Source organism: Tiliqua scincoides, chromosome 2, assembly GCF_035046505.1.
Source record: "Tiliqua scincoides isolate rTilSci1 chromosome 2, rTilSci1.hap2, whole genome shotgun sequence".
NCBI lineage: Eukaryota > Metazoa > Chordata > Lepidosauria > Squamata > Scincidae > Tiliqua > Tiliqua scincoides.
In genome coordinates, this window is record NC_089822.1 from 125,961,165 (window position 1) to 126,032,982 (window position 71,818).

The 71,818-nt window shown below is 45.6% G+C and overlaps 1 protein-coding gene across 2 annotated transcripts; it reads left to right on the top strand.

Moving 5' to 3' along the window:
- The first annotated feature begins 23,633 nt into the window (after positions 1 to 23,633).
- On the top strand, positions 23,634 to 57,234 carry OS9 (OS9 endoplasmic reticulum lectin). 2 transcript variants are annotated; one of them, XM_066614025.1, is made up of 15 exons: positions 23,634 to 23,723; positions 33,263 to 33,439; positions 34,992 to 35,055; positions 36,907 to 36,983; positions 38,115 to 38,213; positions 38,680 to 38,881; positions 40,060 to 40,170; positions 40,874 to 40,980; positions 44,565 to 44,607; positions 45,810 to 45,898; positions 46,775 to 47,017; positions 47,847 to 48,084; positions 51,371 to 51,538; positions 55,127 to 55,242; positions 55,963 to 57,234. In XM_066614025.1, exons 1-15 carry the CDS (start codon positions 23,712 to 23,714, stop codon positions 56,098 to 56,100), a joined length of 1,884 nt encoding a protein of 627 aa, XP_066470122.1. In that variant the 5' UTR covers positions 23,634 to 23,711; the 3' UTR covers positions 56,101 to 57,234. The 2 variants fall into 2 exon arrangements, with proteins under 2 accessions (XP_066470122.1, XP_066470123.1); XM_066614026.1 differs by lacking the exon at positions 51,371 to 51,538.
- The last annotated feature ends 14,584 nt before the right edge of the window (positions 57,235 to 71,818 follow it).

The window sequence follows — 71,818 nt, forward strand, 5'->3', positions numbered from 1 at the left end:
TTTTGTGACCATCCCAAGTTGGTGCAAGGGACGTGCCAGGCCAGCACATCCATTGGATTGTGCTCACACACACACACACACACACACAAACACACACACACTTTATAGAAATGCAAAGTTTCAAAATACACAAAAAACAACCCTGTGCCAATATAACTCCCAGCTTAAGGTAAGTACACATCACCCAGGTATTTGCTCCTGTTAGGAAGGAGGAGGAAGAGAGCAAGGCGCTTCAAGAGAACAGATAGAAAACCAGAGGGAAGGCGGCCAGAATAAGAACATAAGAACAGCCCCACTGGATCAGGCCATAGGACCATCTAGTCCAGCTTCCTGTATCTCACAGCGGCCCACCAAAAGCCCCAGGGAGCACACCAGATAACAAGAGACCTGCATCCTGGTGCCCTCCCTTGCACTGGCATTCTGACATAGCCCATTTCTAAAATCAGGAGGTTGCACATACACATCATGGCTTGTAACCCGTAATGGATTTTTCCTCCAGAAACTTGTCCAATCCCCTTTTAAAGGCATCTAGGCTAGATGCCAGCACCACATCCTGTGGCAAGGAGTTCCACAGACCAACCACACGCTGAGTAAAGAAATATTTTCTTTTCTCTGTCCTAACCCGCCCAACACTCAATTTTAGTGGATGTCCCCTGGTTCTGGTATTATGTGAGAGTGTAAAGAGCATCTCCCTATCCACTCTGTCCATTCCCTGCATAATTTTGTATGTCTCAATCATGTCCCCCCTCAGGCGTCTCTTTTCTAGGCTGAAGAGGCCCAAACGCCGTAGCCTTTCCTCATAAGGAAGGTGCCCCAGACCCGTAATCATCTTAGTCGCTCTCTTTTGCACTTTTTTCCTTTTCCACTATGTCTTTTTAGAGATGCGGCGACCAGAACTGGACACAATACTCCAGGTGTGGCCTTACCATAGATTTGTACAACAGCATTATAATACTAGTCGTTTTGTTCTCAATTCCCTTCCTAACGATCCCAAGCATAGAATTGGCCTTCTTCACTGCCGCCGCACATTGGGTCGACACTTTCATCGACTTGTCCACCACCACCCCAAGATCTCTCTCCTGATCTGTCATAGACAGCTCAGAACCCATCAGCCTATATCTAAAGTTTTGATTTTTTGCCCCAATGTGCATGACTTTACACTTACTGACATTGAAGCGCATCTGCCATTTTGCTGCCCATTCTGCCAGTCTGGAGAGATCTTCTGGAGCTCCTCACAATCACTTCTGGTCTTTACCACTCGGAAAAGTTTGGTGTCGTCTGCAAACTTAGCCACTTCACTGCTCAACCCTGTCTCCAGGTCATTTATGAAGAGGTTGAAAAGCACCGGTCCCAGAACAGATCCTTGGGGCACACCACTTTTCACCTCTCTCCATTGTGAAAATTGCCCATTGACACCCACTCTCTGCTTCCTGGCCTCCAACCAGTTCTCAATCCATGAGAGGACCTGTCCTCTAATTCCCTGACAGTGGAGTTTTTTCAGTAGCCTTTGGTGAGGGACCGTGTCAAACGCCTTCTGAAAGTCCAGATATATAATGTCCATGGGTTCTCCCACATCCACATGCCTGTTGACCTTTTCAAAGAATTCTATAAGGTTTGTGAGGCAAGACTTACCCTTACAGAAGCCATGCTGACTCTCCCTCAGCAAGTCCTGTTCGTCTATGTGTTTTGAGATCCTATCTTTGATGAGGCATTCCACCATCTTACCCGGTATGGATGTTAGGCTGACCGGCCTATAGTTTCCCGGGTCCCCCCTCTTTCCCTTTTTAAAAATAGGCGTGACATTTGCTATCCTCCAATCTTCTGGCACCATGGCCGTTTTGAGGGACAAGTCAAGAGTTCTGCATTCTTCAATTCCTTAATAACTCTTGGGTGGATGCCATCAGGGCCTGGTAACTTATTGATCTTTAATTTATCAATGAGGTCTGAAACATCTTCTCTTTTAACCTCTATCTGACTTAACTCCTCGGTCAGGAGGGGCTGTTCGGGCAGCGGTATCTGCCCGAGGTCTTCTGCCATGAAGACAGATGCAAAGAATTCATTTAATTTCTCTGCCATCTCCAAGTCTCCTTTTATCTCCCCTTTCCCTCCCTCACCATCCAGAGGGCCAACCGCTTCTCTGGCGGGTTTCCTGCTTCTAACATATTTGAAGAAGCTTTTATTATTCCCCTTAATGTTGCTGGCCATGCGTTCCTCATAGTCTCGCCTGGCCTCCAGTATCAACTTCTTACATTTCTTTTGCCACAGTTTATGTTCCTTTTGATTCTCCTCATTAGGGCAAGACTTCCAATTACGGAAGGAAGCTTCCTTGCCCTTCACAGCCTCTCTAACTTGGCTGGTTAACCATGCGGGCACTCTCCTGGATTTAGTGGAACCCTTCTTTCTTTGCGGTATACACCTCTGCTGGGCCTCTATTACTGTTGTTTTAAGCAGCCTCCATGCACTCTGGAGAGATTGGACTCTTTTTACCCTCCCTTTCAACCTCCTTCTAACCAGCCTCTTCATTTGAGGGAAGTCCGCCCGTCGGAAGTCAAGGGTTTTTGTTAGAGATTTGCCTGGTATTCTTCCCCCAGCGTGCACGTCAAAACGGATCGCAGCATGATCACTGTTCCCCAATGGCTCAGTAATGTTTACATCTCTAACCAGGTCCTGCATACCGCACAATATTAAATCCAGAGTCACCTATCCTCTGGTGGGCTCCGTGACTAGTTGCTCTAAGCCACAGTCATTTAGCACATCAAGAAATCCGGTTTCCTTATCGTGACCAGAACACAAATTGACGCAGTCAATATGAGGATAATTGAAGTCCCCCATGATTAAAACCCTGTCCCTCCTTGTCACCTCCCTGATCTGTTTCCTCATTTCAAGGTCCCCATCCAATTTCTGGTCTGGAGGACGATAGCACGCCCCCAGTATTCCATCGCTGCACAAGCCTGGTAATTTAACCCACAGAGATTCTACGGTGGAGTTGGACCCACCTTCAATCTCTACTTTGCTGGATTCCTCCAACATGCCCCTGCCTGTCCCTCCTGTAGAGTTTATAGCCTGGGATTGCGGTATGGCACTGATTTTCCGCATTCCACCAGGTTTCTGTTAGGCCCACTATGTCAATATTTTCCCTTGTCACCAGACATTCCAGTTCTCCCACCTTTGCTCGTAGACTTCGGGCATTCGCATAAAAGCATTTGTACACGGAATGCCCCAGGATGGGCTGCTTATTCACTCCTTTGTCCCCGCATCCTCTCATTGTGCCAAACCGTCTATCACATCCCATCACGCTACTTTTCCCAATTTCTTCTCCTACTCTGCCTTTGTCTTGTTGTTCTCTAACCTCCCCATCCCATAGGATGAGGAGTCCCGAACCGGATGCCCCTCGGCTCCTGTCGGCCTTCCCCCAGGGATCAGTTTAAAAGCTGCTCTGCCACCTTTTTAATGTTATGCGCCAGCAGTCTGGTTCCATCCTGGTTCAAATGGAGCCCGTCCCTCTTGTACAGGCCCCGTTTGTCCCAAAAAGTTCCCCAGTGCCTAACGAATCTAAACCCCTCCTCCCTACACCACTGTCTCATCCACGCATTGAGACCCCTGATCTCCGCCTGCCTAGCTGGCCCTGCGCATGAAACAGGTAGCACTTCAGAGAACGCTACCTTTGAGGTCCTGGCTTTCAGCTTCCTGCCTAAAAGCCTAAATTTGGCCTCCAGGACCTCCCAGCTACACTTGCCCACGTCATTGGTGCCGACATGCACCACAGCCGCTACCTCTCCCCCAGCACTGTCTACTAGCCTGTCTAGACGAGAAGTGATGTCCGCAACCTTCGCACCAGGCAGGCAAGTCACCATGCGGTCCTCACATCCATCGCAAACCCCCCTCTCTATGTTCCTAATAATCGAATCCCCCACTACAAGAAGCTCCCGACCCCCCCTCCCGCCGAGGAGTATCCTGAGTGCGTTCGGATACAGGCCCATCCCCTGGAGAAGGGGTCCCCCCTAGGGGATTGTTTCCCTCCTCTCCAGGATGACGTCCTCCAGTCCTGAGACTTCCCATCCAGGCAGCTGAGGAGCTTCACGCCTGAGGTTGGGACAAAGCCTGATCGTCCCCGGAAGTCTCCCCACGGTCCTCCTCTGCCTGCCTGCGCTTCTCCAGGTCAGCCACCAAGGCTTCAAGGGAGCGGACGCGTTCCCTGAGACCCTGGAGCTCCTTGCACCGAGGACACACCCATGACTTATGCCCCAGAGGCATATAATCATACATGTGGCACTTGATGCAGAACACTGGATAGCCCCCACCCTGCTGCTGGCTGTCTGACTGCATAGCTTTTGTAGTTGTTGCTGTTTTATTTAGGGGTCCTTTTAAAAACCCTACACTGGATAGCAGCCCTCTTCTCAAGGGAAGAGGAAGGGCAGTGTATGGGGCCCTGGCCTCCTTGCCCTGCTGCTGAACTCTCGTGCCTTACCTGGCACTTAGTTCCCGAGGCACTGGGTTCCCAGAGGCCACACGCATCTGGAGAGAGCCTCACGCAATGGGAGTTCTAGCTTTATACTCCTGGCTGGCTCCTCCTCCCTCCTTCCTTCCTGATTGAAAGGGGGGCTGGTCTTCCCAGGTGGATTTACAAAAGCTCAGGAAGACAAAAGGCTGCTGATGGGTGTAACCTACTCTGCAGGCTCCTGAATGGACTGCTTGGATTAGCCTAATGGGGCTCTTATCACCTCCTAAAGGTGGTGATTGCTGAATTTCTAAAATGGACTATGCCTAGGTGGTTGGGAATTGGCCCTTCCTAGGTTCTTTCCCTCCTAGTTCTGTTCTCTTAGGTTGGACTGTTTTTGTAACCTCAAGCTAGTTTTTATTTGGGTTTGTTTAATTATTTATTGCTCTCTAGATCCTGTGTCCTGTGTCCCAATTTACTGAACTGTTTAGGTTAAAGTTCTAACTTAGATTAAGTTTAACCTGGGTTAAGTATAGGTTTAATTTAAACAAGCAGAAAAACCTACTTTCCACTTTATCCTCCTCCCTTCCTTCGATTAGGTGCTACCTTAGGTGCAGCTAACTTTCAACTTTGATTTAAATGCCTGACCCTTGGGCTCTTACTCATGAGTAGGACTCTGCTCCTGCTCAGAGTAGACCTATGTACCTCCCTTAGGTGCTAACTTTCAATTTTGATTTAAGGTTGATTTAAAGGTAAGGTTAAGGTTAGAAGACAGGGAGTTAGAAAAACAAAGCGTTAGAATGAGTACACTTACCTTCTTGTCGTCTTCCTCCTCCCCTCCTCCCCTTTTCCAAAACTCAGAGGTCTACTTGCCTTCTCCTCGCCCAGATGCTAAACTCTCATACCTTACCTGGCACTTAGTTCCCGAGGCACTTGGTTCCCAGAGGCCACATGCGTCTGGAGGTGTGCTTTATAAGGATATATAAGGTTTGCAAACACTTGTACTCTTACAATCTGGAATAACAAGCCCCTGTTTCCAGGCTAGAACCCCAATGAACCTGTAAATATGAACTGAAAACATGCAAGAAATCCCCAATTTTCATTTATACAGCAATTCAAGAGCAAATAATTGTCAGGCTGCAGTTCTACACACACTTACTTCAGAGTAATCCCCACTGAACACAGCAGAAATTACTTCTCAGTAGCCACACGCAGGACAGTACTATTTGACTGCCTGACTTGCAGGCCACCCCTACAGACATTTATTCAGCAACAAATCTTGTGGTATTTCAAATGGACTTACTCCCTAGTAAGTCCCACTGAACACAGTGAGCTCTACCTCTGAGTTAACCTGCCAAGGCTGGACCTGCAAGTCTCTCTAGCTGACCTCATATAGTGAGGCAACACATCAGATAAGGGCTTATATACACCAAAACACACAACAGAAATAAACAGGAACCAGCCTCCTTTCTTAATCCAAGTCAAACCTTCCGATACAAGCTCTGGTGCTTGACTTCCCGTTTTGTATCATAAGCCTTTTTACCAGCAGTTGTTCTCCTGGAATCCTTGGCCCAGCCATCATAGGGGACCACCTGAGATCTCCATGCCGTTCAGACAAAGCCATCTTCCATGCCACCTTCTCTTTCTCTTGCCCCTATACTGACTGGCCATGGCAACGACAACCCTGCAGCCTCTCACCAGCTGCCTTCCTCTCTTGAAGCCATTCAGTCCATGACTGTGGGAGGGAAATCTCCTGAACATGGCTGCAACTGAAGGCCTCGCTCCAGCTCTGGCTTTCCCATCCCATCACTTGTAATTCAATTAAGCACTTCTCCTTGGAATCAATCCCGGGCATAATATCCTATCATACTGGCGAGAGAAAGGGGGGCAGCAAAAAAGAAGGGATCACCATGAACACTCAGGATACGTCCTCAAGAGGGAAGCCAGAGAGAAGAAGGATTAAGCCATCTAGCAGCATTTCAGGTGTAAAGAGACAAAAGCCCATCCATGAGAAGACAGCTCTTTTCTCCAGACATCCCTGGCGGGGGAGGGGGGCAGTGCTGGAGGAAAAGGCTCTGTGATTGGGTTCCAGGCCTGGGGTCCCCAACAGCCAGGCCAAAAAGGTGGCAGAGCCCCCCCCCCTTCAATCACTGCACAGCAAAGCTGCTGCCCAGGTATGCATCTACTGCTCTGCTCTTAACACGCCCAATGCCATTCAACCCCATCAACGAGCTGGGCTCCATCTCCCCCTGCCCAGTCCCCTTTTCAAAGCATCTTGCCCGGTCTCCCTCTGCAGACAAAACTAGGCAAGCCTCCTGTGAGCCTTCCCCATTTGCGCAGCGTGGAGCTGAGATGCTGGCTAGCTCACAGAGGGGGAGTACCTTGCTCCGAGGAGGAGGAGGAGAGCAGATGCACATTCAGCGTTGCACCATCTTCCTTGTCGCCGTCTCTTGTGGCATGTGCACATCTTGCTGTCGCCCACTTGCACTCAGAGCATCCTGCCGGCCAGGTGCCTCTCTGCCAGGCGCTGGAAAGAAAGCCCAGTGGGTAATAGGCATATAGATCCACCATAGACGTCTTTAAGTCAAACAAGGAAGAAAAAAAGACACCCCACTCCAGCCTGCTGCCGCTGCTGCTACATAGGCTCGATGGGAGAGACCAGTGCTCTGCCCTGCCCCTGGTGGTCATGAGCTGGAGCTAGCTGGAGGCTTGGCAGCAGCAACTGAGTTGGAGTTAACACGCATGTGGGGCTGGACTCACTCCATTCCTCCTCCTCTCCCCAATTCATGAGGCAGGCATCCCCTCCTGTACTGCAAAAAGCAGAGAGGATGCTTTAAAAAATAAAAAAAAAAACACAGGCATTTGAGAAGCACTCAAAGTGCTGCAGAAATTAATCATTAACATCAATCTGTAATAGTTTGTGTAGGCATGGCCTGGCATCACTCATCACAATTTCTTACTGGGATTCTTCTCCCCCCTCCCCCAGGCTCTTAAGCATATAACAACTGCATGAGATGCAGATTTCCCCATCACGCATTTCCATGCTAGGAAAAGCTTATTGGGCTGAATGTACACAAGTGGCTCCACAGGTGTGGCCTGGTGAGGTGTGGCCCACCCCAACTGCTGAGGGGGCAAAGGTCTGCTGCAGCCCACCACCATAAGAACATATGAAGAGCCCTGCTGGATCAGGCCAAAGGGTTCAGGCCATCCAGCTTCCTGTATCCCACAGTGGCCCACCAAGATGCCTCCGGAAGCACAAAACCTGCATCTTGTGGCCACTCCCTTGCATCTGGCATTCTGAGGTCACCTACTTCTAAAACCAGGAGTTTACACAGTCTCCTTTGCTCTGCCACCAGTAACTGTAGCAGAGATGGTGCTGGTACTGAAGGACTGCTGCCCATCCACTGCCCGGTTAGGTTTCCATCATGGATGGTGCCAAGCAGAAAGCTAACTAGAAATCGAGTATCAGATGGGTGAGAGTCAGAGCTGTCCGCTGGGTAGGGTAACTAGGGCCCGCACTTCCGTTACCAATATATGGCCAGAATAGGGGGCCCATGCACTGGTTGGGTTGCCCCAGGTCCACACCCTTTCCACACTTTTCTAGGGGCAGTAATGCTAAGACTCCTCTTTCATTGCTACCATAGCTGCAGGTAATGACATGAAGGAGGAAGGGTTTTACTTAGTTCCCAGGCGACAGGGGTGGGGGGCACAACACTGCAGGTCCCTCACAAGGCTTTTGCCCAGGGCTTCCTAAAGCTGGAGCTGTCATGGCGAATGCAAACTTAGTATGCAGCTATTAAAAGCCCAGAAGTGTCCTGCCACAAACAAGTTGGCCCTCTTCATTCTGGCACTGAGACCTGGCTTCAGGGTTGTTAGTTATAAGGGGAAACCATAATACAGATTACAAAGCATTTGGTGTATAAAGAGCTGTACAAATATTTGGAAATGAGAGCTGCAGTTGATTTGCGTTGCCATGCCAGCTTTTCAACCTTGTTCTTTAACAGCAGACCGATATGTGGAGTCCCATCTTAGGCTAACAGGTAATTAGACATGCTATTCCAACACTCCTTTTGCTTCCAGAAATTCTGCCTCAGAAGCTGTCTTTTGGGCTGGAAGTTGTCAGCAGAGTGGGAAATGTAATGGGATTTTAAAATTCTGCTTGACTGGGGTCCTTAAGCTTTTGATACCCATGCTTTTCTCAATGATTTGGGATATGGCAATCTATACACAAATGACTCAACAAACAAATAATGGATGGATTTAGTAGTGTCACCAGGGCTGGCCCACTTGGGGCTGCAATCCTTTCCACACTTATCTGGGAGCAAGCCCTATTGACTATAATGGAACTTACTTCTGAGTAGGCATGCATAGGATTGGGCTCTTGATCTACCGCTCAACACCACCCTTTACTCACTGCTGCCAACTTTGCTGGGGGGCACACACAAGTGCACCTGCCCCTCCCAAGCTCCTTATTTATTCCTTGCCCATTCCTTCCATGGGATTTAAAGTGACGTGTTCCATTTAAACTTTAAATTTTGTGCTAGGACAGAGCGCAGAAGCAGATGATCCAGTTCTTGCTCACTTTTAGCCGGGGGGGGGACGGGGACAGATCAATATGGCATCTGCATCTGCAGTGGGCTGAAGGGGGGCAGCAGCAGACTTGGGGTGAATGGCACTCCAGTTCTGCTGCTCCCCTGCCATCTACCACAGGCCGCATCAGGTTGCTCCATGGGCGTCATGATTAAGTTGTAGGTTTTAATTTTTGAATGGATGTTAGATGCATGGAGAGCGTTTGTGCATGAGAGAGAAAGAGAGGAGATGGCTAAAGACAGGCAAAGTTTCTTGTGGGGCCAAAGACAGCAGGTCAGTCAGTTCAGAGTGACACCTGGCTTTAGATAAAGTTTTGCCCTTCAGTTCCATGCTGTTCAGTTGTGATAAGCAACACACACAGCACATAGAGTTGCAATGCCCAAGGTTTGGAAGGAGCAGGGCTGGTGCTTAAGGTTTTTTTTTTAAAAAAAAAAACAACACAAACAACCCTGCAATATCCTGGCCACGTACCGGGCTGGCTCCATCTGGTTGGGTGGAAGGTGCAAGATCAGTGGGAATGGCTGAGGGAAGGAGAATCCAGAGGAGCAAAGGGCCAGAAAAGAAGTGTTTAAAAACACATAGCTGAGTAGCATGGCAGAGGTTACTGACTCAAGATCCAAGCAGCATACATGCCCAAACTCCAGCCTCAAAGACAATGCTGCCCTGGTTGGCCATTTCAGTTGTATGTCTGCTTGGCTATGATTGGAGAGGAACAAACTAGCACAATGACATACTGACAGACTAACTAGCTAGTGTAATTGATGTTATGCTTAGCTGCACCGGGTAGATGGGACTCGTCAGCCTAGGAAGGCAGCTCATCTAAGAGAAGGAAACTCTGACCTCAAACCTCCACTGCCTTGTGGCTACATCCAGTTCTGGAAAAGGCTTCAGGAGTCAACCTCGAGGCAAAATCAGGAGCCGGAGTCCCTTAGGCAGTTCATGGCTGAACACAGTCACGTTCTGGCAACTCCTGCGACGCCGCTGGAACCAACCGTATTGGCTTCTGCCTTTCCATTGGACCATTCCAGCGACGTGGAGAGGGGGGATTTGCTGCATGGGTAACAGCCTATCCTCCATACCTTCTTTACCCAGGCTTCGCGCACTGGAGAGGACACTCCAACTTCGCCATACGGCGTCGGCACAACACGGGAAGCAGCAGTTTACCGGTTATAAGTCTTTGCTCGATTGGCGTAGAGCATGACGCCAGGGGCTGCTTCCGACGGTGGGAGAGATCATTGCATCTCATTGGGCAGCTACCGCCCGCCTTAAGCTGGGCAGTCCCCAGCCAGTAAGGTGTTGCCTCGCCACGGTCCGTTAACCTCATGGGGTGCGTGGGGTTTAGGGTGAAAACCGACAAGTGGATCGACAACTCTGCACCATGCAACAGAAAACAGAAAACTACTGCCCTAAAGCTGGGCACCTGGAACGTTAGGACAATGACACCTGGCTTCTCTGATGACCTGCAAGAAATAGACGACGCACGCAAAACAGCTGTCATCGACATGGAGCTGAGCAGACTGCAGATGGATATCGTCGCCCTTCAAGAGACTAGGCTGCCAGATTCCGGATCTGTCAAGGAGAGAAATTTCTCATTTTTCTGGCAGGGAAAACCACCAAACGAAACCAGGGAACATGGCGTTGGCTTTGCGGTCAGAAATACCCTGCTGAAATCCATCATCCCACCTACTGTGGGAAGTGAAAGAATTTTGTCCCTGCAGCTCCAGTCATCAGCAGGACCTATCACTCTCATCAGTGCTTATGCACCGACTCTGTCGTCTCCAGCAGAAGCCAAAGACAAATTCTATGATGACCTGGCCACCACTGTCAAGAAAATCCCTGTAAAAGAGCCATTGTTCATCCTCGGCGATTTCAATGCTAGAGTTGGTGCTGATAACAGTTCATGGCCCACTTGCATAGGTCAGTTTGGCACTGGGAGGATGAACGAAAATGGCCAACGCCTGCTAGAGTTTTGCTGTCATCACGGTCTCTGTGTCAGCAACACGTTCTTCAACACAAAGCCCCAACATAGAGTCTCTTGGAGACATCCAAGATCAAAGCACTGGCACCAGCTCGACCTGATCCTCACCAGACGCTCCAGCCTTCCCAGCATCAAGATCACACGCAGTTATCATGGTGCTGCCTGCGACACTGACCACACCCTGGTGTGCAGCAGAGTGAAACTGCAAACAAAGCGACTGTATCACACGAAAAAGGAAGGAAGACCTCGCATTGATACCAGCAAGACCCGGGATCAGAGAAAAGTGGAGGAATTTGCACAAGCGCTTGAGGAATCTCTTCCAGGCCCGGCCGACGCAAACACATCCAACAGATGGGAACATTTCAAGAATACCGTTTACAACACCGCCTTGTCCATATTCGGCAAGAAGACCAACAAGGCGGCAGACTGGTTTGAAGCCCACTCTGAGGAGTTGACACCAGTCATTGGGGAAAAGAGGAGAGCTCAAGCAGCATACAAGGCCTGTCCCAGTGAGCGCAACCTGCAGGTCCTCCGAACTGCTCGCAGCAAAGTCCAACAGACTGCCAGGAGATGTGCTAACGACTACTGGCTCCAGCTCTGTTCCGAGATACAGATAGCAGCTGACACGGGCAACATCAAGGGGATGTATGATGGTATCAAGCAGGCCCTAGGTCCAACACAGAGGAAAATTGCACCTCTGAAGTCTGCCACAGGCGAGGTCATCCAGGATCGGGCGCAGCAGATGGAACGCTGGGTGCAGCACTACTCTGAGCTATATTCCAGAGAAAATGTAGTCACCGAAGAAGCACTGAACAACATTGAGTGCCTGCCTGTGCTGGAAGAGCTTGACAGTGAACCAACCCTAGAAGAACTTCACGTGGCCCTGGACTCCCTTGCCTTTGGCAAGGCACCTGGAAAAGACAGCATCCCTGCTGAAGTCCTAAAATGCTGCAAAGAGATCATCGTCACTGAGCTGCATGAAATCCTCTGTCTCTGCTGGAGAGAAGGTGGAGTACCTCAAGACATGAGGGATGCAAACATCATCACTCTGTACAAGAACAAAGGTGACAGGGGTGACTGCAACAACTACCGCGGCATCTCTCTCCTTAGCGTTGTAGGAAAGCTGTTTGCCCGAGTTGTACTAAAGAGGCTCCAGGTACTTGCAGAGAGCGTCTATCCAGAATCGCAGTGTGGATTCCGAGCCAACAGGTCCACCACTGATATGATATTCTCCCTTAGACAACTGCAGGAGAAATGCAGGGAACAACGACAGCCACTCTTTATACCCTTCATAGATCTCACAAAGGCTTTCGACCTGGTCAGCAGAGATGGCCTCTTCAAGATTCTCCCCAAGATTGGATGTCCACCCAGGCTCCTCAGCATCATCAGATCTTTCCACAAGGACATGAAGGGCACTGTTGTCTTCGATGGCTCCACATCAGACCCTTTTGACATCCGAAGCGGAGTGAAGCAGGGCTGTGTTCTTGCACCAACCTTGTTTGGGATTTTCTTCGCTGTCCTGCTGAAGCAGGCCTTTGGAACTGCAACAGAAGGCATCTATCTCCGGACCAGATCAGACGGAAAGCTCTTCAACCTCTCCAGACTGAGAGCAAAATCCAAAGTCCAGCTGAAATGTCTGCGTGACTTCCTCTTTGCCGACGATGCAGCTGTCACTACCCACTCTGCCAAAGATCTCCAGCAGCTCATGGATTGTTTTAGCAAGGCCTGCCAAGATTTTGGACTGACAATCAGCCTGAAGAAAACACAGGTCATGGTTCAGGATGTGGACTCACCTCCCTGCATTACAATCTCTGAGCATGAACTGGAGGTTGTCCATGACTTTGTGTACCTTGGCTCAACGATCTCCGACACTCATTCTCTCGATACCGAGCTAAACAAGCGCATCGGTAAAGCAGCTACCACGTTTTCCAGACTCACAAAGAGAGTCTGGTCCAACAAGAAGCTGACGGAACATACCAAGATCCAGGTCTACAGAGCTTGCGTCCTGAGTACACTTCTGTACTGCAGCGAGTCACGGACTCTTCGCTCACAACAGGAGAGGAAACTGAGCGCTTTCCACATGCGCTGCCTCCGACGCATCCTCGGCATCACCTGGCAGGACAAAGTTCCAAACAACACAGTCCTGGAACGTGCTGGAATCCCTAGCATGTATTCACTGCTGAAACAGAGACGCCTGCGTTGGCTTGGTCATGTCGTGAGAATGGATGATGGCCGGATCCCAAAGGATCTCCTCTATGGAGAACTCGTGCAAGGAAAGCGCCCTACAGGTAGACCACAGCTGCGATACAAGGACATCTGCAAGAGGGATCTGAAGGCCTTAGGAGTGGACCTCAACAAGTGGGAAACCCTGGCCTCTGAGCGGCCCGCTTGGAGGCAGGCTGTGCAGCATGGCCTTTCCCAGTTTGAAGAGACACTTGGCCAACAGTCTGAGGCTAAGAGGCAAAGAAGGAAGGCCCATAGCCAGGGAGACAGACCAGGGACAGACTGCACTTGCTCCCGGTGTGGAAGGGATTGTCACTCCCGGATTGGCCTTTTCAGCCACACTAGACGCTGTGCCAGAACCACCTTTCAGAGCGCGATACCATAGTCTTTCGAGACTGAAGGTTGCCAATACAATAGCTGCACCACAGGCAGAAATTCTACAGGTGTGGTTTTTTCTGGTTTGGACATACAGATATTACCCCTAAAGAATAAGAGAAGGAGAAGAAGAAGGAAAGTCAGCAAGACTGAATCTACCATTGTCTCCTCTACTCACTGTGTTTTTTAAGTTGAACTATGTACATTCTGTTTTTAAGCCACTGCTGCCCAACCTTGCATACACACAACAGGGATCAAATGTGTACACCCGTGGGCTGGGAAGAAATGGGTTAACTAAATGGGAGGAGGCTTGAGGGTCTCTAAGGAGGAGGAAAGGCAGTATACAAATGCCCAGATAAAGGAGTAATAATTTCAAAAACTACTCTTCTTTCTATTTACCATCCAAGAAGCTGTTAAAGATCCTTGGTTGAGAGTGGGGTGGCAACTCTAACTGGGGCACAAGTTTCTATTTCATCATTGATGAGTTTTTTAAAAAGGTATATTAATAAATTTACTTACAGGAAGGTAGATGGGAACATGCTTAATGACATAAGGTGGAAATGGTAGAAAAACACATGATTAATGATTAATGGAACGTTCCAAGATATTATTACTATGTATCAGTGTACAGTCAAAGTTCACTTTGATGTGTAATTGGACCTTGAGCTATTTAATATTATTTTAGACTTTGAACTATAAAGGTTTATGAGTGCTTGTTTTTAGAGGCTTTGGATGAATTATTAATTAATTTAATCTTTCCCTTTATAAATCACTATACAGTGAAAACATTTATATATGCAACTGTACTAAGCGATTCAGCAGCTGGTCTTGTGATTCGGGCTGTCCCTGTATTATCAGTGCACTTTAGAAGTCTGAGAATCCTACATTTGCCTGTGTGTGTCTTTCTGCAATCAGATATAATAATATATAATATAATATACAGTATTTATATATCGCCTTTCTTGGTCTTTATTCAAGACTTTATTCAAGGCGGTTTACATAGGCAGGCTTATTAAATCCACGCAGGGATTTTTACAAATTGAAAGAAGATTCTTTCTTTCAAGAACCACTACATTCAAGGTGTTACACTCCGATCTGGTTTAACATTCTGGCCTCCATCCTCCCATGCTCCGAGCAGATGGAACAGCTCAGCTGCAGCTTGCCAGCTGCTTCAAGGTCGCACGGTGCCGGCGGCCTCGAACTGGCGACCTTGTGGATGTTAATCTTCAGGCAAATGGAGGCTCTACCCTCTAGACCAGACCTCCTGCCCAGATAAACAAATGTCTGCAGTGGACCTGTTGGATTTATTTTTGTTCACAACAATTTCACCCAACTCATAAAGAGCCACAACAGGACAGTCTCCAAGACAGTCTTGTTGGATTCTTTTGCTGCAACAAACTTAGCAGAGCAATTGTTGTGGAATGTGTATCTATGGGGACAAAAAGCTTCACAATTAAAAAGGGAATGGACAGCGCCAAAGACTGTATACAGAAGGAGGTTTAGTTTTGTTTGTTTGAAGATGTGATGTAGGGCGCAGTTTCCTTCACTAGCCTCAATGCTGCAATGATAGCAGGAACAGGTGGGTAAAGGAATCTTGCTGCTAAAATTGCCAACTTTTTACTAGCTCTTCTCTTTTGCCATTAACAGGCTCCCCCCCCCAATACACAGAAATACAACAAGCAAAGTTTTCCCAGTGTTTTATCTTCCTTCCTGAAATAATGTAACCTGCTAAATTGCTGCATGTCAGCCCATTGCTAGAAGCACAGGGGGGGGGGGATGTAACATAGAGAATTGAATGGGACACAATTCACCAGAAAGCTCTCCTGTGTCAGCCCTATGTTGAAATGACTGGAAGCTGCCCACCTATGGCTGCTAACTATCCAGAAATAAAACCTCCTGTGCCTTTAAGACATTGCACCACAGAGGTCAGCAGGCAGTACCTGCTAATGTGTGCTTTAAATTACTATTAAAGCATAACTACAGGGGCTGGCTGAAAAGTTGGTAACCCTACTGGTCACTCTCCACCTTTTCAACATGTTTTATCAAGGATTTTTGATAAATCCTTCCTTTCACCAAAGACACCAAGCAAAGTTGCAGTGTATTTATCCTGTCCCTTAATCTCACCCACATCTGATCTGATCCACCACCCCAACCTTTAACTGCATTAAGTAAAATAACCATATATGGCTGAGCTTTTTACAATTCTCAGTAACTAGCTCAGATTGAGGGATTTGTGTTTATAAACCAAGCACAATCCTTTTTCTTTTTTTTAATTCCTCCCTTCCTTCTATAAATGTAACTATTTAAAGACTGAAAGTCTTCCAGATCTAGGCTCTCTGGTTCACCCAAAGGCCCAGTAGCACTCCTCACAATGGTACAAATGTAGAGCCCAGAAAACAGTATGTAGCCACTCTGAGACCATACAAAGCTCCCATTATCTCTGTTACTGGGCTCCCAATGGAACCATTCTGTGTGGGGGAAAGGCTCCATGGCCCAGCACAATGCCCAATTCACAGAGCAGGCATGTGGCTCCAAAGAGTGAAGAAGCATTAAAACTCAATTTCCTATTTATTTTCATAGATCTGGGGGGAAAAACCCTGATTTAGCCCCTAATTTTTGCCTCTATCCACCCATTTTGGACCTTTCTAGCTCTCTAGAGATTTTTGTGCTGTGCCAGCATCCTAAGGTCTGCTAAGTCATTCAGATGTAGGCATTCTTATCCTTTTATTGCTGCTCTTTAATTTTGAGCATCTTCCTCTTTTTCCCCAACTGATTGGGTAAATAAAGTTTTAGCCAGTTTATTGGACCTTGAAGCCTATCTGAATCCAGAAGCTGGAAATTCAATAATCCCACCGGTAGAGCAGGATTGATGCCCCACAACAATAAAGCAAAACTGTACAGACATCATAGCAATTTGCCCAGGTCTGATATTGGAAGTATCTGATGTTTTATGGGTAAAAGTGTTTGAAAACATTGTTATTTACCTTACTCTGAAGCACTAGAGTAACTGGGGGGGGGGGGGGTCAAGGGAAGCAAATGCCCTGGGGCACCACACTTGTGGGGGGCAGTGGCACCATCCATTGCTCCCCAAGGAAAATCCGGACCCCCCACCTGGAGGCCTTCTGAGGGCTGGAGAGGCCGCGCACAAGCTTCTGGAGGGCTGTGCAAAGTCTCTGGAGGGCCTTAAAATGCCACTTCCAGTTTCCCAAGAAACCAAGTGACATTTTAAGGCCCTCAGAAGCCTCTGGATATGACCAGTGGGGGGTGTTCGTGGAGGGGGCATTTTGCAGTATGGGGGCCAGGATTATCACTACTAAGAAGTAAGGCCATTGTAGTTAGTAAGAGTTAAGCTGTAAACCTATCACAAATCAGAAACAAACACCTCTGTGGGGTTTTTCCTCTTTCCTTGTTGCAAGTGATGGAACCGTGAAACTGCAGGAGTAAACAGGGAAAGTGCACAGAAAATTCTTCACAGGACTTTTGCTTTATTTTACTACTTTCCTTTGAACCTCCTTGCCATTGGTGTTTCTGGAGAGGGGCAAAATGCTACTTCAGGCTGGTGCTTTTGTTTTGGCTTTAGGACCTGCTCTGAAGGCAAGGGGGAGGGGCCGCTTTACACCAGCGGCCAAGTGTAATTTAGCATTTAGCCAATTGTAATTTAGCATTTCCCCCCCTTTCAGGAAAGCCAGTTATTCTTGCCAACTCCCCATCCCCCTCTCTCCACTTGCTAATTGATCAGTGCCTTGCTTTTATGGCTGGCATTTTCCCCTCCATTGCTTTGATTTCTCAGGCTTTTAATAAAACAGCAAGAATACAGGAAGTCCTTCTGCCTGGGTTGAAGTTCACTTAGGAACGAGCAAGTTGCTAAACCTTCGCCAGGGTTTTCAAAGCCTTCACAGAGGTGGTGCAAGTTCCATCCTGGCTTTCCTTTCTTGCACAGTCTGGATGGAGCATCGAGCAGCCCAATCCTAACCTGCACTGGTGCAGGGGGGCTGGGTGGCCTATGCTGTAACCAGTGCAGGTGAGGAGCAGGCTGGAGGTCTCCTTGGGTTAGGGGATATTTTTCTGAGTCTTTCTGAAATGCGAGTCAATCCCCAGAAGTGGCAGGGAGGAAAAAAAACCAAGCAAGCACACACACAAAACAGAGTCACAAGCAGACACATAAGTGAGTCTTAACTCGATTAGAGTTCATTTTTAGGGTAAAACCCCCAAATCTCGAGTAGTGCCCAAGTTTTTGAAACACATGACTTGAGTCTGTACAAGTCACAAAAAGTGCATGTTTTCACAACTCGACTCCAAGTCATCCAGGTGTCGGCCCATCCCTGCAGGTTGGGATACAGCATCATTGGAACAGCACATGCATTCCCACTGGCACTGCTTATACATGAGTCTTCCCAAACATGCTTTACACCATGTTTGTGATGGTTAGTGACAGCACAGCTGCTGCTTTGCCTGCACTAGTGAGGAACAGGATTGTGCTCTCAGTTGCCCAGTTGCTGATTTGCATCTGCAGCAGGAGAAACAGCCTCGGCGCCTCTTGAGCTGTGCATGAGAGGGGGTGACTTGAGCTCAAGGGTAGGTCGTGAATACTCCTTTACAATAGCAGGTCTGCCCTCCTAAGGTGGTCAGCTTTGCAGTCCAAAAATGTCTGATATATACAGAAATAGTTCAACAAATTTTTCTTCTTCTACACTGTTAGTGATGTGGTTTCAATTCCTTGCTTTGTCCAGTGCCACAGACTGCTCCAAGGAACCCAAGACTAGTTATTCTTCCCATACCTTTATTTCTCCATATGTATACAGAAGAACACAGTTGTGTTTCGGGAATAAGCTTGTTATTTTTGGGTATCCCTATAAACGTTTATAATATCCACCAAATCCCCAAAGAGATACTTGCAACAATGAATAAACATATTTTGTTCATATTTGAACGCTGTTCTTCCTCCAAGAAGTTCAGAATGAGTAGTGTTTTTGCTTCACTCAAATCCTGTGGGGTAGGACAGGCAGAGAGATGGTGAGTTACCCCAAACTACCCCACTTAATTTCTTATCCAAACAAAGTTCACAAGCTGTAGTTCCCACCTCAAACCCTGTTTTCTAGACTATAGTACAACATTGATGGTGATTAATAATGGGTTCAAAATCAATCATGGGAGAGGAGGGATCCTGCTTTGGGATTCTGTTTGCTACACTAGAGTATACAAAAGCCTACCATAAAAATTGCCAAGGGAGTATGTGCAGGAAAAGGAGGCTTTTCATCCTCCTCATGAAACATAGTAGGACCCGTGAACACTTCTTGCAGATTTATCCAGTGCTGTTAATACAAAAGAGGAATGTGCTGCTCCCTAGTGGTGAAGATTCAGTGGAAACTGCAATCTGAGGCAAGGTTGCCTGGGAGTAAGCCCCACCAAACTGAGTGTGCAACTATTAATAACATGTAAGAAGAGCTCTGCTGCATCAGGCCATCTAGTGCAGCTTTCTGTATCTCACAGTAGCCCCCAAATGCCTCAGGGAGTACACAAAACAACAAGATACCTGTATCCTGTTGCCACTCCCTTACTCCTGGCATTCAGAAATAGCCTACTTCTACAACCAGGACCATGCATATTACCATCATGGCTTGTAACTTGTGAAAAATGCTTCTTCCATAAATCTGTCCAATCCTCAGTGGAGGACCTAGAAGGGGGCATGGGGGCAAATGCCCTGGATGCTGCCAACCTTGCACCTCCACCGCCTGTTTATCTTTTTTTGAAAAAGAAAGAAGCCATCAGCTCTGCCGGTTTCTCTTCCTTTAAAAAAAAAATCCTCCTCCCAATGAAAGAGGTGCTGCCCAGAATCGGGGCTAGAGAGGCAGCAAGCTGCTGCCTGCCCAGCCACGATTCAGCACCATACTGGGCCACCTCCCCTCCTCTCCTCCTTTATAGGAGGGGAGGAAAGCGGCGATGTAGATATACGATGCGCCAGGAGTCACAACCATCAGTGCCCTGCCATTCTAGGCCACCCCCTCCTCTCCTCCAGAGGAGAGGAACGGATGACCTAGAGAGGCAGCACCAGGAGTCGCTCACAACTCCCAGTGTGCTACCGGTCTAGGCTACCCCTTTCCTCTCTTCCTATAAAGGATAAGACAAGGGGGTGGCCCAGTCCAGCTGTGAATCACAGCTGGAGATGCAGCAATTTTCAGCGTCTCCGGTTGCAATTCGGGGCCACGTCTTTCATCACCTTGAAGGAGACGAAAGATGCTATCCAGAGTGGCAGCACGCCCGCTGGGAGTCTGAACTCCTGGCACACTGTCATTCTAGGCTTCCCCTTTCCTTTCCTCCTATAAAGGAGGGGGGGCGGTCCAGTCCAGCACTGAATCGCAGCAGGGCAGGCAGCAGCTTGCTGCTTCTCCGGCTGCGATTTTGGGCCACGTAGTTCATCTCCATGGAAGAGATTAAAGACACCGCCCAGAGCTGCATTGCATCTGGAATGGCAGCCACTCTGGGTGCAATTCCACATCGCTCTGGGCATGTCTTTCGTTTTCTTTGAGGAGAGGAAGGGGGGAGCCCAGAGCAGAACGGAATCACGCTGGGAGTAGACTTATACACCCGGCGCCATTCCAGAAGCAATTGAGGTGATGTCATGACATCACCGCAATTATTTCTGGGTCAGGGGTGGGGGTGACAAACCAAGTGGTGTCCTGGGCTCAAGGAAGTCCAGGAACGCCACTGCCAATCCCCTTTTTAAGACATCTAGGCCAGGTGCCATCACCTCATCCTGTGACAAGAACTTCCACAGATTCATGGGTAAAGAAATATTTTCTTTTGTCTTTTCTAACTCTCACACACATACAACACAAAGAGAGAGGAAGGAGAGACAGCCTGTTCCAGCAGCTGCCAACAACTACCTGTTTCTTTAGTTTTTTCTTATACTGACCACAGAAGGGGGAACACGGGTCAACTGACATCTCAACCCCAGTTGGAGACCTGTACTTCTACCAAACTTTCATGAACTCTCCCATTAAGGAAGAACATCTTGGATCGTATCAACTTGTCTCTTAATTCATTACTCAAACTGACAACTGCTCAGCAGCATTCAAAATAATATTTAAAAGAACAAAGAAAAACCCATGCTCAGAAAAATATTTTGCGGAGGTTAATATCTAGATCAGTGCGTACAGATACATAAAACAGGTATGGCTTAGGGAACAATTCTGAAACAGATGCATTACTATAGGTACAATAAAGATTGAGTTCGACTCAAACAATATATTTAAAATCCTGACAGTTTATACTCAGGAGGATAAATTTGTAGAATCCTGACATTGGAGAGGGTGAATTGTACCACTGCAGATACGATTTGTGTTACTGATTAATGCGTTGCAAAGCAAAAAAAAACCTTTTTCTCATTTTTAATGCTCTTTTACGAAAATCCTTCAGTGCCATGGAGTGGCTGCCTGGATGCCCCTGTGGCTAAGTGGGTTTGCCCAAAAATACCCCCTTGGATGTGTGGAGCAGCACGTCCATTTCATAGTCCAAAGGCTGTGAAAGTTACCTCAAATGTGAGAGTGTGTGCTTTGCATGCAAGAATCTACAGGATCTACAGCTATATTCTCCACACCCAGCTTTACCTAAATCGATGTCACCTGCCAATGTGGGTTTCAAACACACCACTTTCTCACAATAGCAACAAGATCCAACTACCTGAGGTAGTTTACCATGCTCATGCCTTTGGCCACCAGAGCCCTCATCCCTTGGATTTACAGGCTCAGGCAAAAAAATTGGTAGTGTGGGGCATGAAATGTTGTTTCTAAAGGTTCTGACACTCTCCCTCTCCATGCATAACTCCTCCCCAAGTCAAACACTACCTCCAGTATGAAGGATGGGAGTAATGGCTCTGTTAGAGAAATGCACTGTGTATATGAACAGCAGGGTACACTTCCTCGCCTCAACAGCATGCGGAACAATGATTATCTGTATACTGATAGAGAGATTCTGGGATTCGGTCTCTGGGTCAATGCTAAACAAGCAAAAACTCCTTTAAAAGCGTATAGAATGTTTATTTACAGGCTATTTACAGATTAGGAATAGATTAGGATGGATACAGGTTCAAAGTTACCCCATGGTGGATCAGTGATTTCTCAAAAAACCACACCCAAAACTCCTTACTTGTACTCTGTCATAAACAACTGACCCATGTGAAATTGCATGTCACTTTCACTTCCTTATTGGGCATGTCACTTCACTTCCTTATTGGTGCATGGTTCCAGCCCTAACTGGGAAGTCTGTTAGCCATGTATGGAGAAGTTTCTGGCCTGCAACTTTGATTACATAAGACCCTGGAATTTTCCTTTTGGGAAAGCTATGACGCACATGTTTTTCTCTGCAGGTCATCTTGACATAATGACCTTTTCTATCCTGTTTTTAACAGAAAAACTAGTCACTACTTTGGCTCCTAATTTCAGGTGTTTTTCTTATCTGAGAGAAGTTAGGTTAACCCTTAAAATATCTATCATAAATATGTATCTCCTCTAGCCAAGATAAAAAGAGATATTCAGGTAGAGTGTGATTCTAAAGGACAGTAATGGTAGTACTGAAGTAAGAATGGGCAAATAATTTGGATTAAAAAAAAAAAAAGTAGGGTGGGGAAAAAATGATCCACAGTGGGAGTTGCTGCCTGGAAACTGCCCACAGCCAACTGTCAGCAAGGAAAGGCCTTTGTCCATCATGAGCTGAGGTTGCAAACCTAAAGCATTTAATATAAATACTAAGGCTTTCACGGCCAGTATTTGTGACATTGAGGGCACAATCCCAACCAGGTCTACTCAGAAGTACGTCCTATTATGTTCAATGGGACTTACTCCCAGGAAAGTGAGTTTAGGATTGCAGCCTGAAGATAACAGTGTTTGGGCTGATAAGCCAAGATTGAATAAAGCAGTTCTCACCTAACGTTTCACCTGCTGGTGTGGTAAGCAGCAGTAGGCGAAACATTAGGTGAGAGCTGCTTTATTTGACCGTGGCCTATCAGCCCAAACATTGTTAATTTCAATGTCACTAAGGGCGTGATCCTAACCCCTTACGTCAGTGCTTTCCAGCACCGGCATAGCGGTGCCAATGGGACATGTGCTGCATCCTGCAGTTGGGTGTCACTCACGGAGGCCTCCTCAAAGTAAGGAAATGTTTGTTCCCTTACCTCGAAGCTGCATTGCCCTTATGTCAAGGCTGGAAAGCACTGACATAAGGGGTTAGGATTGCGCCCTATGAGCTCAACCCTGAGCTCATTGTGCCAGACTTAAGCCAGCACCCGGTGTCTGCACTGAGTCCAGTGCCAGCCGCAAGCCAGCCACACATCACCCAGAGAAGGGAAGAGCTCTGGGCGGTGGTTCGTTGAGGTGGGGGGAGGCCCTGAAGGGGAGCCATGGCTAGTGGCGCAGCAGGTCAAGGGAGTCGCCAGTGGAAAAAGTTTGGGAGCCACTGCTTTAAATGAATGAAACACACTCACCAGGCAGTGTGTTCCCTAGAACTCAATGGGACTCACTTCTGATTGCGGGTGGATTCTACATGCTCAGCCACTCCCACTGATAGCACTTTTGTTCTTGGAAAGGGTGCATCACCCTGCACGCGCGCTCAAGGCTGGTCCAGTCCCTGTTCTCCTCCGTGGAAGGCGCTCGCCGTTCTCATTGGCTGACAGAATATCCCGTTGGACCAATCGCGTCCCTCCAGGGATGCTTCTTTCTTTCTTTTTTTATAATCAGCCCCTTGCGGCGCTCGCTCTCCTGATTGGTCTACAGAGCCGTCCAATCCGCTTCCACCAGGTTTTCCCAACAGGAGCTGTCCCCTTTGTATACGCGGCCCAATGAGAATGCGGTGACGTCATGATTGGCACCTCAGCCGGGCGGTAGCGTCGGAGGCGCTGAGGGCAAGGAATGGGCGGAAGCAGCTGCTGCCGGCGAGGGCGAGCGCAGAAGCCGAGAGGGGAAGATGGCGGCGGCGCGCCTGTTCGCGGGGCTGTGCGGCCCTCTGCTGCTCCTGGGGTGGGCGGTGGGTGGGGGGAAGGCGCAGCTGGGCACCCTCAACCTGCACGAGCTGGGCGAGCTCAAGTACGGCATCGAGATCGGCGCGGAGCCCGTGATGGCCGGGCAGGTGAGGGGGGCAGTGTCGGGGGCGGGCTGGGGCGCCGCGCCCCGAAGGGGTCTTGGGGGCAGAAGGGCGGGCGGCTCTGGCTGGGGGGACGCCTCTGCCCTGCGCTGGGGGGGCACTGCCAGCCTCACTGCGTGTGCTGAGGCTCTGGGGGAAGCCTGCCTGTCACTGGCTAGGCTCACACACACACACACCCGTACGTGCACACCTATGTCTACACGCACGCGTATGTCTGTACACACATGTATGTCTGTACACACGTATGTCCGTACATGCACGCGCACACGTATGTGTACATGCACACACTTATGTCCGCACGCATGAAATCAGGGATTTGCAGTGGGTGGAAGGCAGGGGAGGCAGAGTCCTTCGAAAAGCAGCACCACCACTGCTGTGTGAGGTGTGCAGACACTCACAACCCATGCCCCTTGCACTGTCCAGGCTCTGCACTTGGCACTTGTGAGCCTCACTCAGCAGCAGCACTGTTTTTCAAATGACTCTGGTGGGGAGGCAAAGACCTGGGCTCATTCAAAGCAGTGGCTCCCAAACTTTTTCCACTGGCGACTCCCTTGACCTGCTGCACCACTAGCTGTGGCTCCCCTTCAGGGCCACAATCCTATACCTTGGGTAGGGTGGCAAGTTTTTCATGAGGATCCCCCGACTGGTTTCCACGGCTCCCCAGGGAGCCACGGCTCACACTTTGGGAACCACATCCCAGAGAGAGAGAGAGAGAATCTTATGCATGTGGGGATAGTGGAGCTATGGCAAAAAGCTGGAGCAAATGTTTATGAAATGCAAGGGTTTATGATAGTTTATGAAGTTTATGATAGCCTGTGCAAGGGTCTGATAATGGGGTTTCCCAAACTGTGCATCTGGAACCCGTCAATGGGTCGTGACCTGATTGTTGCTGGGTTGTGAGACTGAAACTGACAAACTGTTGGCTGCCAAGTGACTTGTACTGAGCCCTGTGGAGAGCAAAACTGAGTCCTGTGGAAAGCAGAACTGAGCCACATGTGCTTGTTTACTTGCAAATACGTAACTTCCCTGGTTCTTATCAGAGGCCAGGTGAAAGGGAATGCAAGGCCACTAGAATGGTCCCAGTCCAACAAACATAGAGCTCAACTCCAGAAGGCAGTTCCTCCTCCCCCCCCCCACCATAGTAAAAAGGTTAAGAACAGAGACTTGAGTGGTTGGTAAAATGAAACTTTTTAAAAGGCTTCATAAAGCTAGAAAGCTAAACTCAATAGAGCAGAGTTTTTCAAATTGTGGGTTGGGTACCCACTAGGTGGGTCGCGAGCCAATTTCAGGTGGGTCCCTATTCATTTCAATATTTTATTTTTAATATATCAGACTTGATGCTACCATGGTATGTGACTGCATTTAGGGAAATGTTACAGACTTGTACTTTTAACAAGCTACTATATATAGTCTTTTAACAATGATAGTAAATGGGACTTACTTCTGGGTATGTGTGGGTAGGATTGCAGCCTAAGATTGTTAAAAATTTCCCTTCTTGATGATGTCACTTCCAGTCATGACATCACTTCTGGTGAGTCCTGATAGATTCTCATTTTAAAAAGATCCCAGTGCTAAATGTGCTAGAACCACTGCAGTAAAGTGTCATTTTAAAAAGTGGATCTGGGTGCTTTAAGGTTTGGGAAACTCTGCTCTGATATACTTATATACAGTAATTTCAGAGCATGCAGAGTAGGTATGGAAACCTGTGGAGTGGCAAAGAAACCTCAAATTCCAGAACAGTGACTTGTTTTAAATTTGTTGTAACAAATATAGTAACAAGTTTCTTGGTGTCTTAAAGACAAATGGGTTTATTGTGGCATGAGCTATATGTTGCATTCCTGAACTGGTATGTAGTGCTCCATCTCTTGTTTTTTTTTCCTTCAGACCTCTCCTCCAAATTGACCTTTTCCACATGGCTGTTGGTTTTATCTTCTCAATTCTCATTCCCAATTCTAATGAAGCTTAACTGTGTGTATCAGAATCACTTGCATTTGTCCCTTATTCAGTAGTTTTCTCTATCATCAGTCCTAGATAACTTATTTATATCATGCAATTTTCTGTCACATTTTCAGAACCATCAGCATGGCAAAAACATATCAAAGAATACAGTTAATTACAACAAACGTTGTAATGCCCTGCAGACAGGGATATACCTATTTTTGCTTGTGTCATTCCATAAGATACAATGCACACTGATGGGGCTGTATGAATAATGGGATAGATTAGTGGGGATTTTTGTTTTTTTGGCATCAAATAGTAAATATGAATTTTGCAGAGAGATGTTGCAGGCCATATTGTTGGCATTTTGGGGAACCTGGTCAAAAAGTGGAATAACTTTTGCCCCAGTGTTTGCAGCTTCTCTAATTAGGTCAGTCAGTTTAACCCAAAAGCTTAGCTGAGATGCTTACATCTCTAACCAATGTAAGATGAACACCTAATCTACTAGACCAGTGGTTCCCAAACTTTTTCTAACAGCAGCTTCCTTGACCTACAGGTCCTTTGGCCAAGGCTGCCCATTAAGGCTACAGTCCTATACATTTTCATAGTGCAGTGGGTTTTCACAAGGCTTCCAAGGCTTTCCTGGCTAGTTTCCACGGGTTTTCCTGGGGAGCTACAGTTCACAGTTTGGGAGCCATTGCACTAGACCTTTTATTTTCCTCATGGTAGGTTAGTGTTCAGTTCATATGAAACCATTGTAGGGACCTACTTCTGTGGAAAAAATGCTTAACTTATGAAATGGTTGGTTGGTTATTTGAAGAGATGGTAGATACCTATCCAGTATCATTTACCTGGAAAAAGGAAAGACCTGAAGATGGGGGGTGAGAGATGATTGTGTTTTTCTTTATTAGTAAGTGCTTTAGAAAATTTATTGGAAGTGATCCTCATTCACCCCCCTTTACAGGTTAGTATCCCTGATGTGGGTAAGCATGCAATCCTTTTTCATTACCCTAGGCATGTTGCAGCATGGGAAAGGGGTCTTACCCATCACATCAATGTGCATTCTGTCTTCTCTCTCAGGAAATTTCAGGATCAGATCTGCTAATCTGGTGCCCCACAGAAGAAAACTTGCACTCCCTATATGATTCGCTATTGCCCTAGATTAGAAATAGCATTGTGTCAAAGTAATTGACTACATCTTATTCCCCCCCCCCAATTCCTATAAGTAGGGAACTGTGTAGGAGCATTTATTTTATTGCAATCTGGAATGCTCAATGTAAGCTAGGAATTCTGAATGTTGAAGAATTTGGCTTCCTTAGACTGCTGTCCTATGCACGCTTTCCTGGGAGTAAGTTCCATTTCACACAGTGGAACTTTCTTCTGAGTAGGTACGCATAAACTTGTGTTGCCAGAATGTCAGTTTTCCACCATCTTAAAAATAAATGAACAGAATATGTGAGTCTGGCAAAATTTCGGGCCCTGACAGTTCTCCATTGTGCCTTCTTCCTAGCTGTAGTGAAGATAATTTTTTTTAAAAAATATGCTCAAGCACATTTGTGTAGTTAATTCAGATCACACAGCTTGGACCAGACTAGAATTTGGCTGTACTGCATCTAGGTCCTTGCTTAACCCCTTGTCTGTTGCTTTTCTTCCCATAGCTTTCTTCTTTGCCCTTTTACAAGTATAGTGATGCTCTTAGCTAGATGCCCCAGTGTATGTTTACTGCTCTGGCAAGAATTGCATCATTCTACCTAAGTCTTGTACCATCTGTGCTGTGCGTGACCCAGGAGAAAATCAAAGATTTACTAGAAGTGGCTTGAATGTTATTGCTATTGATCTCCTCCATGGAAAGGAGATCCAAAAAGCCGACTTAAACCTGGTAGAGCCATATAGCTCATTTGCTGACTTGCCTGCTGGCTTCCTCCCTTGTTCTGGAGGGAATCCGGGATCATGGAGGATCTGGCCTCTTGTCAGAGTGATGAAGTTGCCTCTGTTGCTGTTTATTCACAGCTGTATTTAGCAAGGGAATTCCTTGCTGCATGTTTGTGAAGTGTGATCAAAACTTTTCAGGGAAGACCTTATTTGTAGCTGAATAGATGCTAGTAGGTTTTCTTTCAAATTAGATTCATGGTTTCTGTTAAGGGGCAGTTTAAAAAGATGACAGATGACGTTGTTATTCTCTTGAAGCGACGCTGCTAGCCACAAGCACCCTCTGCACTCAAGAATCACTTGTTTTAATATATGACAACCCAGTTTTGTCTAGCAGGTGTGTCTCATAGTACTGTCTCATCATAAATGCAACTGTTCCTGGAGAACCAGGACACCACCTGCCTTTTGGCCAGCTGGGGTCTGAAACTTTTACTCCATTGAAATACTTGCTTTGATTTTACACTCTCTGATTTTGACAGCTATGAAGACACCCTCCCCAGCCTTAACTTTCTCCATTTTGGGCAATACAGCCTTGATACTTTCTAGCAGAAGTGAGATCTTTAAGGAAGGAATACAGACATAAAAGAAAGCAAGGGAGCAGAATGAAAGAAGAATGAATGATTCTTCTTCAAGTGCAGAAGTCTTGCTCTTCAAGTCTCCTCTTACCCTATCATGCTGCACACACAATCATTTTCAAAAAGGTAGACATAAGTTCATCATTTGGGACTGTCTTTTGTCTGAATCAGTCTTAACAAAAAAAAGATGGGACATTGAGCCATCCACTACTCTGCTCCTGTGAATGCTTACAAGAGACTGTAACTACACCAACGTTTGAACTGGTGTCTATTGGTTGAAAATTCCTGTTTCTATTAGGCTTCCTGTGATATGGGTTGGTACACTCTGTACTTGGTACTCTTTTATAATTGCACTGCTGTTTGGGGGTGGGTAGGGCTTAGTCCTGCTTGACAAGGATAAGTTTGGCTTTAGGCCCAACACCACTAGCAGCAAGGGAGTTGCTTCCCTATGACAGGGTTGTGTGGCTCTGCAGTAAGTCCTTAACACCAGGACCATGTAGATGGGGGCAGTTACACAGATCCTTGACACCTGATCAGCAGTCTCCCTCCTTGCAAGGTGACAGTTTGATGAAAGGGTCCATGCAATTGACCCTGCCTGCATAGTTGTAGTATTCAGCTGCTTACCACAGTGAAGTAAAATCTAGCCCCAGGGGAATGACTTCCATGCTACTGGGAGTATATGTTGGGCCTTGGCTAGAAGTAGACAGAATTGTATGTGTCTGTTTTCCTTGCCAGTGGTTGAGGTTTGGAACTGAACATGTGCCATACCAAAGGAAACATGGCGTTTGTGGTTGGGTTGCTGGCAGCAGCTCTAAGGAAGACAGTAGGTCTCTGTGAGGTCACTTCTGTCCAATCCAAGACTTTTAGCCACTTACTTGGTTGCTTGTGATGAGTAAGAATCTCTTCCAAATGATCAGAAAAGGAAGCTTTACAAATCTGGTTTCCTTTTTTTTTCTATGCCACAGGGCTGACAAGCTAGTCAAATTATTCATGCACTGGTAATTTTTGTGGGCTTAGTTGTAAGGCTGCCTATAGGCCAAAAGGTTCCTGCCCTGTCCTCTAAATGGTTACTGAAAGCCCATTTGTACCCTAGGTAGAAAATCGCTGTTGTGAGGCTTATGAGTTTGTTTTTGGCAGCCTCCATTGCAGTTAGTTTTTGGATGTGTGTGAATTTTTTTTAATGGAATTGTTTTACTATGTTTTGTTAGCTACCTTGATATTAGTTATAATGGAAGGCCAGATGTACATTATGCAAGCTTCTTTTGCATGCATTTCTCCCTTTTGGCTTTGCATGCAAATTCACTGAGGTCCGAATCCTATCCAACTTTAAAGTGCTGATGCAACTGTGTCAGTGGGGCATCCTGTTCTCTTATATCGGGACTGAATTATCTGCATCAGCACTGTAAAGTTGAATAGGATTGGGCCCTCCCAAAGCACCTTGTGTGCTGTTTTACCAACTTTCCTTAGCAATGTGCAAATTCATGAAGTGTCTGGGCAAATTCTGGGGCATATTTTCAGGGTATGGAGGAAGGAGAGTCAATAACTGGGCTCAGTAGGCCTAGTTGGCATCTCCTTTTGAACTAAGTATGCATCTGATTGCACTGAGCAGCCTGTGAGGTATAATTCAAATAAAACCTTACAATGAGATGCCAAGTTTCTAGAGTCAAGTTCAATGCTGGTATAGCTATAAAAGTCATTCTGAACATATGTGTGATAATCTAGGGCAGTGTTGGTCTGACTTGAAGGGAGGAAGAATTCTTTAGCCCTTCATTAGGAGTAGATTAGTACCCCAAGGTGCTAAATATCTGAGAGGGCAAAAGTCAGGAAATGTAAGTAAATGGGTTTCTTTAAGATGTGTGTTTATATCAGGGAGCGAAAGAAGCCTAAGGCTTGCCAGGCGAGGAATAACCATGGCCTTGGCAGATGGCTGTGGTCTCCTGGCAATGAAAAAGAAAGCCCTATATGTGCTTAGATTCTTTTTTTATAATTTCCAGAGCAGCATGTGTGCTGCAATTATGTGGAAGTGCAGAAAAGTCACAGAAGGCAGTAATGAGCGTGGAATCACCCGACTGGTCAGAGGGCATGTGATGGAACCACCTTGCTGAGACCAAACAGGTTTAGGTGTGGTTGGTACTTAAATGGAAGACCATGTCTCTTGCCTTGAGGTCCATGATGGAGGAAAAACAGGTTGGAAGTGTAGTGATATGAATCCATCTTCCTGAGAACTCAGCACTTTGTTTTTGAAAAACAACAACAAATGCAAAATAGTAAAAATAAATGAGACCCCAAACATTTTTCAGGTAATGGGAGGGAATTGGGCCTGAAAGAAACACATCTTCTAATACTACTTTCCAGCGCCCCCTGCCCAAGCCCTTTAAGCTGCAAGGGGAAAATTGAGCTTTGAGCAGACTTAGCTGGTGTAATCAGAGGCAATCCAAAATTCCATTTTTCTTCCCCACCACAAAAATTTTTGCATACACTTGCTTGCTTCCTCCCACACCAGCTGGTGGCTGGCTGAGAGGTGGGAGGGAAGCCAAGCTGAGTCATTTGAAATGACCAGGACCAGAGCTGCCTACGGTACAAAAGCTCCATCTCCCAGCCCACTTGGCTGCTTTCCTAAGTGAGTGAGCTTGGCGATGGAGAGGTGACTATGGCCTCCCTCTTTTTTTGTCCAGCAGAGGAAAAGAAGGAGGCTGCTGGTGCCTGAATTGGAGCACCAACTAACAGCAGCAGTGGGCAGATGCGAGGTGCAGGGCATCCCCTCCAACATGATGCAACTTTCTGTCTGTATCATCAGTGGGCCTGCACTAGCTGGCATATCACAGGGTGCATGTCCTCCTTTCCCTCCAACTGGAGAAAAACCAGTGGTGGGTTGTTTGTTTCCTTCAACATAACTTCTAGCTCTGACCATTTGTCCCCTTGGTGGTGCTTGCCTGTATGTTCGACAGCAGCTTTACTATTAGAAATTGAGGAATAAACTATTTTGTGAAAGGTGTAAACTAGTTTGCTTAGTTTATAAGACTCTCAGAACTCTACTTTGTTTACCTTGGCACAGAATTTTGGTGGTTGGGGAGCCTTTAGCTCAGTGTACACACAACTGTGGACATCAGTTAAAATGCCCCAGTATTAACTAGTAATTTGTCAAGTTACAATGCAGAGTTAGGGGAAAGAAGTAGTAGTAGTGTTTGTTAGTACCTAGTGCAGAAGCTTGTGCTTGACTGAAGGGTCAAGTGAGTTTTAGTGTTTGATTATTACAATTATTTATCAGTGTATATTTTGTGCTTAAGCTGTTTCAGACCACTTTTTATGACAGATTTAAAAAACAACAACACAGCAATTGAGAAAACAGATTCTGTTCAGTTGAGCTGTCCCACTTGAATTCCCATGGTGGTGGTGGAAAGGCAGGACGAAAATATTAGTCAAGAAATGTAGTTGCCAGCATGGCCATATGGCTCTGTATTCCTGCACTTAAGGTTTGTTTAGCCTCTGTTCTGTTCTTGTGTCCTCATGACTGATAGTTTTCTATCCCTGGGACCTGCAGGGATGCAGAAAGAGAAGAGAAGCCCCTCTGTTGGCCCACTGATGAGTTTTCAAACAGGGGGGCAAAGTTAAGTGAATCAGAGGCTCTTCACGCCAAGCCACTTTTGGTGAAAAGTTTCTGTAAACTTGACTGTAGCAGCTGCCAAAAGCTGACTTGCTGCTGGTCAGTTTTTGTGCCTGTTTTGGAGGGCTAGATTGTAGTTGCTGAGCACCTGGAGCTCAGGGTGACCTTGCATGGGGCCTGGCCTTGCATGTTCATATTTATATTCCTTGCCAATTGCATGTTTACCTCTAAAGAGCATCTTGGTGACTGGCCCCTTTGCAACCTGGATACATATTATTCCGTATCTACGCAGGAGAAGCTTGAAGGTCTTTCATGCCCCCTAACTGCACCTTCCAGGTGAACTTATGAGCAGAGCTGTTTGTACTGATAGCTTTTGAGGAGCTTTTTAAAAAATAGGTGATGCAGCATACAATTAAAAATAGTAAAAATAACACCAAACAGTAGATACAGGAAACTTAAAATGCAAATGGAAAATGGGATTTCCTGAAGGCACCCAAAAGACAATAATGTAGGATACCAGATAAGCTCATTATACTATCTGTCTCAAAGAACAGGCAATACTAATGCTTTCTGTAGAAGTGCAGGGTTTCTTTGCTTAGAAACTTCAACTTTCATTTAGTGTTTTTTTTTAACTCAAGTTTCTAGGCCTTAAGACTGTAAACGAGGGCTGAAAAAAAATGTGGTCAATGCCTAACATAATTGCAGAACCTGGGAAAGGAGTGGACACAGAGAGGCTATTACCGTCCCCCTGAGTCACAAAAGCAGAATGGGTCATCGTGCACAAAGTAGTTAATATGGTTAATCACTTCATTTGCGCCATTGATTGAATTTTGACTGGCATAGTACAGAATTTGTTTCAGGTGCAGATTAGACAAGGTTTGCCATGTGGCAGGTGGTGAGATTAAACAACAACAACAAGAAGCATTTCTTCAAAAGATTCTTGCTTGCAAAGCTGGTCCCTGGGTAGCACAGTGTATAAAGCACTTTGCAAATGAAAAATGCAAAATTAGTGGAAAGTAACAACAGTAGTAATTCTTGAGTGTTTGGTAGTACGTGGTGCAGAAGCTTTTGTTTGGCTAATCACTTGACTGAAGGGCTTCTGGGATTTCTTTGCTTTGGGAGTTGGGTGTGTGTAGACTATCTCTAATGTAGAGATGCTCTAACTTGGTCACAGTGGGTTTCCCCAAGAGAGGAGACAAATGGACAGGATATTCAGTTTGCTGAGGTTTTTTCAGTGTCATGTGGTGCAAAGAAATGAATTGAAAATAGGAGGGAGCTGGGTCATATAGTGGAGCTATAAGATCACTTGGAAGTCTGAGACTCGCTTTACCTACAAACACTGTCCTTGCCCCCATACCTGCCCCTTGCAGCTTCACTTTTTCTGTCTCCTGGACACACCTAGACTTTTTAGGGCTGGTGACACTAATGCCTGCAACTAATTATTCTCACTTGCCGATCTCCTTGTTTAAATTTTCCAGAGTAAGTCATCTGAAGTGGTGACCGTGTCCTCCAAATACAAGCAGAAATATGAGTGCCGGCTTCCAGCTGCTGCAGTGAAGATTCACCAGGACAAAGAGGAGGATTCACCAAGCTACACTGGACTGGGGATTTTAGAACTGTTGAAGCCCATGGAAGAAGCTCCTTGCCTCATTAAGGTGATTTTTGGACTAGGGTTGGGATGGAGCATTGGGAGATCATACACAACCAAGAAAAGGGATGGATTACACAGGCCTTCAAAACTGAGGGTCAGAAAAACTTTTTTCCCCAAAAATTATGGTGGCTTTATATGAATTTGGGATGCTGATTCCAAAAATGGCATCAGTATCTAGTTTTGGAGATACAGCATACCTTTGTTAGTGAATGATTCAAGCAGCTTCCTCATGAAAAAGCCTTGGCAGGTGTAGGCTTCCTCATTGGGAAGCTGAATGAAACATTCACTAATGAGACAATACCATATCTCTGAAACTAGATGTTATAGGGCAAAAACGATGCCTTTTTTTGAATCGGCACCCCAAATTCAAATACAGTATGCCCAGGAATAGGTTTAACTTTTAAGACAGTAAAATGTGTGTTGGCCTGTGTCACAGCCCTGGGATTATATGTGTCTTTCAATTACTTTCTTCCTTGGATTTACCCTGAAGAGCTTTTCCTCACTCAAATCAAATAAGACCAGGATAGCAAGATTGAACCAAACTCTTCATTTATTTAGTTTTTTGGGGAAGGGGGGAATTGTCCTTCTCTTAATCATCATTAAAGCCCTCTTAATGAAATTGCTCATATTGCCATTTTACAGGTGTAGGAATTGAGATTGGGAGTGCAATCCAAAGCACTTGCTGGGTTGGTGCAAGTCACTTGCGCCAGCCCAGGAGTGTTGCAAACTTGCTGTAAGGCACATTTGCAATAACCTGTGAGCCTGGTAGGCCAGCTCAAGGGTGTGTGCTGGCTTCCTGGCACCAGATCTAGCCCAGAGAAAGGTATGTTTGCGTTGGTTTAGGGAGGCCAGTTCAGGGGGTTGGGAGGGAGAAATGGGAGTGTTTTTGGGGGGAGGAAGGCCGGTGTGTGGACTGGGACCAACCTTGGGCACTTAGGCCATATCCTAACCCCCCTCCCTAACCCCCTCCCTATCCTAACCCCCTCCCATATCCTAACCCCCTCCCGAGCAGCCTGGTGTTACACCAGGCTGCTTGGATCTGTGCTAGCATTTTAGCTGCTGAAGATCCAAGTAGCCCCATGAGGTGACTGCCTCATCACATGGAGTAAAGGGAAATAAATCCCCTTACTCAGAGTTGCGCGGGATCCACCTCCTACCCTACACTGGATACATCACGGGCCGGCCTGCCTGCCTGTTCCAGTGCAGGATAGGATTTGGCTGCCCATGGATTGCTGGCTCTGGCACATTTCAACTTTCTTTGGGCTGCAGGAGTAGGAGTTGTAAGTTTGTCCCTGCCACAGATAAGGTTGGTGGGAATGTGGTTGTGATTTGGTTATCAAAGAAACATGAGGCATGACAAGGCCACTCGCTCATTTTCATGTTCTAGTTTGACTGTTTTGTCCACTGTCTTCATTCGCCTGCTCTGGTTACAGAGTTCATGTCGTACACTTTAAAAAAAATGTTTCTTTCTTAAAGTGAAGATGTCCAATACTGAAGGGAACTTGGCACAATCTTGCTTCAACCAAATACTTGTAACATTCTCTCCTCTCATTCAGACTAAGAACTGGTGGACATATGAATTCTGCTATGGGAAGCACATCCAGCAATACCACATAGAAGGTACTTTGTGTTCTCTTCTCTTGGTTTCTCAACTGACAGACTGTTCTAGGATGAGTTGCACATACCATCAGGAAGGGGCCCCTCAGCAAAACACAGGATCCCAGTATTGTAGAAAAGAGTCTAGTCTCCATAACTTATTATATCCAAAATATATAATTTTGTTATATCATTATATCAAATACATCCATGCAAATAAAATGATTCAACAAAGATGTGTATGGAAATCAATGTAATTTGATTGTCATGTAGATATGCAACATCCAGTTGTTCAGAAAAAACAAATAACTGGCAGTTAAAAATCTATTGACAAGAGAGTCAGATAAGTCAGATCTCATTTCAAAAACAGCTTTGTCAAAGAATAATGACCAAAATATTCCTTACAAACGCATAATGTTGTTTGAACAACCCTATGCTCTCAGAAGCAGCTGGATCTATGAATTTTCCTCACTTGTGCTGCTGGAGACAATTTTTAAATGTAACATTGAGTGTTGTACTTTCCAGTCTCCAGCATACAAATCCTAAAATCCAAAACCGAAGGTGTGGAGAGAAAGTTCCAAGAAGACACTCTCTGATTCCTCTGTTTAATTTCAAAACAACTTGAAGTTTTAAGTTCATCCTTGAAGCAGTAGTAACTAACCAGAAACCTAGACAGAATATCTTTAGTGTACCTAGGCATCTATTTGATAGTAGCGATGATGATTTTAATAAATGGATTGATGATGGCAAATGCAAATCAGAGACCTTCCTCCCTCCCCTTGCCATTTCTGTGCTGCAAAAGAGAGCAGGAGCAGGTTGCAGCAGACAAGAGTTGAGAAAGACGAACTACTTATTCCTTCCTTGGGCTGCTGCTTTTCCCAGCCCCCGCTTTGCTTCTTCATTTACGACATCAGTTGGGTATCTGCTGTGTCAAGTGATGAAACATGACTATGTGGAGGTATTGAAAAGCAGTGGGCAGGACGGACACCCTCCCCCTGCTTCTTCTGTCTTACAGTCTGCAGTGGAAAACCATTCTCTTGAACATGTGCTGGCACTATCAATATAGTTCCACCACTCAACTGACCAAAGTGTTTTGTGATATTATTTGAGTAATCAATACACATTGCAGAATTGGATGGTGGGAGAGAGGTTCCTTTGATCAGTAACTTTCAGACTGATTCTTTAAGTAGACTATTCATCAGTTATAACTATTAAATAAGAAACTTTAACCAGAAACTAGAAAGGTCCGGTTAGCTTTTTTCAACTGGTTAGTGGAGTTGGGAGGTTGCTATGTGCATTCCCAGATTTTCCTTTTAGCCATGAACACATCGTTCTCTGTTACCTTATCACTTTCTGCTTTTTCCTTTTCTCATGTTGACCCAATATTTTTTACTCAGTGCCATATTTTTCTTCATCAAAGTCCTAAATGGACTAATTAGCACCTAAGTGTTATTGGACTTCATACATAACAAAAAACAGACAACCCTGTTGACTTGCTTTTCTTTCCACATTCATGATTTTAACGCTGTTAAAACTTCAGGGGTCTTGTGCTGCTGTCAAAAGATTTAAAAATGCAGACCTGCACTGATTACTGACTGATTTGCTTTTTAGCGTATGCACGAGTTATGTTTTCAGCAGTGGGTGAAAAGTGTCAGCCCCAGTATCATTTTTGGTTTAAATAGTAATCTGATGTAGCCATAAAGCAACCAGACCAATAACCTCAATTTTGACTTTGAGGTGACTTATTCAGATATTTTCCCAGGCTCTGATCCATGATAGGGTGTCCTTTTCCCCACCCTTTTCTTGCTGAGATCTTTATTTTATTCTCAGTTTACTTACCTGCTGTTTGCATCTCTCCCTATACTTGCATTACAGAGTCTGAAATTAAAGGTGACATTTTGTACCTTGGATATTACCAGTCTGCATTTGATTGGGACAATGAAACAGCCAAGGTAAGTGCTTCATAAGAACAGCTCCACTGGATCAGGCCATAGGCCCATCTAGTCCAGCTTCCTGCATCTCACAGTGGCCCACCAAATGCCTCAGGGAGCACACAAGACAACAAGAGACCTGCATCCTGGTGCCCTCCCTTGCATCTGGCTTCCCCTGCCCACATTGCCTTTGTGTAGTGGGGAAGGGCCAGAATAGGTGTCCCTTGGATAGGTCCAAAGAACTGTGGCAAAGGCTCTCTTCCCTCCCAACGCTTAACTCTTTGGTTAAATCTCACGAGGTCCTGGGCTTGACAGGAAAGATGAAATGGAGTTTAAAAGATGACCCTTTCTTCGCTTGAGTCTAAAGCACTTTGATTTGATGTATTTTGGTACCAAAAATTAAGCACTGTGGAATCCGTAGCGTGCAATATTGAGCTGGATGTCTGTGAAACTATTCCTATATTGGGGCAGTACAGCCTTGTTGTGATTGTACCACAAAACCATCTGCTATACATGCCCATGTTACTGGGAATACTATGGGGGGGATATTCTCTGTTTATCCTTTTGTGTAGTTAGCTGTCAGTTCAGAAACCTGTTGGGGTCTGAGCAGCTTTTGCCTTGTGAATAAGGAGGATCTTTTACCAGAGGTTTCCTCTGGTACTGTAGAAGGCCCCATGAGCTATGAGCAGGATGGCCTTCAGTGCCTGACTATCTGCTTCAAGAACCATCAGTGTCTGCTTTTTTGGGGGGGGGGGGATAGCCCTCCTGCAACATGTCTGTTCCTTCCCTTCTTTCTTCCATGCCACTGGTTCCATCTTCGTCTACCATCCCACTGGTACCCTCACTTTCATGTGTGCTTCAATTATCCCTGGATAATTCTGGGATGCTGGTAGTGACATCTGTTACTGCGCTATGGTAAAAGTAAAAAGCTTTAGACATGCTTGTCTAAATTCCAACTTGAATCTAGAACCGAATGAATACCAGAGTTTTCCTCTGGTATTGTAGAAGGCCCAGTGAGCTATGAGCGGTATGTCCTTCTGTGCCTGCTTCAAGAACCATGTATGACTGTGTATAAAAGGCCTGCAACTTTTTGGAAGTAAAAGCAACATAACAAACTGTATCCTTGATACTCTGATTCTCCTTCCACTGCAGGCTTCAAAACAGCACAAGCTGAAACGGTATCACAGCCAGTCCTACGTCAATGGATCCAAATGTAACCTGAATGGGAAGCCCAGGGAGGCTGAAGTCAGGGTAGGAATCATGTCACATCATTGAGAAGGTTTCCTGAATCAGCAGCTAAGAGGAGTCAAGAGTCTATCGCCTGACCTACAAAGTTATTGATCTGAAAGTCTCCACCTTATAGAGTTCATGTAATCTGAGCAGTCCCCTTATTATGGAGGAAGTCCCACTATTAGGAGAAAGCCATTCAAAGTGCTTAGCCAGTTGGGGGTGGGCTGTAAAGGCTGGACCAAGGATGCCTGGGATATGACCATATCCCTCATTGCATACCATGTTGTATGTGTGCGGTGTGTGCTTTGTTTCTACTGTGGTTGCTGGATGTTGACTACTGTCCTTTCCACACAAGCACAAATGAAAGAATCCTTGGGAGAAAAGTTCATATGATGAAGCAGAAGGAAATAGAGGCTGCCAGACTAGGTAGTACTAGGTGTAAATGAACCTGACTTTCGTGTTCCCCCCCCCCATCTCTTGGTTACAGTTTCTATGTGAAGAAGGATCAGGTGACTACATTGCTCGCGTAGATGAGCCCCAGTCCTGCTCCTATGTGCTCACTGTCCACACCACTCGCATCTGCCATCACCCATTTCTGCGACCTCCATCCACTGCGACCCCCCAGACCATCCGTTGCCACCCTGCCCTGAGCCCCGCTGAGTATGTGGAATATGTCAAGGCCCAAGTCTGTAAGTACGTCTAGACAAGAGAAGGTAAAGGCCTCATGGCCAGGGCTAAATACTGAGGCCAACTTCTCACTGGGACTTCTCCTCCTGTCGGAAGGCAGGATTGGCATGCTCAGATTGTGGCCTAGATTTTGGAGCACCTCCTTTTGCTTTGAGGTGACAGTATGTGGTGCCCCACAACTTGCTTCTGCTTTGTATCTAAGAGAAATAGAACTATGAGCCAGTGTGATGACCTTCATCCCCCCAAAAAGGCTTCTAAAGATTTTTGTATTTGAACGGTGTATGTGTGTGAGAAAGAGAAGTCTGGTTTGCCCCATTGTATGATAGTTTGCTTTATTACAGAAATGCTTAGACCAGGGGTGCCCAAACCCCGGCCCTGGGGCCACTTGCAGCCCTCGAGGCCTCTCAATGTGCCCCTCAGGGAGCCCCCAGTCTCCAATGAGTCTCTGGCCCTCCAGAGATTTGTTTGAGCCCACACTGGGCTGACGCAATTGCTCTCAGCGTAAGGGCGACTGTTTGACCACTCGCATGAGCTATGGGATGAGGGCTCCCTCCACTGCTTATTGTTTCATGTCTGTGATGCAGTAGCAGCAGCAAAGGAAAGGGCAGCCTTGCTTTGTGCAAGGCCTTTTATAGGCTTTGAGCTATTGCAAGACCATTCATTCATATAGGTTCATATTTAATATTTATGTAAACTTATGCAAATTTATTCAAATTTTAAATATAAATTAATTTTTTCCCCTGCCCCCAACACAGTGTCAGATAGAAGATGTGGCCCTCCTGCCAAAAACTTAGGACACCCCTGGTTTAGACCAATAGCATGGTTATACCACATATTGGGAGTGGCAATGGGGTTTGGAGATGTTTCTCTTCTCGGTGTTGGTGTGTTTCTCACATCCAGTAAGAAAGGAATGGGTGGGTTCTTGCATAAGCGCTGGCTGGCTAACTTGGCTCCCCTACAGAGGTTTAGCCAGCCCCACCTTGCAGTCCTTCAAGAGCTATGCAATAACCTGACTTTTCTGTTCTTCCTTTGGATGGAGTTGCTAAGGTTGCATTCTTAATTTTGTGGATTTTAGTGTGGTCTTTGCTTTGATTTAGTTTAATTTTTTATGTGTAGGGGGAGTGAGATGTTTGTAAATATCAAATTAATACAGAGGGCACCCTCTTTCTCTTTCCTACAGCTGATACCAAGCGCAAAGTAGAGGAGATCTCAGAAGAGCTAAAAACTCTAGACACACGACTGTGGAATGGCCAGGACTCCAACAGAGCTGTTCAAGATTCAGATGGAAATGGTATCGCATTACTTAATAATAACGCAGAACAAGAAGTAAAATTGTAGCATAAATTGCTGGAAAAACTGGTACTAAAAGTACATCGGGTACGAACTAGACAAGTCTTTCTGGGAAAGAGCATTCCATTGATAGGATGCTCTCTAGAAGACGCTCAGGAGCAGGAAGGGAGACATGTGGCCTGTGTGGCCAAGGCGCTGGCACTTGTCACGCCTTGTGTTTGAGACCACTAAGATAACTAAACATTTAAATTTTAAAAGTGGTAACACTGTGCATACTGAGCTGGATAAACATCAAGATCTTGCACCCAATAAAAAGCTAAATTTGATGAAATGTATTCAGATATGCATGTGATTGCAAAGTAAGCAAATTTTTTAAGTTTACTAGTCAGTGGGCGGACCAAGGAGCTGAGCAGGATACTGGAGCCATGGCCAATGGAAGTCTGTCTTGGCCCACACTCCCCTGACCCCCTCCCCTGGTACATCGTATCAAACTTCCAAACCTGTGGGCACTACTTACCTTTGCAGGTTTAGGGACTAGAAACTTTGAAGGGCAAGCCGTCATTTCTGAGCATGCTGAACTCCATGTCTACAAAATTCTGCATTTGCAATGCTACTGAATCCTTGGTCCAGACTATATTGTAGAAATGTTGGGAGGCCCTGTTTCTCCCCAGCCGCTAACAGTCTTGCATTGCATGTTTGGCTAGTGACTCCATCTCCTCCCACTGAGAGTGATGCAGGCGATGACTCTGAGTTTTGGGAGAAAGTGCTGCGTGGTGATGGAAAAGCAGCCCAGACACCCGATGAAACCAAGGTAAGCTACACTGTTGGGCAGAGAGTAGTTAGGATCAGGTACAATTACTTGTTATGACACACAATCCCCAAGGCAGGTAGCACACTCTCTGTCTCTTTTTTCTCCCCCACCCCCGTTTCATTAATCCTTCCAATTACTCTGTGATATTGGTCATCAGTTCTTTTTTTTTCCCTCCAGTTAAGGTAAAATGATGAATTGATGTGCATGCACACTGAACCTAATATTGTTGATGAAGTGAGGATTCCTGGTTAAATGACAGCAGTGTTGCAAATAACTGAAACACCTCCACCCGCTTGATGCACTCTGCTAAAGAACTATAGCACAAAAACCTTTTCCCCTGACTGAGATGACTTGCCTCTCATTACTGTTGGTATAGTTTCACTGTTGCTGTGGTGATCTCCAGGGTAGCACCAAGAAGGGCTGCACTCACCTCTTTGAATCTGGGCTTCTCCCTACTGCTTCAGGGCCTTTAATTCACAAGACAGTAACCTAATGGATGTGTGGTTCTGATGTGAGCTCAAACCTGTCATTCAGCTAGGGGTCTGGCTGTCCATTGATAGGTGACCCACTGAGTTTCCTAAGGAGGGACATAAGAACATACGAACAGCCCCACTTGATCACGCCATAGGCCCATCTAGTCCAGCTTCCTGTATCTCACAGTGGCCCACCAAATGCCCCAAGGAGCGCACCAGATAACAGACCTGCATACTGGTACCTTCCCTTACATTTGACATAACCCATTTCTAAAATCAGGAGGTTGAACATACACATCATGGCTTGTAACCAGTAATGGATTTTTCCTCCAGAAACTTGTCCAATCCCCTTTTAAAGGCATCCAGGCCAGATGCCATCTCCACATCCTGTGGCAAGGAATTCCACAGACCAACCACACGCTGAGTAAAGAAATATTTGCTTTTGTTCTGCCCTAACTCTCCCAACACTCAATTTTAGTGGATGTCCCCTGATTCTGGTGTTATGTGAGAGTGTAAAGAGCATCTCTCTATCCACTTTATCCTTCCTGTGCATAATTTTATATGTCTCAATCATGTCCCCCCTTAGGTGTCTCTTTTCTAGGCTGAAGAGACCCAAACGCTGTAGCCTTTCCTCATAAGAAAGGTGCCCCAGCCCAGTAATCATCTTAGTCGCTCTCTTTTGCACCTTTTCCATTTCCACTATGTCCTTTTTGAGATACAGCGACCAGAACTGGACACAATACTCCAGGTGTGGCCTTACCATTGATTTGTTCAATGGCATTATAATATTAGCTGTTTTGTTCTCCATGCCTTTTCTAATGATCCCAAGCATAGAATTGGCCTTCTTTACTGCTGCCACACATTGGGTTGACACTTTCATTACCTATCCACCCCCCCCCCCAGATCTTTCTCCTGATCTGTCACAGACAGCTGAGAACCCATCAGCCTATATGTGAAGTTTTGATTTTTTGTCCCAATGTGTATGACTTTACACTTACTGACATTGAAACTCATCTGCCATTTTGCTGCCCATTCTGCCAGTTTGGAGAGATCCTTCTGGAGCTCCTCACAATCACTTCTGGTCTTCACCACTCGGAAAAGTTTGGTGTCGTCTGCAGACTTAGCCACCTCACTGCTCAACCCTGTCTCCAGGTCATTTATGAAGAGGTTGAAGAGCACTGGTCCCAGGACAGATCCTTGGGGGCACACCACGTTTCACCTCTCTCCATTGTGAAAATTGCCTGTTGACACCCACTCTCTGTTTCCTGGTCTTCAACCAGTTCTCAATCCAGGAGATGACCTGCCCTCTAATTTCCTGACTGTGGAGTTTTTTCAGTAGCCTTTGGTGAGGTACCGTATGGAATGCCTTCTGAAAGTCCAGATGTTATAATGTCCACGGGTTCTCCCGCATCCACATGCCTGTTGACTTTTTCAAAGAATTCTAAAGGTTCATGAGGCAAGACTTACCCTTACAGAAGCCATGCTGGTTCTACCTCAGCAAGGCTTGTTTGTCTATGTGTTTTGAGGACAAAAAGGAAGAGTGTCTTTGCAGACCTCCTTGCTTTGCTTCTCACCCATACACCCAAGCCTTGATTAGGTAGTGTGCAAGGCATCTGAGGGCCCAATCCTTTCCAACTTTCCTGCACCAGTGCAACCGCAGTTCAGCCCCGAGATAAGGGAACAAGTGTTCCCATACCTTGAGGAGGCCACTGTGAATGCATCCACATCACAGGATGCAGTGCACAGCCCATTGGCACGACTGCACCGGCACTGGAAAATTGGATAGGATTGGGCCCTGAGATGGGGGACCAGTTGCTCTTTGGGCTAAAGCACTAGGCAGGTTGGTGTTAATCTAATCAAATGAAAAGATTTACTGAGGATTAAAACAAGGCAAGCTAAAAATCAAATAATTTGAATCAAGATTCAATGTTTAAAATAAAGAAATTCTAACGAAGGTTTCCTTGATTTTGAAAAGTCCTTTTAAAATTCATCTTCCTCTTGGCACTAGAGGGAAAGATCTTGAACTCTTTCCCAGCTGGATGGCATAATGACTTCTATTGTGGTTCGGCTGGCATCTTGCAAGACACTGCATACAGCTTGCATCTTGCTCCCTTAGCTAGGCAGCTCTCTTCTATCCCATTTTAGAAAACACCCACCCCCTGCTCTGATTGACTTGGTGTAAAATAATGGAGGAAGCATTTTCTGCCAAAAAGGATACTTGCTCATGACAGTTGCTTAATAGTGCACTCCCTAAATACTGAATTGCAGCATTTAGTGCAGCCTGACAGTTGAGAGAGCTTGGCCTTTGATCATGTGGAATGTGGTTTGAAGCTTTTTTGTGTGTTTTGCGTTTTTTTTGTGTGTTTTGCGAATTACTGCAAGCTTTTGGGCTAGAATGGCTTAGACAAGGATATTTTTCAAGCCAAGTGGATACAGCTAGCAATTGTGTTCCAACACTGAGTTCAGTACATAACAGCAGTCATGTATAATGAAAAAAATGAATTCTGTTTCTATGAAATGTGTATGTCCTTTGGGTGTAGAGCTATGCACTGTATGTATATGAATATTGTTGTCTTATTTGCAAAACACAATAGAACAGTGTTTCTCAAACTGTGGGTCGGGACCCACTAGGTGGTTGCGAGCTAATTTCAGGTGGGTCCCCATTCATTTCAGTATTTTATTTTTAATATATTAGACTTGATGCTACAATGGTATGTGACTGCATTTGGGGAAATGTTACAGACCTGTACTTTTAACAAGCTACTCTGTATATTCTTTTAACAATGATAAGTAAATGGGAGTTACTCTTAGGTAAGTATGGATAGGATTGCAGCCTAGCATTGCAAAAATTTTTCCTGCTTAATTATGTCGCTTCTGGTCATGACATCACTTCTGGTGGGTCCTGACAGATTATCATTCTAAAAAGTGGGTCCCAGTACTAAATGTGTGAGAACCACTGCAATAGAAGATGCACATGGCATCCTCATTGGTCAGAATGACCAATGACCATAAGAACTCAAAGGCTAGTCACTCTGAAACACTCTCCCACCTAGCCCTACAACTGTGGTTCTTATGTGAAGCTCTCCATTTCTATATCTTTTGTTTTTCCAGGAGGAAGAGCCAATCATAAAGACAGCAGACCATCACTTAGCAGGCAAGTGGAACCATAACCAAATGTGCTGTGGTGTTGGATCTAGGGAAAGTATATGAGCCAAGTGGGAACCCCCCCCCCCCCAAAAAAAAGGAGCATTCAGCATGGGGAAGTGTAGAAAAGGGGATTCGGAAGTCTGAATCCATCCACCCTCCTTCCCCCCCCCTTTAACAGGACTTGCTTTTAGCACTTTAAATGGCCTCTAAGTGGATCTCTACTGTTATCTTTGTAAATGTACTGGAATTAATTTTGCTGATCTGTGTTGAGCATGCGCCTTTCCTTTTGAACATGGGTCAGTGTGCATTGATCCAAACTAATTTTCTGAAGGGGGTCAGAAAAGGTATTAAAAATAGTAGATTTTAAGTCATTCCACAGCTGTGCGTATTGACAGTATTAAAAAAGAAAAACTCTGCACAAACATAACTTGCCCTTTACACCAAGAAAAGCAATTCTGTGATTATATAGAAATTTTATCAGCACTTACCTTGCTTCTGCCAGTGATGAGGAGAGCCAGAGACATACTGAACTCCTCCAATCCCTGGAAATCCTGCTGAGTCCTCTTCCTGATTTTGAGACTTTGTTTCACCAAACTATACCCAAATTTAACCAAATGTAATTTTTAAGTTTATTTGTAACCTTCAGATTTGACATCTTGCTTTTTTATTTAGAGAAGAAATGAAATATGAAGGGCTATTCACACATTACAAATGTGGAATCTGTGTTCAGTATAGAATCTGTGTTCAGTGTTCAAATGCAGTTGTTCATATGTTGTGTTCAACACATGTACAGTAGTGTGCACAATCTACCCTGCATGTGAAGATAGAGTCCCTGGATAGACTAGTTCTAGTTCTCTACGCTAGATCTAGCTCACTTCTAAAACAGAATGTATGTGTAGCACACATGTGTGCAGACAGTATATATTCATATAACAAAGTGTGAATAGCCCTTGAGTATCTCTGAATGCTTAGGGAAAAATTGGAAACTTAATGGGTGGGACTCATTAATCAGTAGAAGCAGAATGTTTTGCCTAATTTAAATGTATGCAAATTGGCTTGATTTGCATGACTTCTATAGGTTGTAGGATTTGGTTTTCTTTGCTGCACAACTTTAATGGGGTTATGCAGCTTGGAATACACAGAATTTTGATGAAGTGATTCTTGCCAGCCAGCCACTGGGTCTGACATATTTTTGTCTGATTCTTTCAGATTTCAAGAAAAAAATTCACTTCAAAGTTATCAGGAACCCTGGGGACCTGGTTCAGTTCATTCATGAGTTGAAGGAGAGTGCTAGGAAGGTAAGGCTTTGTGGCCAGGCTTGCTTCCTTCCAGGTTGGTTCAATTAATGGCTATATCAAACTTTTGTGTAAGTGGCATAGAAATACATTTTTGGTGTCATTTAAGCTGTTCATGGTGGTTGTGGCAGGCTGGACATAAGATGTGGCTCGGAAAACTCTGTTTCTCTGAGCCTCCAGATTAGATCATGCATCATAGAATTATACTGCTCCTCCATTGTTGTGTGGCCCTATGTTAGGCTGAACCACTTATCCTGCAGTAAAGATGTGCAGAGGAATTCAGCCAATCTTGGTCTGCTTGGTTGATGAACGTGGCTGAGAATCTAGAGCAGAAAGCTGTCCCAAGTTGTTGTTGTCTCTTCCAAAGTCAGTAATCAGTTCTATCCTTAGGATAGAACTTACCTATCCTAAGGATAAGTGACTTACCTTAAAGTTCACTTTGGGGGCACATTAATTTAGGTAATAGTTGAGAAAGGGGATATATTTAAAAGATCAGATCTTGTCCTTGGGGGAGTCTGAATCTCCAGTGACAGGATATGTGTTTTCATGGAAATACTTTTTGGAAAGATTTTTGTAGAAGTGTCTGTAAAAATCTAACATTGGAATTGGTCGTGCAGGTATTGCTTTTTCCCTAGGACAGTCCCGTGAATGGGAGATTGCAGGAATCTGTCATCCTTCTTTGCATCTTCCTTGAAAAATCCCTGGATAGCTGCATCAGGATCAATGTCCTTGGCAATACTATGTGCCTGCCTCCCTTTTGATCTAAAAGATATCCCATGAAGGCAAAATCCTGCTTCTCTCTGGCTGGAGTTGAAATACTTTGGAAAGGCAACCTTCCCTTGCAATTTCTGTAATCTTTCCCTCTGCTCTTCTTTCCAGAGCAAAGAGAAGGCTAGTGAATCAGAGGAGACATCCCAAGAAACCCCACCAAAAAATAAGCCACCTCTAGAGACTGAACCCCCTGAGGAAAGGGGCCAGGAGGAGGAGGAGGAGGAGGAAGAGCTACTGGGCAAGTTTGAGAAGGAGCTGGAGGACATCTTGCTACCCAAGACAGAAATGGCCAAGCTGAAGGAGGAGGTGAAATCTGAGATGGAGAAGGAGTTTGATCACATAATTGATGAGGCAAGGAGTCAAGGGATCGGTTCTGTTTGCCTGCTTTCTCTCTCTGCTCCAAAAAGCATTTCTAAAATCAGTCTCCAGTTCTAGTTGTTCTTAACTACTTCATTTCTTGCTTGCATGCTCAGGCTTACCATACCAGAGGAAAGGATTGGGCTTTTTAATGTAGAAAACCAGACCAATGTGATGGGGGAGGGGCAAGGGCCATGATAGGAGACTTACACTGTTTAGATTCTACTTTATTCTCTGTTTTTTAAAATGCAAACTCTTCTAGGGCTGGCCATTGCACTGATTGGGCTCGATTGGGCTTTGGCCTTGGGGGGGGGGCATTGCAAGTAGATTGCCCACTGCCACAGCCAGATGTCACTCATCAGCTGACATTCATGAGGCTGGCATGGCAAGTGGAGCCCCTCTACTGGTGGGTCCTCCTGCCTGTCCACATGTGGCTGAAATGGGCTCCCCTGGAAGCGGTTGGTGGGAATGTCATCGCATCACCTCCACCTGCTTCCAGGTGCTGTGCTTTGCTGCAGGCACCATTGGCCCTAGGCGTGCCTTCTCCCCATCCCAGTGAGTGGGGGGCCATGGAAGGGTCCCCATGGGGGGGCAAAAGTGTTGCATTAGGCCCCACAATTCCTAAGCCTGGCTGTCTTCTGCTTTGTCAGTGTTAGTGGTTAAGATTTAAAAAAATGATTTTGTTGGCATTTTCGCTCTTGGAGATGTCAGGCTAAAGAACAGGTTATTGCAATCTTGTAATAAATAAAATAGTTAGGTTCTTCAATAAATAGTTAGGTTCTTCAAAAGATCTTATATTCTTTACCTGATCATTTCCTGGCAGGTGGAGGATGAGCTGGAAACAGAAGGCCTGAAAGGAGAGTTCGATCGGAAGCAAGCCTCCAAGTCTTTAGCTTCAACCCTCAACAAGCTTATTGACAAGCTGGACTCTGGCAAAGTCCCTAATAAAGGTGACAAGGAACAGGAGCAGCAGCAGCTGCCACTGTTGCCAGAGGAGGAAGATGAGGGGGCTGCGAGTGAAGGAGATGCTGTGAAAGACAGTGCAGCCAAGCCAGCAACTGGTACATTTTTCTTCTGGTTGTCCCTGCAGATAGTGGAATTTACTGTTTTGAGTGTATTTGCTAAATCTGTGGATATTTCTGAATTGGCCAGCAGAGGGTGCCATTTTGCTGTGAATGGAGAAACAAAGGATGCACTTGCTCTCAAAGACCATTACGGAATGTCTGGGAGTGACCTCAAATGATTGTGAGAGCAAGTGACTCTCGTAAATTGTGGCATGAACTAAGAGTAGTATAGTAATGGAACATGTTGGGCAAGGCTCTGAACTTCCTATGAAAGCTTTGAGAGCCAGTCTCTCACAGACCGGCTTCTTCCATTCTTGGAACCTGCAGGGAACTTACAGGCTGAAGATGCTTGTCTATGTAAGCAATGAATATTTGAACCTAGACCTGAAGTATCTGTTCTCTTAAAGTGGTTTGGCTGTTCACAGGATACAAAGATGTGCATCTTCAACCATTTTTCAATCTGCTTTTTCTTACTGTGGGACAAGAATATGACTAGAGCAGTGGTTCTCAAACTTCCAGGGAGATTTGCTCCGGGGAAGTAGGTCTTGGCGGGGCAGGGGCAGCAAAGCAATCCCCAGGATCGTGCCCCTATGGGGGCAGGGGGGCTATTTTTTAACTACCTATAAGTGCTCCCATGGTCCGGGGGTGTGGGGAGTCTTGCAGAGTGCTTGCAGGGCTCCCTTTGGCTTCTAAACAGTGAAAGTTGCAAGTGCAACTAAACTGGAAATTCCATTCTGGTTGAATTGCTCTTGCAGCTTTCACTGTTTAGAAGCCGCGGGGAGCCATGCAAGCGCTCACAGGACTCCCCACACCCCCGGACCATAGGAGCATGTATTATTATTATTATTATTATTATTATTATTAACAGTATTTATATACCGCTTTTCAACTAAAAGTTCACAAAGCGGTTTACAGAGAAAAATCAAATAACTAAATGGCTCCCTGTCCCAAAAGGGCTCACAATCTAAAAAGATGCAAATGGATACCAGCAGACAGCCACTAGAACAGACATTGCTGGGGTGAGGTGGGCCAGTATGGGTAGTTAAAAAATAACCCTCCTTCCCCTGCAGGAGCGTGATCCTGGGGATTGCTTTGCTGCTTTCCCCTGTCCCGCCCCTTAAAGGGAACGGGGCATCGTTACACAAGCTGGTGGGTCACAACCAACCAGTTTGAGAACCACTGGACTAGAGAAAAGCACTGTAGGAATTGGAGACAGGAGCTTTTCGGACATAAGAACATAAGAACATAAGAACAGCCCCACTGGATCAGGCCATAGGCCCATCTAGTCCAGCTTCCTGTATCTCACAGTGGCCCACCAAATGCCCCAGGGAGCACACCAGATAACAAGAGACCTCGTCCTGGTGCTCTCCCCTACATCTGGCATTCTGACTTAACCCATTCCTAAAATCAGGAGGTTGCGCATACACATCATGGCTTGTACCCCATAATGGATTTTTCCTCCAGAAACTCGTCCAATCCCCTTTTAAAGGCGTCTAGGCTAGACGCCAGCACCACATCCTGTGGCAAGGAGTTCCACAGACTGACCACGCGCTGAGTAAAGAAATATTTTCTTTTGTCTGTCCTAACCCACCCAACACTCAATTTTAGTGGATGTCCCCTGGTTCTGGTATTATGTGAGAGTGTAAAGAGCATCTCCCTATCTACTCTGTCCATCCCCTGCATAATTTTGTATGTCTCAATCATGTCCCCCCTCAAGCGTCTCTTTTCTAGGCTGAAGAGGCCCAAACGCCGTAGCCTTTCCTCATAAGGAAGGTGCCCCAGCCCCGTAATCAGCTTAGTCGCTCTCTTTTGCACCTTTTCCATTTCCACTATGTCTTTTTTGAGATGCAGCGACCAGAACTGGACACAATACTCCAGGTGTGGCCTTACCATCGATTTGTACAACGGCATTATAATATTAGCCGTTGAGAACCCAATTCCCATTTAAAGTGTTGTGAAGTTAGTGGGGCAAAAAATTGCTGTTTGCTCACTTGAGGCATGACTCCTGCTTCGGTTTGCTGCTGCTTAGCCACTGCCAGTTCCAAATGAATCGGGAATAATGTTCTGCTATGGAGTAGTTTGACCACCTACATAACTGCCAAAGTTCTCAGCTCCTCCTTCAGGACCTTTGTCTGTAATGCCAACCTTTATCCATTGTGCAGGTTGAGCAAAATTATGCTGTTTTTTGTTGCATACCATTCTCTTTCTCTGGTTGTGGTAAAGGGCAAGAAGCCAAGTTGGGCCCTGAAGCTGTGGGCACCCTATTTGACCTTTTGCTTTCTGACAATCCATCTAGCTAGTGCCTTTATCCATTTAGGTAATGCCTTTGATCATATCTCTAATGCAGTGGTTCCCAAACTTAACCTGGGTCATAACACCCCCTCAGCCTCTTCTTCCCAGTTCAGCCGGGTGCCAGATCTTGCGAAATCTTGTGAGATCCAAGATGGTGGCACCCAAATCTTGTGAGATTTCAAGATCATGAGATTTGGGTACTGCCATCTTGGATCTCACAAGATTTGCAAGATCCAAGATGGCAATGCCCAGGGTAACACATGGAACAGGTCATTGTGGACATCCCATGGTGCCCGTGTGAGTGCTGCGATGCCCTAAGGTGTCACAACACACACTTTCGGAACCCCCGCCCTAAGATCTAGAAACTAGCATTTAATGTAAACCTGAGGTTTTCGGGGGACTCGGCTCCAAGTCCAGTATAAGATGCTGTACTTGCAAATCATTCCTGTGGAATACTTCTTTCCCAACACTGAGGCAGTTTATTATTCCCCATTCTTCTTGCAGGCCTGCAGAACTTGTGATCAACAAGCCATGGTGTTTGCTCGCTTGCCTTCCAGGTGCTTGGTAGCCCCTTTGGTTTTGTGGTTGCAGACAGGGGTTAAAACTAGGAGGCTAATTGGGCTCCTGGTGGATTGACACATGTTTGGTGCATTCAGCCTGGTGAGTCTCAAATTCTGTAGGCCTGATCAACTGGGCTAATTTGCACACCTTTCTGGGACTTCTTGCCTTCCTTTTCCTCTGCTGTCCAGGACCATTGCAAAAGTTCTGAATGTTTTGCAAAAAGCTTGCTATTGCAATTGAGCACTCTCTTTTTTTTTTTTCTAATGCAAGTGTAATATAACTAATTGGCATAAAGAACCCCTCCCTTTCCCTTTTAGTGCAGGCTGTGTACACAGCCTGTGTAACCTGGCAGGTCTATCCAGCTTGCTCTGCTTCCCCACCCAGCCACCCGCTGGTGCACTGATGTGCCTCTGTCCCCTTTCTGTCTCAGATGGTGACACAGATGGGCGCGTGAAAGTCAGGGTCACTAAAGTAAAGCCAGGTAGCGCTCAGCAGAAGGAGCTGCGAGTTCAAGAGATGAGCAGGGACAACCCACAACTGCGCCACGTAGAGAATGTGGTTAAGGACCTCTTGGAGAAGGAAGGCCTGAAGGCAGAAGGTAATGCAGCCACACAACCTGGGCAACGGGTAGTAGGCAATTTTGAGATATGGGTATCGGAGTCCTCTCAAGAAGACACAATCGGGGATGAAAGGTTGCCCAAAGCCTTGGAATGCAAACAGCGTTATTGCTGTCCTGATCTGATAACCTCAAGACATGATCTGATTTAATGCTTTTCTTGAGAATGATTCTGAGGCCACATTGCCCCCTTGTTCTTTTTTAAGAAAGTGACTGGGACGGGGACTTGGCATCAGAGCACATATTTTGCAGTCAGAGGGTCCCAGGTTCTATTTCTGAAATTCTAGTTAAGTTATTTGGTACCAGGCCTGGAAAAGACCTTGGAAATCTTGGGAAGCAACCACCAGTCAGATGAGCATTGGGCTAGAGCAGGGGTGTCCAAACTTTTTGGCAGGAGGGCCACATAATTTCTCTGACACTGAGTTGGAAGCTGGGGGAAAAAAAGGATTGATTTACATTTCAAATTTGAATAAATTTACAGTGAATATATTAGAGATGGAACTTACATGAATGAATGAAGATAGTTCAAGGTCTATAAAAGGCCTTGTACAAAGCAAGGCCAGACTTTCCATCCCTGCTACTGCTGCATCACAGATGTGAAACAGCAAGCAGTGGAGGGAGCCCTCATCCCACAGCTCACACGAGAGGTTGAACAGTTGCCCTCACACTGAGAGCAGTTGTGTCGGGCCAGCACAACCTCCAGCAAGTCGCCAGAGGTTCATTGGAGACTGGGGGCTCCCTGCAGGCCAGTTTGGGAGTCCCTGAGGGCCGCAAGTGGCCTGGTCTAGAGGAACTGATATACTGACTCTGTTTACGGAAGTTGTGTACATTTAGCAATAGGTCTCTTCTGATTCAACAGCAGTTCTAGTTCTTCTGCAAACAGTATCTTTGGTGCTTTGGAGCAAACTGTGTGCTTGATTTGCTTCCTTTTTTTCAGAAGGGTAACGATGAGGATTGTGGTTGGGTGTTGCTACCTTAATATAAATGCCTTTTATTTTAAATTTAATGTCTCAGATGTGTCCCCATTTCAAGTCATGCTAATTCCAAGGAGCAAATGTTTAAAATGAATTCAGATTATATAATCCAAGTTTATTGAGCATGAAACTAGGGGGAAAAACCTGTCTTGAGACATAGAGGAGGAGATGGTAAACTGAAGTCATTGGGGCATGCTTCATGCATTCTGACAAGCTCTTTTATTAACTAATGTCTGTTGCAACCACGCTGTTAAAGAAGTGAAATGGGGAATTCTCAGTTCCATGAGAATTCCTCCAGGCTCTGTTGAAAGCTGGTCTATAATGATCTTCCTCTGCTTCCAGAATAGTTCTATGTTGGGCTAAAGCCTGTGCCCCTTTCAGCTTGAATTTCCAATGGATTGTAACCAAGCCTTATAAGAAGTTTGGTGCTTCATTCTTAAAATTGTTGATTCTCCCTGCTCTTGAAACTCTGAACTGCAGCAGACTTGCCAAACTTTAGTTCAGCAGTCAATACGTAGGCATGCACACACAGCCCTATTACTACATGGTTGTAACTGAGTAGGGACCACCCCCTGTGTCATGCTGCTGGTCTCGGCCATGCCTCCCTGATTCCTGGCTCTTTGCCAGCTCCTTTTTCTGCCAGGTGCTGGGGGAGGGTGGGAAAGCTATGAGAGATGCATGTGGAGCACTTTTGCCTAGCATAGAGAGGAAGAATACAGTCTCAATAAGGCTTGGTTCTGTTAAATGCAGAGCAACAATGTGGTGGTATAAAGATGAGTGTTCTTTCTGCCCCCTTCACAGCTACTGCAGTTTTTTGTGTACTGCTAGAGGGGAGGGAGCCTCAAAATCAACCTCTTTCTAGCCCTGCTCTTGTTCCAGATGTTTGCAGTTTTTCAAGTCAGAGTTTTGCAAGTTGCAAGCTTTGCAACTACATACTTCCTTAAAAGGTTGTATGCTTCTTTCTTGCACCTCTTAGGGTGCAATCCTAACCAAATTTGCAGCACCAATATAGCTGCAATGCAGCCCAAGGTAAGGGAAAAGATATTCCATTACCTTGAGGAGGCCTTCATGACTACTCCCTGTTGTAAACATAGGGGGGTTTGGGGTGCTCAGGGTTTTCGAACCCTAAAGCCCTCAAGGCCCCTCTGCTCAGTATTACTGCCACCACCCTGTATGTGCCAGTGCCTCAGTCCAGGGACACTGAGACCCTCTAGGCTTAATTCTATCCCTTGCAGGCACTGAGCTCTTTCTCCAGTTAAAGCTTCAGTTCTCAAGTTACTAGACCTCAGTGAGCACTTGGTAGCTTGCTGAACGGCTAGGCAGGATTCTGAACCTTTGTCCCCAACAGACAATGAAAACACTTGGTAAAAGAGATTTTAGTTTATTAAGTACATAAGGTTACATAAGGCAGCAAATGCTAGAGGCATAAACATTTAGGTAACATATCAGCAATAAAATAATAAAGCTAGCTGGCTATATCTAGTAATGCCTATCTCTCACCTGGGTCAGTTACTCTTGTAGATCTGTTAGCTCCAGGGCTACCTATGAGGCCAGGTGCCCATGATGAACAATGGAGCTCACACACATGCAGGATGTTGCACCCAAAAACTCTGGCCAAGAAGGAACCCACACACCCCCTGGGCACTCATTATTATCTTCTTATGCTAATAGTACTGAGGTGACTTCATACTTATTTAGACTGTCCAATCAGACTCTTGCGGAACAGAACCTTCTCGAAGTGGACCTGGTTGCTAGCTCCTCCTAGTTCTTACCCCTCCCAGCTGGAGATCCACAGCTGCACTCCATCACGCTTGATCAGGCGCCTCTCTGTCTACTGAGGTGCAAAACATTCCAATGGGTTGTAATTCTTATCTGTCCTTTCTGGCCAGCAAATGAGAGACAACAATCCTTTTGTTTATTTACTCACATTCTTGCAGCTGGGAACTGCTAGCAACTTCTCAGTTACACTGTCTTAGTTTGGTTCAGGCTTCACATGCTAACCTAGGCCTAACATCTACTTATTCATGACACCTCCCAACTGCAGGATGCAGCGCATGCCTTATTGGCATGACTGTGTCAGAACTGGGAAGTTGGATAGCATTTGGGCCTTAGTGATGCAACGCAAATGCTTGCCATGACATCATTGCACACAGTATTTACCTGTCACACCTCCTTTTACTTCGCTGGGGTTTATGGAGGGCAGTAGGTTCAGTGCGGTGAGGTCCAGTTGTGCTTCTGCTTTAGCTCATTACAGGGAGATGAAGGAAAGAGATGTGCTGGTGGCAGTTGCATTTTAAAAGTGGCACTGAGGAAGGTTCTCCTAGCCAGCTAAGGGCCAAATTCTGTCCAGTTTTCCAGTGCTGTTGCAGCTGTGCCAATGAGGCGTGCACTGCATCCTGTGTTGAGGCAGTCACAGAGGCCTCCTTAAGGTATGGGAACATTTGCTCCATTACTTTGGGGCTGCATTGCGACTGCAGCAGTGCTGGAAAGGTAGCTAGGATTGGACCCTAAACCTTCCCATGGTGGCATTATGTCTTCATGTGCCATTTTCCTAAAAGTGACCAGCTAACATTTTGGCTGATTTTGTGACTGGCAGGTAAAATTGAGATCAAGATTGTAACAACTGGCAGTCTTGGAGATGATGATGATGATGCTCACTGGCTGTCAGAAGAGGACACCAAGAATCTCAAGGACATTTTCTTCAATATTTTGGTGAGGACCTAAGATTCATTTGTAGTTATAATAGGTTAAGGGGCTGTCCTCCTATTCTCCCAGGGCTAAAATGGGTGGGGGATAAAACTCCCATCTGCTTGCAAACCCCACCCTTCAATTTGAAAGCCTCTCTTCTTTAATGCAAGAAGCTTGAAAGCTGACTATGGTTGTGGGAAGGGCAGCACTCTGCACATGCTCAAAGGCTTGTTCTTTTGTTACTGCTTCAGAAGCAGCCCAATCATGAGGTAAAGTGAGATTGCTACCTTTTTTAGGTTCCCTTAAAGGGTGCAGAGAGGGATCTGATATATGGAGTACAAACCCACCGGGAGTTATTTTTGGCAAACCTCCCTGAAATGAATGGACTGCAGCTCCCATTTGTCTCAGCAACACCTGCACAAGAGACCGCCTCCTGGGATTTTGTGCGCATTTTATGCCAGTAGATCAATGGCAGCATTTCCTCTGGCAAAAACTACAGCCTCCCTGTGTCCTATGTCACAGAAGAGAAGAGGCAGGTGCCATTTTGCTTTCAGTACTAGAGGCTTTTTTGAAGCGAGTTAATCCTCTTCCTTGCTTCAAAGGCAAAGATTTGTGCTTCATTTCCATTTATTGAGAAGAGCCCCAGACACCAAAATATCCTCGGCAGTGGCATGGATCCTAGAATTTGTCACCCACCTTGCGTACTAGGATCTTCCCCCTTTTGCTTTGCTCTTTCCTCCCCAGATCCAAGGCACAGAGGAAGCTCACAAGGAACAGCGGCGGCAGCGCCAGCTAGAAGACAACTATCGTTTCGTATGGGGGCGCAGCCAGGAAGAGCTGCCAGCTGCTGGTGGCACTGATTCGGATGAACTGGATTTCTGAACTTCACCAAACATCAGAATACGGGCATTGTGGCTATTCTCCGGCAGGGTTTGGCTGGCATCATTCACTCCTTCATGAGGAGGACCGGTGCATTCCCAAAGTGGCCAAATCCCTTTTGTATAAAAAGTGGCAAGTGTGAAGGACGTCTTTCTCATAGGGGCAAACTGTCTCCACAGACCAGCTCCTGTCGCATGAATTTCTTTGGAACTCTCAGCCACTCTCCTCGTTGCGTTGTAAAAGGCTTTCACCGGCCCAGTGTCTCAGGGCAGAAACTACAGTGCCCTCCTGGGCCAAGCCTTTGGCCTCAGTCCCTTCTGTCAGCATTGGGAACACACAAACCAGACTGCCCACCTGACTTGAGGGCTCCCATTAAATTTGACCTGAAACAACTTGGGGCACAAGCATCAAAAGGAACCCCATTTAGAATGCTCTTGGGTTCAACATGGAGCAGGTGGGAAGAGCTGAAATGACTGCCTTTCAGTTTCCCAAAGCTTTCATGTATTTGACAGAAACGTCCCCACAAGGCAGTGTCTCACCTGTGTGCCTTGAAAATGTCGAATTGGAGGTGGTGGTGAGGATGAGGGAGAGAAAGAACGGGCATTCTTTCCCTTTTGGGCCTTTTTCAGCATCCCCTTCCCTTTTTTGTCTGTGCTGTAAACTGTGAACTGAGGGCAAAACTGCTCCTTTTGTATAGTTTTACTCCTCACCTGTCTCTTCCATACAGCACCAAATTGGCATGCAGGGTTGCAGCCTTGGGCTAGTGAAACCAGTAGAGAGAATGTAGTTTTGAAGGAAAGACATGAGGAAAACGAATGTCGTAGTTCTCTCTAATTTGTTTCAGGTGTGCTGGGGTTTTAGGCATAGGAGTTTGTGGACTACATAAAAATACAGGTTTGCCCCTGTGGCAAAGCCATGTGTAAGGGCTGGCTCTTACTTCTGTGAAGTCTCTTTATCCATAAGCCTGGCTGAGATCTCTCTTGCAGTGGAATGCTAAACAATCAGGCCTACTTAAAGAGTGACTGGAGGTGGGCAATTCTTACCCAAGGAAAGGGTGAGAACAATCCAGCCTCTGCTTAGGCATATCTAAGATGATTCACAACTCTTTTTTTCTATCAATAAATTCAGATCTACCCAGCCTAGATTAGTGTCTGCTTTTTGTGTGTGCGTGTGTTTTTTTTAATTTATTTTGGGGGTTTTTTTGTGAATAATCTGAGCAGGACATTGGATCACACTTGTAACAGGTAGAGTGATTCATTCTTTTTCCTTGTGTTTTTTTTCCATATTTTGAAGTAATATGTGCAATGGGAGTGGAGAACTAATGGAAGACAGATGTTTTTATCCAATTCTGAGTGCTTCAGTGTTCAGTTAAGCAAAGCTACAGTGAAGATGCCTTTACTGAGGAGCTTAAAAGGAAAGGGACCATTTCCCTTACAACCTGATGAGCAAAAAGTGTAACCTGCTGGTAGGAGGAGAGTCTCTTTAATTATCTGTAGCACACTTGGGAATATGCACCACTTTAGTTCACAACAAGGTCTAAAAATAGTTGCTGAATATTTGAATTTAAAACGTTGAGATTGGTTGGAGATACAAAACTGCCTGCCTGAGTCACGCTGTTGGTCCATCTATCCTAGTCTTGTCTTTTCAGAGAGTCAGAATAGTCCCTGAGGTCTTGCCAGCCCTGTAACCCAAGGGTTTTGTTGTTTTTTAACCAGAGGCTCTGGGGATTGCATGCAAAAGCATGTACACTATGAGCGATGGGCCACACCTGAGGGTGTTCCTGACTGCTTGCTTTACCTGCTACCTACCACTTTTCTATTGGAAGGAAAGCCATCGTCTTATCCATTTCTCCTTTTTTAAATGTTCCCTTTGATTTAGCTTGGAATCAAAGAAGTCTGAAGTTCACAAGGAGTGAACATAGGAAAGCCTTACTGGATCAGACCATAGGCCCATCTAATCCAGTTTCCTGTATCTTGCTGTGGTCCATCAGATGCTTCAGGGAGCACACAAGACAACAAAATACCTGCAGCCTGTTGCCTCTGCCTTGAATCTGAGGCAGCCTCCTATAAAACCAGGAGGTTGCATATATCTATTGTGACTTATAACTGGTGATGAACTTTTCCTAAATAAAGTTGTCCAATTCTCCTTTAAAGGCACTTAGGTCAGGTGTCATCAGGGGGAGTGAGAGGAGGTTCTGGAATTGCCACTGTTTTTTGAGAAAGTGTGAACAGAACACTGCCTACTTGCTTGTTGCACTTCCTCTTTCTTAGGAGTGCCAGGAATATACGTAAAAGGCTGTCATTCCCCCACCCCAGTCTTGGTAGGTGAGTTATGTTGTGACCATACTGGCCCTATGAGTTTCATAGCTGAATGGGTGTTTGTATCCAGACCTCCTTGATCTTAGTCCAATGCCTTTTCACTTCATGACACTAAACCACTGCCTAGAGTGGGCAGTGCTCTCCCTTACTGATGTTGGTGGGGTAGCATGCATAGCTGCTTATGCCATGAGAAAGCTGAAGGAAAGGTTGGAGAGGCTGCTTGTGGCATTCTTTGTTGCTCCGAACAGTCCTACCACTACCTGAAAGTGGAGTAAGGGATAAAAGGTAGGAGGTATACAATTGCTCAGTTCAGGCCCACCTCTTCTGAAGGGAGCTCACACTTCAACCCTCACCTGTGCAAGTCAAAATGAGCATCAACCCTGCCTGCCTCTTGCAAATCTCTTGATTGTCTCTCAACCCACACCTCTTCATATCCCTCTTGCACCCTTTCATGTTTCTCTCTCTGGAAAATTGAGACCACAAAGGAAGCAAACAAAAAAAAGACAGTGTGTACTTCAAATTATTCCTCCCCTCTTGAGCTGGTATGGCTGGATTTTGTTTTGGTTAACATGGCCCTAATGAATGTATTGTGCATTGAGAGCCTCACCCCCACAAGCACAGCACAGGACAAGCTGATCCAGCAGAACAATGAGTCTTTCAGTCCTGGCTCCTGGAGTCTCTTGTCTGTTCTGCCAATTAGGTGAGGGCCAAATTGCTATGTAAGTTTAATTATGCCATAATGTATGCACTTGGGAAACTGCCTTATGTTGCTCTTTCTCCTTACGAGTTCAGTTGTGGGGATGAATGTAATAAACTCTGTAATGATTTTCGCATGAAAAGTGTGAAGCTGTTGTAACCACAGCAAAGATAATGGGTGTTCACTATCCATTGCAGTTCTGTGTGTCTAGCTCAGATTGTGGTCTCCTGTGGGATTTTTCCTGCCTAATCTTAACAGGGAGCAATCCATTCTACTGTCTTGGTTCTGCTTCACCAATAAGACTGTACTGTTACATTCTAATTATTATAACCTCAAAAGATGTGCCCCTTTGAGAATGTATGCAGTTTCCAAAGTAAACTTGGAAACTTGAAGCAAAATCCAACCAACCATACCAGCTCAAGAGGGGAGGAATAATTGGCACTTTTTTTTTTTGGCTTCCCTTGTGATCTCAATTTTCCAGAGAGAGAAACATGAAAAGGTGCAAGAGGGATATGAAGAGGTGTGGGTTGAGATTTACAAGAGGCAGGCAGGGTTGATGCTCATTTTGACTTGCACAGGTGAGGGCTGAAGTGTGAGCACCCTTCAGAAGAGGTGGGCCTGAACTGAGCAACTGTATACCTCCCACCCTTCATCCCTTACTCCACTTTCAGGTAGTGGTAGGACTGTTTGGAGCAACAAAGAATGCCACAAGCAGTCTCTCCAACCTTTCCTTCAGCTTTCTCATGGCATCTCAAAGGCGCAGAATGGGCAGCAAAATGGAAGAAAACTGGCAGAATGGGCAGCAAAATGGCAGATGCGTTTCAATGTAAGTAAGTGTAAAGTCATGCACATTGGGGCAAAAAAAATCAAAACTTCACATATAGGCTGATGGGTTCTGAGAGGTCTGTGACAGATCAGGAGAGAGATCTTGGGGTGGTGGTGGACAGGTCGATGAAAGTGTCGACCCAATGTGCGGTGGCAGTAAAGAAGGCCAATTCTATGCTGGGGATCATTAGAAAAGATATTGAGAACAAAACAGCTAATATTATAATGCCGTTGTACAAATCAATGGTAAGGACACACCTGGAGTATTGTGTCCAGTTCTGGTTGCCGCATCTCAAAAAGGACAAAGTGGAAATGGAAAAGGTGCAAAGGAGAGTGACTAAGATGATTACTGGGCTAGGGCACCTTCCTTATGAGGTGCCTAGAAAAGCCTAGAAAAGAGATGCCTGAGGGGGGACATGACTTGAGACATACAAAATTATGCAGGGGATGGACAGAGTGGATAGAGAGATGCTCTTTACACTCTCACATAACACCAGAACCAGGGGACATACACCAAAATTGAGTGTTGGGAGAGTTAGGACAGACAAAAGAAAATATTGCTTTACTCAGCATGTGGTTGGTCTGTGGAACTCCTTGCCATAGGATGTGGTGATGGCATCTGGCCTAGATGCATTTAAAAGGGGATTGGACAAGTTTCTGGAGGAAAAATCCATTATGGGGTACAAGCCATGATGTGTATGTGCAACCTCCTGATTTTAGAAATGGGCTATTTCAGAATGCCAGTGCAAGGGAGGGCACCAGGATGCAGGTCTCTTGTTATCTGGTGTGCTCCCTGGGGCATTTGGTGGGGCCGCTGTGAGATACAGGAAGCTGGACTAGATGGGCCTATGGCCTGATCCAGTGGAGCTGTTCTTAAGTTCCGTGCACCAGAAAACCTCTAACTGACAGTCTCATTCAGGCCGATGCTTATTTGATGACCAGTCTAGCATGCCTGAACCAGTCAGGTCTTTTTCATATGGGAACCTTTTAACTGACGGTTGTATTCTGATACTGACTTGGCTATGGTTTCTTGATAATACTAGTGAGCAAGGCCATGGGAGTTTGTTGTGCCCATGTCGCTGGATGGCCCCTCTATAGTATCTTGGTTCTCTTAGTCATAGATTTGGGCACTGAATACTCTGCACTTCCTAGGATTCTGCAGGGCTGGGCACACACAGGCAAGCCATCTATAAGAGGCTTTCTAGATACTTGTGTGTTGCTGGCTTAAGGAAAAGGCTTCCACAGAGCTCCAGAAACTGTGCACAATAAGAGTTGGGAGGCAGTAAACAAATACACTATCCCCTTCACTATCTTCAAGTCTGCTACTTGAGGACTAGATAGTTAGAGGTCATGATATATAGGCCCAAGGGACCCTCAAAACATATGTGGAAGTACTCCATCTATTGGTTCGCTTTTCATTACGTATGGAACCTGCATCCAGTTTGTTTGTTGGCACTGTTTTCTAAAATTTATATTGTACTGTTGAAGGTTTTGTTTGGGTTCATCAGACTTGCTAATATTTCTCAAAGGCAGAAAACAACAGGAGACTGGCCTGCTGGAGACTTAGTAAAACCTAGTATAATTATGGTCCATGTTCTGTTCTGCTTGAGGAAGAGAAAGGGGTTAGTCTGGCCACTTTTTTCCCCAGGTTTTGTTTGATCTGATCACTGGTTCTGAAAAAAGCTATCTGCAACATCATCAGCTGTGTATTGATTGAACATGGCTTGTGTCCCAGTTAATACTATGGTGTTGCTAGTGACTAAAGGGTTGCTAAAGTAAATAGGTGCTTGAGGGTTTTGTCATTGTGAAAGCATTGCAACTCAGTTTACCTGTCCAAGACAAACTGGTTTTAAAGGACTAGTACTAGTATTACTAGTATTACACAGCGGTACTTGCGTGTTCCTTCTGCATCTCAGTGCTGCTACAATAGTAGACTTTGTTTGCCCACTAAAGAAATGATGATTCCACACAGGTTCTCTTAATTCTGATTAAATCTGCAACATGAAGGATAAATGAAGGTTTGCAAAACCTTTTGGAAACATTTTTCAGTCTTTCGCTTCCCTTCCCCAGGACCCACTACAAAAAACAAAACACTGAAACTAGTCCATCAGATACATTGCTTCACACTGTACTTCACATATTTACCCTTTGGGGAGAAAGGAAGAATATGAATTGAATGAATAAATATTGCCTTCCTGGTGAAAAAAAGTACATGGAGGTAGTGAGGTGACAATTGCAGTTTAAACAAACTGACCTCAAATGTACATAACCAAGTGTCACTTTTGATGTGTGTGCTCACAGGTGTGACTTATGGTAGTTATACTCAGGGCTTTTTTGGTAATAGAACGTACAGGAACGGCATTCCTGCATCTTTTTTTATGCAGTCCCCTGCAGGAAAAAATGAATGGAGCCCTATGGAAAGTGAAAGTGAGCCGTAGCACGCGTTTACTCACGAGTAGGCACACTTGCCATAGTCCGTTGGAAAGGGCAGGCCGAGAGGAATCCAACAACACCAGAATGGCCCCAATCCAATGAATGCAGCCTCCCAAAAACACCTGAGAAGGTCCCATCCCTCCCAGCTGCGAGCCTGAGCCAGGAAGGAAGCCACGTGGCCGCGTTTACTCGCTAGTAGTCTGTCGGAAAGGGCAGCTGAGAGGACTCCAAGGACGTCAGAATGGTCCTGATCCAATGAATGCAGCCCCCAAAAACACAAAAGGGGCAGCTGCCCTCCCAGCTGCAGTCTATTGAGCCCTATGGAAAGCAAGCAGACTCACGTCGTGTTTACTTGTGAGTAGGTAGATGTGCCTTGGCTGTTGGTCAGGCCAGGCAAAGGGGAGATGCAAGGGAGGGCGCCAGGATGAGGTCTCTTGTTATCTGGTTATCTGGTGTGCTCCCTGGGGCATTTGGTGGGCCGCTGTGAGATACAGGAAGCTGGACTAGATGGGCCTATGGCCTGATCCAGTGGGGCTGTTCTTATGTTCTTATGGAATGTGAGGACACCAGAATGGTGTCCACCAGATCCCATGGAGCTGGAGATACTCCAGAAGGCGGCCTCTTCCCCCCCCGCCCCCCCCTCACTAAAAAGGACAAAAAAGAGGCTTCAGGTGGTAAGGGGAAAGTTTTCTATTTTGCACTTACAAAGCCAGGAGGGTCTTTATCTTGATCTGCCTGAAATAGAAGAACTTTAAACTGGGCACTGGGGAGGACTGGAAATCTCACGGATTCTTTTTTTTGGGGGGGGGGGGGTTATTGCAGGCAGGCTACAGAGTAAGCTCCATTGACCACTATGGGACTTACTTCAGAGTAGACATGCATAGGATTGGGCTCACAGGCTGCAATCCTACCCACACTTTCCTGAGAGTAAGCCCCATTGACCACAATAGGACTTACTTCAGAGTAGATTCACTTGGGGGAACAGGAGTGGCTCCCCCTTATTTAATTATTTATTTTAATTTGCTTGATGATGTCACTTCTGGCCATGACATAACTTCCAGTGGGTCCTGGACAGATTGTCATTCTAAAAAGTGGGTCCCGGTGTGTATTGGAATCTCGGTAGATCTGGAAAGGAGGTAGGCTGTGGTGTCAGCAGTGGCCCCTTTAAGGGTAAGGCCTGGGCATCCAGCAGAGTGTGCTGCACAGCAGCAGCCACTTGAAAGCAATAGGGCCCTCAGGGATATAAGGAGCACCTCAGGCAGGAAGGGTTTGTGGGTAGCAGAAGAAGGAAAGCTTGAGGGAGGACAGACTGGAGGCATGGACTAAGGAATTGATGGCTGATTGGTGAATGGACTTTGGAGACTGCTGGAGACACTGGAGTTTGGTGTGTGGCTGCTGTGCCCAAGACCTGCTGAGGACCAAGGGTCTGCTGTAGTGGCGGGAGGCTGCTGGCAGGAGAGAGGACCTCTGCAGGTTGAACAGGCGAGCTACCCTGGAGGTGGGGTCTAGCAGGACTGCAGAGCAGAACCAGAGTCATTTGTTGGGGGAAAGAAGGGGAGCTAATTTGCTTAAAGTGGGCATAATTCTCCAGGCAGAGCTTGGCCTTGGAATCTGGCAAAACATGGTGCTAAAAGTTTGAGAACTGATGCCATAAGTTGTTAATAAGTTGACACAGGGGTGTGTGTGACTCTACAAGTTTTCAAAATCACTAAAATCAGAATTTGGAGGAACAATACTATCAAGTTTTATATCAATCTATGCGTAATTTCATGCAGAATGCAATGAAACAAACCACATTGAAATATCTGTGTTCTAACAAAAGGTACAGCCAATAAACCAGTGGGGGCAGGGTGATGGTACATCACCACGCCCACCACCTGGGGCATTGCCCAGCCCACCGCATGGGGTGACGCACTGGGTGGCGCGAATCCTAGTGACGCCATTGGGGTGCTGATTCCAAAAATGGCATCAGTTTTCCCCTATCATTTCTAGTTTTGGAAATATGGCATAGTCTCATTAGTGAATGGTTCAAGGAGCTTCCTCATGAGGAAGCATATGCTATGGCCATTTTTGGAATCAGCAACCCAAATTCATAAAAAAAAAACCACCATAAACTTTGATAAAATGTTTTTCTGACCCTCAGTTTTGCAAGTCTTTGATATAGATTAAAGATCGTCCTGAACTATTTTTTGCCAATGGCAAAGAGTGATTAACTTGATAACTGTACGCGCAGTGTATTTTAGTGCATTTTACATTGGAACAGTGTTTCTCAAACTGTGGGTTGGGACCCACTAGACGCTGTGCCAGAACCACCATTCAGAGCGCGATACCATAGTCTTTCGAGACTGAAGGTTGCCAACTAAGGGTCGGGACCCACTAGGTGGGTCTGTTGCAAGGTGCAAAAGCCAAGATGTTACAGGGGATCCTAGATGTTACAAGAGATCTCAGATGTTGCACTGTAATCCCAGGTACCAAAGCAAACTCAGTAGACCATGGTGATCAAATCCAGGCCTTTATTGTAAATTCCATCAGCAAAAAGTTGTAAATCCATCCACGTCTCCAAAGGAGACTGTGTGAATCAGAAATGGGGAGCAGAGAAGCCCCAAAGGAGACTGTGAGCATCGGAAGTGTGAAGAAGAGAAGCCCCAAAGGAGACTGTGAGCATCGGAAGTGTGAAGAAGAGAAGCGTGTAACGCCCCCTTCAGCTGACTTTTATTACAATCTGGGGTTCTCTCCTTGAGACACATACATTTCTCTTTGGAAACAATTCATTGGTGGGTTCAAAACATCTGTTGTTTTATAATAGGCCAGCTTATATATCCATCATATACAATATACCCCCAGCAGTTAGCCAATGGCACTGCACACACAAGTTACCTCACCTCATAACCATCGCATGATCCACTGTGGCCTTCGTGTGCAGCCCGTGAAATGCAACATACTTGCTATTGACGTCACGGTGTGTGTGTTCATCTAAAAACTGCTGCGAAATGATTTTCTGTGGGAATCTGACCTTTGATGTTAACCTGGAAATCATTTTGGTGTGGACCTTAAACCTTTTACTGCTGTTAGGCTATTAACTAATTTAGGCTAACGTTACTTACATGTGTTTATGCACCAAAACTGGTTCTGGTGTATAATACTGTTCCAGTGTGTGTGTATACAGCCTGTTGCTCTAATAATATTGTATAGCTATCTAGTTGTTGGCAACCTTCAGTCTCGGAAGACTATGGTATCGCGCTCTGGATGGTGGTTCTGGCACAGCGTCTAGTGTGGCTGAAAAGGCCAGTTCGGGAGTGACAATCCCTTCCACACTGGGAGCAAGTGTAGTGTGTCCCTGGTCTGTCTCCCTGGCTATGGGCCTTCCTTCTTTGCCTCTTTGCCTCAGACTGTTGGCCAAGTGTCTCTTCAAATTGGGAAAGGCCATGCTGCACAGCCTGCCTCCAAGCGGGCCGCTCAGAGGCCAGGGTTTCCCATCTATTGAGGTCCACTCCTAAGGCCTTCAGATCCCTCTTGCAGATGTCCTTGTATCGCAGCTGTGGTCTACCTGTAGGGCGCTTTCCTTGCACGAGTTCTCCATAGAGGAGATCCTTTGGGATCCGCCCATCATCCATTCTCACAACATGACCAAGCCAACACAGGCGTCTCTGTTTCAGCAGTGCATACATGCTAGGGATTCCAGCTCGTTCCAGGACTGTGTTGTTTGGAACTTTGTCCTGCCAGGTGATGCCGAGGATGCATCGGAGGCAGCGCATGTGGAATGCATTCAGTTTCCTCTCCTGTTGTGAGCGAAGAGTCCATGACTCGCTGCAGTACAGAAGTGTACTCAGGATGCAAGCTCTGTAGACCTGGATCTTGGTATGTTCTGTCAGCTTCTTGTTGGACCAGACTCTCCTTGTGAGTCTGGAAAACATGGTAGCTGCTTTACTGATGTGTTTGTTTAGCTCGGTATCGAGAGAAAGAGTGTCAGAGATTGTTGAGCCAAGGTACACAAAGTCATGGACAACCTCCAGTTCATGCGCAGAGATTGTAATGCAGGGAGGTGAGTCCACATCCTGAACCATGACCTGTGTTTTCTTAAGGCTGATCATCAGTCCAAAATCTTGGCAGGGCTTGCTAAAACGATCCATGAGCTGCTGGAGATCTTTGGCAGAGTGGGTAGTGACAGCTGCATCGTCGGCAAAGAGGAAGTCACGCAGACATATCTATCTTCTATCTTCTATCCATCTATCATCCATCTATCTTCTATCATCTATCAATCATCCATCCATCTTCCATCCTCCATCTTCCATCAATCTATCATCCATCCATCTTCCATCTTCCATCTTCCATCTATCTAAACTTAAAACAATAATAAAACTTCAAGTCAAATTTTAAACTGCTGAAATATATATCTTTTTTTTTTCTGTGCTCTGAAAACAAAGGAACATTCACTGTGCTTGCATTCAAAAGTATCAACATTGTTCTAAGAGAACATCTTGTGGCAGGCTGCCCAATCCCAGCCAAATGCTTGTGAGAAACCAAAACCGTCCCTTTTACCCTTCCATTCCAACCTGCTTGGACACCACCTCTTACCAATCAACAACATATGTTTCAGGTAAGCATTCCTTACCTTGTTACCTTCTAACAGGTCATGAGCCAATTTCAGGTAGGTTCCCATTCATTTAGATATTTTATTCTTAATAAATCCTCTCTGTACATGTTAATCAGGTGTTGTCTAGTTGTATCTTATTACCTATTTCTCCAATAAAAATGGTTTAAAAATAAATAAATAAAAGATTAACAAGTTGTGAGTTCCTGCACCTTTTTTTTTTTTTTTTTTTTTTTTTTTTTACAAAAAAAACACACTGGTTATCCTACATGTTTCATCATCTTTTTTGGTCTCCTTGAAAACAAGTATGATCAAAAAACAGCTATTCAAATGTGATAGACTTCTGTCCTTGTGGTGATAGGGGGAAGAAGTCCTTGTAGTGGAGCCTTGCTCTTTCCCCTCACCCTGATCTACCCTATTTCCCAGCTGAAAGCTAGCACTTTATACTGCCACCACAAAGACAGAAGCCAACCAGAGAAAGAGACAGCAAGCACTTTTGAAAGCCTCTCTCCTAGCTGTGTATGGAGACTTTGAAAGCCTAGGCCAGTAGTTGCCAAACTGTGAGCTGTGGCTCCCTGGGGAGCCATAGAAAACAGCCAGGGGAGCTGTAGAATCCTAGTAAAAAAAACCTGCTGCTCTATATAATGTATACAATTGTAGCCCTAATGGGAAGCCACAGCCAATGGGCCCAGGTCAAGGGAGTCGCTAGTCAAAAACATTTGGGAACCACTGGCCTAGATCATAACATGTAGCTAGTGGTCCAGGAGAACTAGGGCAAAGCTGAGTTCAGTTGACGACAGGCCAGTGAAGAGTTAAAACATAACATGCTTCTTAAAAGAAATAGGGAAATAAGGCAAGGAATTACAAAATGCTTACAAAATACAAGGCTTACAAAATGACTTGGTGTCATGAATATGTACATGTTAGGCCTAGGTTAGCATGTGAAGCCTGAACCAAACGAAGTCAGTAACAGAGAAGTGGCTAGCAGTTCCTAGCTGCAAGAATGTGAGTAAACAAACAAAAAGATTGTTGTCTCTCCTTTGCTGGCCAGAAAGGACAGACAACGAGAATTACAACCCATTGGAATGTTTAACACCTCAGTAGACTGAGGGGCACCTGATCAAGCAGAATGGAATGCAGCTATGGATCTCCAGTGGGGAGGGGTAAGAACTAGGAGGAGCTAGCAACTAGGTCCACTCCAAGAAGGTTCTGTCCTCAAACTTTTCTGATTGGACAGTCTAAATAAGTATGAAGTCACCTCAGTACTATTAGCATAAGAAGTATACTAATGAGTGCCCCAAGTGGTGTGGCCAGTTCTTCTTGGGCAGAGGTTGTGGGTGCACATCCTGCACACTGAGAGCCCTATTGTCCATCATGGGCACCTGGCCTCACAGGTAGCCTGGAGCTAAGAGATCTAAAAGAGTAACTGACCCAGGTGAGAGAGAGAGATAGCCAACTAGCTTTATTATTTTATTGCTGATGTTTCCTAGATGTTTATGCCTCTAGCATTTTTGGCCTTATGTAACCTTATGTACTTAATAAACTAAAATCTCTTTTACCAAGTTGTTTCATTGCCTGTTGGGGACAAAGTTTCAGAATCTTGCCTAGCCATTCAGCAAGCTACCAAGTGCTCATTGAGGTCTAGTAACTTGAGGACTGAAGCTTTAATTGGAGAAAGAGCTCAGTGCCTGCAAGGGATAGAGTTGAGCCTAGAGGGTCTCAGTGTCCCTGGACTGAGGCACTGGCACATACAGGGTGGTGGCAGTACTACTGGACAGGGGGGCCTTGAGGGCTTTAGGGTTCGCGAACCAAGAACTCTGAGGACCTCAAACCCCCCTAAGTTTGCGACACTTGGGCGTTGAGAGTGCATTCCTGTATGTGCGTGAGAGTGCACAAATGTTTCTCAAAGAGCTTCCTTGCCACCTGCAGGCTTTATAAAGATTTCTTTTTAAAAAGTTTTAATACAATTGCCAGATTGATCAGGAGTACATTTGTAGTCAATCTAAGAGATTAAAATAAATACTATAGCCCTTCTTTGACATATGAGGAGAATGTAAGTGCCTGCAAACAATGGACACCCAACAGCTTCTGGGACATGCTCACAAGTGTTTGGGGACATGCAGCATCTCTTCATAGTTCATGTATTCAGTCTGGCAGTACTCATAATGTTTTGTAATGTGTGAAGCAGCCACCCAGTAACCATGAAATAAGATGAGTCAGAAACATTAGTCCCTGTTTGGGGGTGGTGATCATTCTGGATCATCAAGGCTCTACTGGTGCTAGTGCTATTTCATTTGCAATAATAAAGGCATGTAGCTTCTTCCCCCCCCCCCCCCCAAAAAAAAAAACTTCTTATCAAGGCAGAATTCTCTAACACAGTGGTTCTCACATTTAGCACCAGGACCCACTTTTTAGAATGAGAATCTGTCAGGACCCACCGGAAGTGATGTCATGACCGGAAGTGACATCATCAAACAGGACCATTTTTAACAATCCTACCCACACTTACCCAGGAGTAAGTTCCATTGGCTGTCATTGTTAATAGAATATACATAGCAGCTTGTTAAAAGTACAGGTCTGTAAAATTTCCCTAAATGCAGTCACATACCATGGTAACATCCAGTCTAATATATTAAAAATAAAATATTGAAATGAATGGGGACCCACCTGAAATTGGCTCACAACCCACAGTTTGAGAAACACTGCCTAACACACCAGTCAACAATTTCCACTAATATAACTGCAAATCTTTCTATGAGATAAAATACAGATCAATTTTTCAAAATACCATTTTACAAGACAGCTGAATACATTTTGTGACTTGGCTATTAAAAAAAACTGCACCTACTAATGCAATTCTGGTTAGCTCTACCCGAAACAGTTCTATCCAAGGGGGAACAGAACGGTTTATGTGCAGTAGAGGGTGATGATCAAGGAAAGGATTATCTTCCTGATGGAGAGAGGCTTATTCAACTGGAGGTTTCGTTTAGCGTCACCCAAAGAATAACCTGAACTAGGTTGGGAGTTTATGGAGGAGATATGTAACCAGATAATTTCGTTATGTATAGTTCTGCCTTCAAGTAGTTACCATTCACTGTGTGGGCTGCAGTGTGTAGTTGAGCTAACCAGTGATTTTCAACCACTGTGCAATGACACATTGCTATGCCATGGGAGTTTGGGGGGGAGTCATTTATTAGTACAGCCATTGGGAGAGTTTGAGGGAGGGTGGAACCTGAGTCATTCTTCAGGCAGCTGTTTGGATTGGGTGTGTTCTGTGTAAGCTTGTGCTAATCCATTTCCTTTCTATAGCTTAACAGTTGCTTTATACATGATAAAATATATCCTTAAAAAAACTGATGGTGTGCCTTGACAAGTTTAGTGCCTTTTCAATAGTGCCATAAGTTGAAAAAGGCAGAAAATAGTTGATCTAAGCCAGGGGTGTCAAACATAAGGCCCACGGGCCGAATGCTGCCTCCAGAAGCAGTTTATCCAACCCCTGTTATAATTGGGCTCTCCCAGCTTGATAATTGGACTCTCTCACATCTTGGAAATATGAATTAGATTTGCACATTTTCTCTTCTGCCATTTGCAGCTAATGAATTTCTGCGTGAGAACAAAGTGCTTATTTCTGGCTGTCATCTGCTTAATGATGTTACTTCTGGCCCTCAGTAGGCACTAACGTCTGCCCTCTGTATGCCAATGAGTTTGACATCCCTGATCTAAGCTGTTAGACTAATTTGGGAGCACCTTTTGGGTTAGATCACATGGCTATTGTGAGGACAAAAGAGAAGGAGGAACCATCTAAGTCAGCCTGAGCTCCTTGGAGGAGGGACAGTATAAACATGTGGAAAATAAACAAATATATAGGAACTATAGAAAAACACCTGCCCTGCATTTGCAGAATGTCACATTATCAGATTGCAACAGAGAAACAGCAGGGGCAAATTCTTTTTTTTTTTTTTCAGCACTGGTAAGGAATGTTTATAAAGCAAAGCTTAGAAAAGCAAGCCCTAACATGGTGGTGAATGACTAGCTATTGATGGCGCATGCCTTTGTACTTCTTGTTTGCTCATAGGATGACATTTTATAATCCCTCTTACAAACACGTTAACTGGGTTACTGGATTCCCGGTCAGGAAACTTGGGCTTATCTTACTTTTGCACCAGATTCTCTAGAATTAATTGCAGGTGGCTACCTCTTGTGTAAATTTTACTGGGAGCTGTTCCAGGAAGCAGTTATCGGCTATCATGAATTCTTGACTGGGATCCAAAACTAGCATTGAAGTGCATAAGGAGTGAGAACTGGTGTTTGTTCCTTCCAACAGCTTTCCCTCTATGCCTTATTTCCAATGGTTTCTGAAACTCATCTTAGCTGGGACGGGAATCAGTGATAGAGCATAGGTCACGCCACTATATTGATGCTTTGGCAACTTCCAGGTTAGATTGCTGCAACGGACTTTGTGTGGCACTGTCTCGGAAAGTGTTAAGAAATGACAACCACTCTGGAATGCAATTACAAGTTTGTTAATCGAGACTTACCACTTTGGGTCACAGATGAATTCCTAGACTGCAGCTCTCTCGGAATTGCATCTGGAAACAAACAGCTGCAGTGGTGGACCTCCCCCACCCCATTCCCAGGGCAAAGGTTCGCAAAGCCACCCCCCCCACGAAAGCCACCCTCCTGCGCATGAAGCTGCCCCCCACCTCTGAAGCCTTGTGTGATCTCAGAACTGACTGGGGAAGCCTTGTGAGGCTTCCCTGTGGTCTTAAACTGCACTTCCGGAAACTCGGAAGTGCAGTTTCTAACCACTTTGGGAGCCTCAGAGAGGGTTCCCATGAGGTTTTAGAGGCACACTGC

Coding starts and splice junctions, on each gene's coding strand:
- OS9 (XM_066614025.1), top strand. Junction 40,171..40,873: donor TCAAGATTCAGATGGAAATG/GTATCGCATTAC, acceptor ATGTTTGGCTAG/TGACTCCATCTCCTCCCACT. Junction 55,243..55,962: donor ACATTTTCTTCAATATTTTG/GTGAGGACCTAA, acceptor TTTCCTCCCCAG/ATCCAAGGCACAGAGGAAGC.